We start from the raw sequence: 64,579 nt of genomic DNA, 5'->3' as shown, positions 1-64,579 counted from the left end.
GTCTACTCCCGTACCGAATGTCACATGTGGTACGACAGAACGCAGGATAACAGCTTCGTGAGCACAGACTCCGCCAACGGCCCGAGGAAGCGGCCATCACTTGTGCTCCAATTTTGTCATTTGACACAGTGTGCTGGCCTTCCATGGCGGCCTGTGCAGCTGGGGACCCACGGAAGAGCGGCTCCAGGAAGGGTTGCAAAAGGGGAGCTCAGCAAGGACTCCCGAGAAAAGTCCCAGGTCTTCCCTTTGGCCATAGTGCTTCTAATCTCAGCTTTATGTCCTCCTTCCCTGCGGTAACAGCCACACGGGTGTAATGGCTGAACTGTGTCCTCCCCAAATCTGTATGCAAAGCCCTTCCCCCCCAGAACCTCAGAACGTGACCGTATTTGGAGGTGGGGCCTTTACAGAGGTGATGACCATGAAATGAGGTCCTTGGGGTGGGGGTGGGGTTGGGTGGGTCCTGATCCAGAGTGACAGGCGTCCCTGTAAGGAGAGGAGATTGGGACACAGACATGCAGAGAGATGACCACGTGAGGACATAGGAAGAAGATAGCTGTCCACACACCGGACAGAGAGGCCTTGAGGGAAACCAACCTGTCCATACCTGGAGCTCAGGTTTCCAGCCTCCAGGAGCATGAGGAAAGAAATTTCTGTAGTTTGGATTCTGTTCTGTGGGTATGGCAGCCCGAACAAGCCAGGGCATGAGGATTCATTCCTTGTGTGATCTCTGGGAATCCAGCCAATGGCTGGAACATTCCACGCATTTCAAATAAGGAAACTGAGGCAGCGAGTGACTTGGGAGCTGGTCCAGTGTCCCTCTGTCCATGGGGCACATGCATGTAGGTAAGGGGATTCTAGCTTCTGGTCCAGCTGCCCAGAGGGAAAAGGCTAGGGACATAAAGGGGCATGTGTGTGTCCAGGGAAATCATGGGGCCTGTGGACACTGGCCAGTGTAGACATCCACAGGGAAGAGGGTTGGCTGGAGAATCAGCATCTACTTGGCGTGGCAGCTGGCATCTGAGTGAGGAAGTAGGAAGTGACCCTGAGGGCAACCGGCGGTCCAACCAAATGCCCTGCCGTAGGGTGCCCTGGGCTGCTGGCTGTTTATACCATCCACATGTCACCGGATTCAAGGAGGGATCTTCTTTTGTCCTCCTTTATCAGGACACTGATATTCGGAGAGACTGAGTGACCAGCCTGCAGCACCAGGTGCTCCCACAGTCCCCTTGGGGAGGGTTCCCATGGGCCAGGGGCCCCTCAGGGCAGATGCTCTGCTGGTCCAGAGGTGGTTCGGGACCCCTGTGTGCCAAAAAGAGCAAAAGAAGACTTGCTGCCTTGTGTTCATCTGCAGGAAGCTCTTCCTTCTAGAAGGTTCCTTCACTACCCCCTCTCCTCGGGCCTTTCCAGCCACATTTCTGAAGTCCATGGAGATACCAGGACATACCAGGGGACAGAGAACACAAGTTGGTGGTTCTTTCTGGAGTGTTTGGGGGTAGGCAGGGGATGTTCGAGATTCAGAGAGGCTCTTTTACGGAACAGAAAGCTCCAGACTTTGGGATATCCAGTCCTCACAGGACCTGTGAAGAATGTGGGTGTCCAGTCGGCAGTCCACAGGTGTGTTCGCTCACCTGTGTTCAGAGCAGCGCTGGGGGCACAAGGGTTTACAGGCAGGCAAACCCTCTTCCCAGAGAAGTCACTCAGGGATAGGAGGCCACAGAAGCCTCACCTCTGCACCCCTCCTACTTGCAGTCTGCAGCCACGGTGACAGTGATGATGGGGATGGCAGCTCTGTGAACGGAGTCCGGACCCGCCCCTTCCTTGCTGCCCCCTGCCATCCAGGCAGCAAAGACATCGCTTTGCCCAGAAAGCCATGGCACCCGCCCAGCCAGTGGGACACACGGCTCTTTGTGGGGACAGGAAGGCGGGCGTCTTGCCCACTTGCGGGCGTCAGACAGGCTTCTGATCTGTGTTTGCATCCTGTCTTCCCACAGCCAGGCTGGAGAAGTGCCCCCCTCCCCTGCTGCCAGGGAGGGATTATTTCCTTTCCCTGCTGCGATCCAGGAACACAGTGGCTTCTACTGATGTCAGCCTCTGACCAGGTACCACGCTTCCCGAGGCCACCTTGAAAACTACAGGATGGATGTGAGTGAGCTCCATGAGGCAAGACCAGCTGCTGCTGCCAGAGCCCATCGCTATCCACATCCCTCAGCCCCTCCCACACCCACCAGCTCCTCCTACATCCCTCAACTCCTCCCACATCCACCAGCCCCTCCCACATCCCTCAGTCTCTTCCCATCCACCAGCTCCTCCTACATCCCTCAGCTCCTCCCACATCCACCAGCCCCTCCCACATCCCTCAGTCTCTCCCCATCCACCAGCTCCTCCCACAACCCTCAGCCCCTCCCATATCCACCCAGCCCCTCCCACATAGACCTGCTGGTCCTCAACTCCATACCACCCCTCTCCCGTATCACCAGCCCCTCCCCAACTCCATCCCAACCCTCTCCCAAATCCTCAGCCCTTCCCACATCCGCCCAGCCCCACTGCCCTCATTCACCCAGCCCCATCCCTCCTTATCTACCCCTCCCAACCCACTAGCTCCTCCCAACTAAACATACACCAGACATTCCCACACACACCCAGCCAGGCCTCATCCCTCATCCTTCCAGCCCCTCCCCCACCTCTCCTAGTCCTTCCCCCACATTTACCCAGCACCCCCACACCCACCCAGCCCCTCCCCAACTCCATCCCCCCTCCCATCTTCTTCTATCACCTCCCAGACCACCTAGACCCACATCCACCAACCCCTCCACATCCACCCAGCTCACCCTCCCTCACCTCCCCCAGCCCCTGCCTCACATCCATCGCCCAGCAAGGATGACTATCTCTTCACTCCTGCCAGATGTGCGGGCGTGTCCTTCCTGCCTCCCTGCTCTCTCCCCTGCTGTCTGCTGTCCATTCTTCCTGAGGGCGCTCTGTCCCAGCTCCACACCTCCACTCCCAGCCGCCCTCTGTTCCCAGCCCATCCTTCCTCTGAGGCCCTCCGGGGCTCCATCCAACACAGGCTTAACCTTGGCCCACCCCAAAGTCTTCCCAGGATGCCCCTCTGCCCTACGGCCAGAACCTGAACTTAGGCTTCCCTCCCGCTGCTGCCCGAAGCCCCTCTGCCGAAGCTGGGCCTTGGCACAGCTGCTCCCTCACCTGGGGTGCCCTTCCCACCACCCTCCCAGAGCGTCCACTCAGCAGCTGGGACCCCCCTGGAAAGTCACTCGGCCTTGCCCCGCACGTGCTAAGCACCTGTCGCCCTGCTGGGTGTGTGCTGGTGGCTCAGTACAGACGGTCCAGCTGGCTCAGCACCCCCACTCCCCAAAAGGGAGACCAGGGAATTTCAGGACCTGTTCCCTTTGCACAGAATTTCCGCCAGGACAGCAGACCAGTGTACTTTCCGGGTGAGGTCACCACATTGCCGCTGACACCCGAGGCTAGACAAGTGAATGAGAGGCCTGGAGAACAGAGAGCTCCAGTGCCTGTGGTTTGAGCAGCCTCTGGCGGGTGTTGATCGGCTGTGGCGGGCCAGGCCCCATGGCTAAGCTGTGTCCCCCACCCCCAACCCCAGGACTGCAGAGGAGACGTATTTGGAGATAGGGTCTTTAAAGAGGTGACTAAGGTAAACTGAGGTCACCAGGGCCCTGATCTGATCTTGCAGCATCCTTATAGAGAGGGGAGATTGGAACACAGACAGGCATGAGGGCATGACCATGTGAGGACACAGAAGGAGCAGATGTCAACATGTGGGTCGTCGCTATGGTGGCCCCAGGAAACTAGGGTGCTGTGCCTCCTACATCTGGGCAGTGGGTGGAAGCATTTGGGGATGGGGTTTCTGGGAAGGTTTTAAGGAAGTGATCGATTCCGGAAAGCCCCTTGGCCCTTCCCTCTCCACCTGCCTGGGAAACCGTGGGATGCCAGCGACCATGATGGGAAAACCAGTAACAGCAGGAGATGCCTGAAGGGGCTCTGTGGATCCCAGGGATGGACCCCCAGCAGAAGCCAGTGCATGGTGGGTTTTCTGTCCCTGGCTGACCAGCACAGGCCCCCGCTTCCCTGGCCTTCCCTGTGAGGGGCGGGCTTCTTCTCCATGCCCATACCTGACTCCCTGTCCATCTATGGCACCGTGCTGCCCCAGGCCACCTACCCAGGCAGCCAGATCCAGAGGACCCTCCTATTATCACCAGTTGTCAGCAACCACTTCTGCCCCACCGACCTGACCTGGGGTCCAGACTATGACATTCATGCTGCCCGGTCTCTGCCCACCCTGTTCTTGGCTGGAGGACACGTGGCCTCCAACGCTTGCTCTTGGAACCTCCATATTAGCAGAAGGGCACTGGGCCCAGCTCCTTGCTCTGGGGTCCGACATGAGTTCCTACCTCAGTTTCCCCTATCTGCTCATTACAGGCCTCCCCAGGCTGCCCTGACTCAGAGCCCAGGCTGGAATCCCATCCTCAGGCCTCCAGTCGAGCATCCTTCCTCACATCCCACTCACATCCCACTGCCTCTTGGCCCTCTTGGCCCTCTTTGCCCTCTTGGCTGGATGTAGGTAACTGGAAGGGAAGAGACTGTGCGTGCTGGTGTCCAGAGCTCCTGGGCCTCGCTATGGGGCTCAGGCCCCTGATGCAAACTGGGGGCACCTCAGTTCCCTCATCTGGGAAATGGGACAGCACCACCTGCATGACGGGACTCCTTCAGGATTCCAGGAGATGATGGGCCCGGCTGGCCTTAGACTTTCAGTGGATGCTGTCACAGCGGCTACTCTTGCTGGGGCTCACAGCAGGAGGCTGACACTGTCCGGCAATCTGAGAGCACAGAGGACGGTGCCACGCCGAGCGTGCGCTCAGTGGGGACAGCTGTTGGCTGCACCATCCAGGTCCCATGCTCAGGCCAGTCCGGTGAGTGGGGTCTGAGAGTGTGTGGAGACACCGAGTGAGCTGGTCTGGGTGCTTCCCCCACCAGGAGTGCTCCACCCCCTGGGACTGCTCCACCTGCAAGACTGCTCCACCTGCGGGGAGTGCTCCACCTGCCAGGACTGCTCCATCTGCGGGGAGTGCTCCACCTGCCGGGAGTGCTCCACCTGCCAAGAGTGCTCCATCTTCCATTAGTGCTCCACCCACGGGGAGTGCTCCAGTCACAGAAAGATGGAGGAGGGCAGACTCTGTGCTGGCCTGAGTCTGAGGCCCGAAGGGCAGGGTTGCCATCCTGGTTGTGACCCCCAGATGGGTCAGCTCAGTTCAGACTGTGCGTGGGATTGCTGCAGCCAGCCCTGCCTGGGTTGTTTTGGGACCTGGCCCCACGTTTAGAAGCTGGGCTTGTAGTATCAGAAGTTTCTCCAAACTACCCATTCTCTCTTGGCCTCACAGCTGCTTTTCCTTAAAAAGAAAAACACAAATCATAACCAAAACAATGAAGTGGGATTTCAGAGGCGCCCTTGCCAGGTTGCTGTCGGATATGTGAACAACATGAACAGCTGTGCCGGCCAACATCCGCTGAGAAGAGCTCTGACCCTTCTGGCTGAAGTTGTCATGTGAGGGGCCAAGCAGCATCCACCCACAATCCCGTCAGGCCCCTCAGAGAACACAGGGGCAGCTGGGGCTTCCTGCTCAGAGCCTTTGCACAGGCTGTTCCCCCGACCTCCAACACTGTTCCCTCATTGTCCTCCCTGCAGCTCTCATTGTGGTTGTGCTCCCAGCCAACCCTCACCCCCTGCTTCTCAGCCATCTGTGTAACCCGTGTGCTTCTCTTCCACGGACATGCTGTCTTGTGGCTGTGGGCTGGGCCATGGCTCTGTGGTTCCCCTCTGGGTCTCCAGATCCAGATCCAGTTACTACCTGCTACATGAAGGCCTTAATGGTCTTAATGTGCCTGCTGATTCCAGGTGCACAACAATGCATCCCCAGGGCCCCTGCTCTCTGCAAATGCTTCTCTAAGGCTTCATCCCAATTAGCAGGGAGATGAGATGTCCTTACAGAGCCCATGCTGATACGAGTCACTGCAGCATATGGTTTTTGAATGTGCACCGCCAGGCCGACTCAACTCAGCCACACCTCCTCCAGGAAGCCCTCCTGAGCCCATCGGTCAGCACCCCTGCTCCATAATTCCCTCCATCAGAGCACCCCTTGGGCTGGCCCCTCTGCCCTGCATCTGCCCTCTCTCTGATGGCTCTAGGATATGGGTGCCTAGGGAGCAAAGAAGAGGGCATGCACTGCTCCTCAGTGCTGACATCCCAGCAGGGAGAAGGGGAATCAAACAATACACCACAGTGGGAAACAATTACTGAGTATGTACACAAAATGCCAGACAGCAGTAGCTCTGCAGGAATAGCAAAGATGAGCAGGATCGGGCCAAGGGCAGCAAGGGGAGACGCAGAGAGATGGCCAAAGGTTCCTGCAGACACAGAGGTGGTGAGAACACTCTAGATGTTGTAGAAGTGGCACCTTTAGGACTGGCTGGCGGGTTGCATAGCATGCTAGGAGAAAGGAGTGACGGCCGTGGTCCAGTGGAAGGGTGTGGGACAGTCCCCAGGGTGGAGACCCCAGGAGCAGATCTGACTGTGAAGGTGGTGGGGAGGCAATGGGCATGTTCTCACTGGGCCTGACCCGGAGCCCCACTCTGCCGGGTATAAGCCTTGTGACCCGGGACAAGTAACAGGTCCCTGGGTCTGGCGTCCCACCCATGGAAGGCAAACACAGTCCCACTGGGCAGCTGTGGGAGGGCAGCCTGGCCTACACAGAGGAAGCCATCCCCCCCAGGGTTCCAGCATGGCTGCTGTTCTTCTACAGGTATGTGTCTCCCCCGTCCTGGGCACCTGCTTCCTGGAGCCCCCTGGGGTCATTTGGGGTCAGAATCTCGGGGGCCCATAGGCTACATACTTGCTCCCGCACATCCTCCCTGCCTGGGGCTTCACAGGCCACAGCCCCGGCCCTTTGTCCCTGGAGCTGGGGACACGTCCGCGTGGACATGGGTGTGTGGGCCCTCACTAATGTAATAATGGACCCAAGAGGGGCTGACCCCTGAGGAGGGGATGCCTGTGAGAAGGAGGTGGTCTGTAAGGAGGGGATGATCTGTCAGTGGAGGGCAGGCTGGGAGGCTCGTTCTGTGTCTGCAGCGGCCGGCACTGTGAGCTGAGCCCAAGGATGCAGTCCTCAGTGCCCAGAAGCCAGGCCTTCCCATGGCTCTTTCTAGAAGACAACATAAGCCGGTTGGGAACATCTCCTCTCAAGGTTCTGGCATCATTTCAGACTCTGAGGACCTGGCATCTCACCTAGCAGGTGGGGCAGAGTGGGGTCCAGCAGGCCCTGCCTTCCCGCAGGGCACCCACGTGCTGGGCACCCCATCCTGAGGGTCCCCTAGTCTCCTTTCCCCCTGCCTGGCCCTCAGCCCTGCTCCTCCTCTCCCCAGTGGCCTCAGCCTGGGGTGGCTTCCGGGAAGCCCCTCCACCCATGCCCCTCCCCCACCCCTTGTTGCTTCTCCCTCCTTTTTTCTGCTGTCTATTCACCACACAAATCTAGAGAGCTCCCCCTGTAAGGGGCTCCACTGTAGACCCCCAGCAACGCGTAACATCCTTCATCCCCAGCTAGTCTCTCATTCTCAGAAGAGGAAACTCTAAGCACAGAGAGGGCGGGTGGTTTGCCCGAGATCACACAGCCAGCAGTGGTGATGCCGGGCTCTGCCCTGTGCACTGCCTTCTGCCCTTGCTTGCCCCCAGCCTGTCTTCCCCATGGGCCCCGGATGGGGCTGGCACTGACCCCCGATAGGCTCCAGCTCGGTCTGCCCACAACCGAGCAGGGGCTGGTCATAGTGTGCAAAATCAGATCTTCTCTCCTGTTGCCAGATGAGGAAATGTCCTTAGAGGCTGTGTTCACACGAGCTGGCCACCACCCTGAGCCCCCACATCTAGGCCCTGGGTTCGAGACCAAAGTGTTTATTCATACCTCGTCTCACCCCAGAGCTAGTCACTCAGCCTCACCGAGCCTCCCCTTTCTCACTGGATCCCCTAACCTTGTGTGATTGGGGTGGGAATTAAGTCCTGTGAGCCATAGTGCCCTGAACTGTAACATCCCCACGTAGCTACTGAAGGCAGACCCCGTGTTGGTGAGACTCACCTTACCCCCAGGTCTTGGGCGACACCAAAGCTGCCTGCTGTGGCACGTGTTCCAAGCAGTAAGGGCCAGCACAGGACCAAACACAGGGAGTCCCCCCTCTGAGCCAGCCCCCTACCATGCCTCTGACTGGGGCATGTGGGCACACTGGGCTCGGGGCAGATTTAGGGATTAGGAAACTAAACCCTTTGGGTTGGCATGGGGCTCACAGGGAGAGAGCAAAGCGTGCATGGCTGCTGTGAGAACTGTAGAATTTGCCAGGAATTTGGAAAGAACCGGCCCAAAGCGCAAAAGACAGATGGAGCCTGTGAGCGTGGGTCTGTATCTTCTCTCTCAGCGAGGAGTTGTTTGCTCCCACACTTGGGGCAGAGGAACCAGATGTATTTTTCTCAGAATGTAAATGATACTGGACCTCACTTGTTTTCCCTCTGATGGGAAAAACAATTCATGTTGGCTCTCCATCTGGTGGCGGAAGCAGGGGAACGAAATTCCAGCGTGGCAGGAGAGCTGACCACATGGGCTCACAGCACGAAGCACTAGCTGTCCCCGGACCCGTGTCCATGGCCTCTACCCTCAAGGGACTCCAGTTAGGATCTAAGAGGAGGCAAGCATAAGGTGCCGCAAGATGTCCCATATTCACCTGGGCTCTGCTGATGTGACTTCCCCGTGCATCTCAGGTCGTGAGGCTAAGTACCTTCCTCCCACACAATGGGCAACAATAGGAAGGTAGACAAAACTCCACAGAGTGGGGACGGCTCACCTGCTGGACACTGAAGTCTATGCCTTCCACCAGGAGCCTGTGGCCTGAGGTCTCTTGCCTCCCCCTCCTCCCTGCCTCTCTGGCTAGGATGGGTCTCCATCCCCTTTCTTGGGCATACTCCCCTTGGGCCACTGTCCAAGTTCTCCTTTTGCCATGCCTCACAGGAAGACTTTCTTTCGGTCTCATTTTAAATCAAAGTTGTATGTGCTTGTGATGTAAGGAATTAAATCATTTCCAAGGCTTGTTATAAAAACCAGCCATCCCCTGCCTCCCGTGCACCCACTCCAACTGTTCTTCCCAGAGGGAACTGTTTCCTTTTTTTTTTTCTTAACTAATTCTTTTGGTATTCATGTCTGTATTCCTTAATAGCCTTCTTGTGTGTTGCTGATTCTAGCTTTTTCAGCTTAGGCAATACTACTGACTTCCTTTATGGAAGAGAGGCGCTAGCTTTCTCTCATCCTGGCCCCCCGCCCTACACACCTCCTTCCTGTCATCTCCCCCATCACAGAGAGTATAGTTTGAGTTAAAGTCACGTGATCGTCCAACTGTAACTCAGAGCGGAGCCAGGTCATATACTATGATCATTTTACCTGCCTTTCTGTTTTCCCCCTACGGTTATCAATCGCTATGTTATTTTATGTTTTTATTTTTTAAACTAATGGGCTTATTTCTAATTCAACACCAAGCTTTTTGCTTCTTGTCTAAATTTCCACACCTTTGGACACACCAGGTGTTCTATATCTTGTTTGGTCTGAATTTACCCCCTTGTTTGGTGGAGCTTGCATTCTGTTGGCTTTCTAATGAGGGTGCAGGGGAAGCAAACATGTTGTGATCTCAATGTTATGCCCCAATAATGGGTCTGTGATTAAAGGAGCGAGACTGATACAAAGCGAAGGTCAAGCAAAGCTTTATTTCACTCCAAGCATCAAAAATCTAACCGAACGTTCGGGGCTGCGCCTCTTACAAGAGAGGGCGACCCTTTTCTGTTTCACAGGCTAGCTTTTAAGGGCAAAGGCCATGCGGTCGGGCCTGGCCACGCACAGGTGGCCAATGAGATTGTAACACACACAGGACACTCCACAGTGATGCTAGGTGACCAATTGAGTTACAATTTACCCTAGTAGACATTTGAACCAGTCTATTACACCTTGATTGGGATTGGCACCAAAAGGGCTCCCAAAAGGCGGGGCCCATACTCCTTGGTAACCAGGGAGACAGTATGCATGCCCCCCACTGATCGGATGTCTCCACCTGGCCAGACCCACCTTTGTATCTGGGCTTTGTTACCTGTAAATCCCCTGGGGGAAGGGGAGCAGGGACAGTTTCTAAACTAGGTCCTTACACTCAACTGCCTGAAAATGCCCCACCCTGTCCTCACACTTGATTGGTAGTTTGGCTGGCTACCTCAGTACCACAGACTGGGGGGCTTAGAGACAATAGGAACTTATTTCTCATGGTGTTGAGGACTGGAAATCCAGGATCAAGGTGCCAGCAGATTCCGTGTCTAGTGAGGACCTGCTTCCTGGTTCATAGATGGTGTCTTCTCCCTGTTTCTTACAAGGTAGAGGGGACGAGAGCTCTCTGAGTTCTCTCTTTTAAGGGCACTAATCCCATTAATGGGGCTCTACCCTCATGACCTAAGTACCTCCCAGAGGTGCCACCTCCTAATGCCGTCACACTGGGGGTTAGCGTTTCAACATATAACTCTGACAGTAGGGCACAAGCATGCAGTCTATAGCACTGGGCAGAATTCTAGTTTGGAAATCATTTCCTACAGGAAAAGGTGGACAGAACCAACTGTGCAGGAATTCTTCAATCCTCTCTTTGTCAGTATAGCCATTGTCAAGTCCAAAGCCCTTCTGATCCCTAATTCTTTATGAATGACCTGTCCTTCTTATATTATCTATTGAAGAATAAAAATAAAAATAAGTTCATTGTTGAACACTCTGATCTGGCCCTCACTCCTGTATCCTCCAAATTGGAAAAAAAAGAAAAAAAAAGGCCCATCTTGGTTTTTCTGAGGGTCACAGAAGCTGACTACAAACCCCAAAATGATTTAAGGAGTCAACCATGGCTTTGTTTCCTCCTCAAACCCATCAAGTGTGGAGCCACGGAGGGTCATGAAAAATGCCATCAGCTCATTGTTGTCAGGAATCTCGGCTGTTAGGTCTGCATGTTGTGGGCACTGGCTGTGGGACAGTGAGGGCTGTGCCTGGTGCCAGCGGGACTGCCATGGGGACATTCCAGTACCAGCATCCCTGCACAGGGCCCTTGCAATGTCCCATTCACCCACTGGGGCTGGGCTCTTCCTGGCACACACCTGACCTGGCTGTCCCTGATTCAGCCCATCCCTGGTTTCCATGGCCCTCCCTGCTGGCGAGAGCTGACTCTACGTATCCTCCCAACTCAGGGTGGAGTGGGGACACCCAGGCCCAGAGGCCTCTCACACTGCAAGTGACCCTCTGCGGGAAGCAGATTTCTCCCTCTCCCACCTATGTTGGATTGAAGTGGGATTGTCTCTGCTGCAAGCACAGGTCAGAAGGGTAACATCCCAGGGCTGACTTCACAGTTGTGTAAATCGAGGTTAGGGGCTTGGTCTTCTGGGGCTCAGTTTCCCATCTGTAAAATGGGGAGAAGAGGGCTAGTTTGGGAATTAAAGCAGTGACAAGATGTGCTTTGACAAACAGTGCACAGTAGGGGATCATATTTGCTGTAGAACTGTCTCCCAGAAAGCTGGGGTTCTTGGATGGCTCAAATGCTCATGATAGACACGCCCTCGGAGGCTCTGCCTAGAGAGGCCCCAGGCTTGTCTGACGCCAACTGCAGGCCCCTTGGCTGAGGAGGCCTGGGAGCAGCGCCATTCTGGGATTCTAGTGACTCCTGCCAGGAAGGGCTGGACTGCCAGCTCCCTCTGGTTCTCGTTAGGATGCCCCGCCTCCCTCTCCCTTGCTGGGCAACATCTCACCTCACAGACCCCTTGGGACCTTCGTGGCCCAAGTCCTGTCAGTTCACCAAGGTCAAGCCAGAGGCTCTGACGCTTCCAGAAAGGAGGTGGGACAAGACCAGACTTCAGCCTTCGAGCTAGTGAACCAGGCCCAGGCAGGCTGGGGATGCTGAACCAGGTGGCCACGAGCATTTGGATCTGAGGGGATTGGGTCGGGGGTCTCCCTCACAAACAGCTGTGCATGGTTGGGCTAGGCAGACCCCGAGACAGAGGCAGAGACTGGGATACAGGATTGGGAGCTGGCCCTTACCCTGAGGCTCTAGGGGCCATCAAAGGGTGTTCTTGCCCTGGATGGGGGGTTGAGGGAATGGGTGATGTCAGAATGACTTCTGGGGGACTGGGGCGGGGCAGGTGGGGCTGATGGGTGGAGATATCTAGGAGGTCACTGGGTACCCAGTCAAGTGCTGGGAGAGGGCTTCATGTGTTCCCAAGGCCCCCTGGAGTGCTCCGATCACTTATTCCTGGGTCCCCTTCCCAGACGGTCCATGGGTCTAACTAGACCAGGGCCTTGGGTACTGATATATTTGTGGGGGTTGCATCAGATTTCCAGCAACTTCTGCCCTCTTCCTGGACACCTTTCCAAGTGACCACTTGGCCCAGCATTTGGGGCACGCTGCAGGTGGGGTTGAGGGCAGGGCTGGGGGCTCTGGCTGGCCCACTCAGGCCCAGCGTCTCCAGCAGACCAGGGCCCTGCAAATGTTTGGCTTTAGGTTCTTTTAAAATCAGAAAGTAAAGAAAACCAGTCTAGAGCCCTTTCATCTTTGTACCAACTCAGCTATAAAACATCATGCAAAGAATTTGTTTCACAGGGAGGAAGTAGACCATGAAAGCACTGTACCATGAGCCCATGGGGGTCACCTGGTGGCCTGGGGTCACACGGACAAAAGAGGCATTGGGCTGTGTGTGACGCAGGCTGCACGTGGGGCTGATTCACAGTGGGGTGACTGTTTGCCCCATAGTGACAGCTTTGCTTCCTGGGGTATTCTCCGGATGCTGGCCTTCAGGTTATGACTTTCAGATGCAGTAGACCCTTACTGGGTTTGTCTGGACCCTCTTGTGACAAGGTGTCAAAACATAACTCAAACCGGCTGAATCCAAATGGGCAGTTGACGGATTCAGTGACCGATAATGCTAAGTGAGGTCAAGATGCAGGTATGGATTGATCTAGGCTCAGATGGTGTTTTCAGGGCTCAGGCCCCATCTGTGGTTCTGAGAAGGCTCTCTCCTCCCTCAGTGTGTAAGCCCGAGTTTGGTCTGAGGTGTGTTCAAGGTCACACTTGAGAATGACCTCCTGTCTGCCCCACCCCCAGCAATCCCTGTCCTGGGGCTGCAGGGTAGCCCAGGCTGAAGGACACGTTGCTGACCACTTCTCATTCCCATTCCACATGACCTAGTGGCACCTTTAAAACAGGAAGGGCTGATACTTCTATGACCTGGTCCCCATGCTGCCCATGGGGAGACTGAGGCCTGTGATCCATGACTCTGTGCCCACCCTCTGTGGCCTTCGAGACCTCCCTGTCTGTGGGTCAGGGGCAGCTCGGGCTGGTCTTTGCCTGTACTCCTCCCTGGGCAAGTGACCCCCCCCAGCCCTCACCCTCCTGGGGGGCCACAGCCCCAGTCACCCACCTTGCGTGAGGCCACTTGGCTCAAACCATAAACAGCATCCAGCAGCCCACAAGTAGCAGCGTGTCACATCCTTGCATTCCAGAGCCTTCTGCAGACTTGCCAGCCTAGGACCAAAAACTCCCTGCCATGGTCTTTCGGTCTACCTGGCCCTTAGGCCCTCCTGGGGCAGCTGGGGCAGCCCCCTCTGCCCGGAGCGGCCCATCCATGGGGCTGCATGTCATGGTCTAAGCAGCATTCTGGCTTTAGTTGTTTGAGTAAGCAAGTGATGCCCTCTGACCCCGGCACTCCATCTTTCCCTGGCTCCCCTAAACTGTCTAGCCGGCAGGACCCCAGGAGCCCTCTCAGGGCCTGAGGACCGTCCATCCGGTTCGCTCAGTCCCCAAGCAGGAGGCTGGTCTGCACAGGTGGGGGTTGTGGCCTTGGTGGGGAAGGGGCTGGGCAGGGCTGCTCGGTGCCCTCCACCCTGCTTGCTGCACAAAGTATCTCCCCATAGGCCTACACTCTGCACCTCTGTGTTCCCCACCTCTGTGCCTTCACTTCCCTGGGCACCAGACACTACCTCACCCGCCTGGCTCTGCCAACCATGGGACCGTGGCCACAGCCAGCCAGCCAGACCAGGAAAGGGACATGAGTTCCTAAGTCTGCCTCATGCTGGCTGTGGGATGGGTGAGTGCTTGTCCTTCCCATCTCAGACATGCTAGAATGGTGAGCTGTCACTCATGCTGGGCAGAGAGGGGGAGGGGCTTCTGCAGTCCTCTACCGAGTGACCTGGGTCATTCCTGAGACTCTTCCTACAGATTCTGTGAAGTAGAGACTCAGGGACCTGTTTGACAGAGGAGGCCTCAGAGGTGAACTGACCAACGCTGGGTCTCAGCTCTAGGGAGTGGGGGTGGGCAGGGTGATGCCAGCCCACGCACATGTCCCCAGGTGACACACAACTTTCTAAGGGCTGGATAGCCTGATGACCTGCTGGAATCCCACCAATGAGCCTCGGGCTGTGCAGAGCCTGGCAGAGCCTAGTGAGATGAGGAGGTCCAGAGCTCAGCTGTCGCCTGTGGTCAAGAAGTCCAAGGTCGAGGCCCAGGGAAGAGCTGGGTGAGGAGAGGGGGGACCAGAGTGAGGCCCGGTGGGGAGATGTGCTGACCCCTTCCTAAATGCTGTGTCCCGGGGCCACTCTCCCTGACCTGTCCTGGCCCTGATCAGCCACCTGTTTCCAGCATCAGGGGCAGGGCATGGGGAGCTGGGGAGAGATGGTGGGCAAGGTTCGGGAAGTGAGGGCCTGCTCAGAATGTCAGCCTAGACTGGACCCAGCCTCACCTGGAGGATTGGTTCTAAGAGCAGGTCTCTCCAGCCAGGCATTGCTGACACATTGTCACTTTGTTACTTTTGGCTAAATACAATGTAATTCTTTCTGATTGTGGAAGTAGCGTGTTCTTGTCCAACATGGTAGAGCAGGGGGTGCCTGGGTGCTGAGGTTGCCGCCTGGTCCCACCAGCTCGTGTGAGGCTTTAGACGCTCCATGCTTCAGTGTGTCTCCCTAGCTGTGTGCAGCTGTGGATAGGGCCGCAGGGGGAGGGGGCTGCCCTTCTACTCTTCTGCACTCTGACTTCCAAGATCCCAGGGTTCAGAGTTGGGGAATTCAATGTGGTTTTTTGTTTTGGTGGTTTTAGGTGGGGGCTGCTAAGGACTGAATGTTTGTGTCTCCTCAAATATATACGTTGAAGCCCTAACCCCCAACATAGAGGGGTTAGGAGGTGGGGGATCACTCTGGGGACGGGATCAGAGAGAAAGAAACGGGCTCCCTGCTGAGCAAGGAGCCCGATTCAGGACTTGATCCCAGGACCCCGGGATTCTGACCTGATCTGAAGGCAGCTGGTTAACCGACTGAGCCACCCAGGTATCCTGGGATAAAGTGTTCTTATAGGAAGAGATGGAGTGAGGTGGTGTCTCTGGGCCACCTGAGGACAGAGCAAGAAGGTGGCTGTCTGCACACCTGGGGGACTGAGGACCCAATTTGCTAGCCACTCGCTCTCCGCCTTCCAGCTCCCAGAACCGTGAGGGATGGATGTCCACTGGTGAAGCCCTCATTCCTGGTGTCCCGTTGCAAGACTCCGAGTGGGCCAGAAGCCTGCCCCCTCTGTCCCACCCCGACCCTCAGTTGGCAGACCATCTACTCCCTGCAGGTTTCTGAGCAGACTCTGATGGGTCCCAGGGCACAGAGTGACCCAGGTGTCTCGGGGGTCAGCAAGTGCAGGGGTGTGTCTTGGGTGTCACAGGTACAGCCTGATGCCCAGCGCCCAGGGACTGTCTCAGCATCTGTGAGCTCCAGGGGCTGCAGGGCCTAGCGAGGGCACAGACCCCTGGCCTAGGCTACCAGGCATCCTCTGGTCTGATTCCTCGGCCGGGCCTCCAGTCTGCCATGGGTGTGCGTGGACCTCCCTTGCTAGGGAGCATGCCCAGCTGTGAGTGCCTGGACTTGGGGCGGCTTCTAGGATTTCCCCCTCACCCAGCTGCCATGTGGGGTTGTTGGGACCACTGTTCCACACCCCTGCCTGCCAAGTCCTAGTGCATTCCCTCTTCTCAGGTTGGTCTCAGTGCAGGGACTCCCGAGGGAGCATAGGCATCCCCAGTCCATCTCTGGGTCCCAGGCCTGGGAGAGACACTTCCTGGGATGCATTCCCAACCTCCTCTCTTGGAACTGTCACTGTTCTGTCCCAGAAGGCTGGGACACTCTATCCTCCTTCTCCTCTAAGAGCCTGGCTTCGGGGCTGTCATAGCACCCATAGTAGATCACCTTCCCCTATTACCCAAGAGGCGCCTGGTCCCCGCACAAGGATCAGGCGCTGGCGACCTGTCCCATCCCCTGGAGAGCGTCACCCCATTGTGACAGGCTCTGAACTGGGGCTGGCACTGATTGTGTATCATGATCCCTAGACTTGACCTTAACTCAGGCAGGGTGCAATGAGGACAGGGCTCACTGCTGGGGAGCATGGAGAGGAGTAGGGGGTGATGATGAAATGAGTCTAGAAAGGCTGGATGCAGCTGGGTTCTGTTGCTGGCCTAGGGGACAGGCAGAGCCAGTCAATACAGCTACAGGGCAGGACAGACGGGAGCAAAGTCTCCAACCTGGGCACTGTGGACCTTCGGGGCAGGAGGATGTGCGGGATGCGGGAGGGGGGTGCCCTGCCCGGGGGGAGGCTGAGCAGCCTCCCTGGCCTTGGCCATCCTAGTGCCAGCAGCACCCTGTCAGTGTGGCCATTCAGAAGCCCGCACACACTGCTCGTGTCCCCGGCTGAGAGCCCCTGGGTGAAGCCGGGGATGGATGGTCACCCCCGGCATTCCTGGGGTACCGGTATTGTTCCCCTTGTGGTGTGTTCACGCTGCAAAGTTGTACCATGTGGTCCACGGTCGTCAGAGCCCTGCTCCGCAGCTAAAGTTCCTGAAGAAAAGTTTCCTGGGAAAGTAGGACGGAGGACATGCCATAGGGTTTCAGGGTCTTTGTCAAGAGCAAGCTCTGAGGGTGTCAGCGTGGGGTAGAGTCTGAAAGAGCCCCGAGGCTGCTTTGCATGCGTAGATGTACACCAAGGTCAGCCCTGGCACTCAGGCTGGACTGGGACCTCTGGCGGGGTTCCTGTCCTGACCCTACACTGCTAGGAGATCCCTGAGCTCAGAAACCCCAGGGCCCAGCACACAGTAGGTCTCAGCGATGCCCCCAAGTGGCCGCAGCTGGCACTGGGACATGGATAGGCGATGGAAGGTGCATGAGCAGTCTCCCAGGCTCTTGGCCAAACTGTTCCCGGGCTTTTGTGAGCCAAAGATAAGCCTGTTGGAGTGAAGAGTGAGCCTGGAGGAACAGCCCTGGGGCGGCTGGCAGCTGGGGGGCAGGGGTGCCCTGGGAACCTGTGCGTGGAGAGGGGCCTTGCTTCTGTGCGGCAGGGTGGGAAAGCAGACCCACAGGCCCCACGGGGCGCAGCCTCAGGGCGGCGAGCCTCGGGCAGAGGGAGGCTGGCCACTGAAGGGATAATCAGTGGAGGAAACTCGTCCCTGTTAGTGGACAGGGAGTCTCAGTATTGCTCCCCGGCTGGCTCTGCGGGTTCAGAGCAAGCCTATCCCCACACCAGTAGGCCCCTTGGTGGATGTCGAAGGAGACCACAGACCAGAAAGCTGCATAAACCATCTCCACAGACTGACTTTGGGAGTGTTTTCAGTTTTTTCTTTGTGCTTTTTGGATTTTTCTGTTATGAACCGTGCTACTTTTACCATGAGGAAAGGGCAGTCAGCTTATTATTTTATTGAAGGAAGAAATGCAGAGAGAAGGACCAGCAGACGGGAGCCGGGGCAGATGCGTTTAGCAGCAGAGCCTTCTGGAGGGGGCTGGCCGGGGCCCAGCAGAGCCACTGGGCCCCCCTGTCACACATCTCCGGCTGGCGTCTGGCGGCCCCGGGCCGTGGGCTCTGACGGGAGATGGGCCCGCCGTGAAATCTGACTCGGGCTGGCCTGGGGTGTGGGCCCCTCTGCCTCTTACAGCTGTAGTGGGGGGATGCCTGGGGAGCAACCCATATTCTACAGTCTGGATGGGCTGAGAGGGGATGATTTCTCCAGCTGTGGTCCTTTCTTTGAAAAGTCTTTTAAAATAGATGACGGGACAGGTCCTCACGGTCAAGTCCGTCCTCAGAGCCTGCCCTGTAAAGGGCCTGAGGAAGCCCAAGGGCAGTTACAGGCTTGCCCCTCACACTCTGCTCAGCGTCAAGGGGTTAATTCTGGGTCTTCTTCCTTCAGGAAGCCCACCACCCTCCCCCTCCCGCAATTTCCTTGCCCACGGTGCTTGCTCTCTCCCCTGCCATCCTAATGTGCTTCACCTGCCCTGTGCTGGGTCCCCAAGCAGGACAACCCCAGCCAGGCCCTGCAGAGGAGCCGGGAAGGGAGGACACACACCCAGAACTGCATGAAGAAGGCACGAAGAAGCTGGTGTCATCTATGCAGCTGTCCCTGTCTGGCTGGGGGCTGCTCCTGGGCATGGCTTCTTCAGCACGGGGCTGGAACCCGCCCAGGCTGTCCCTTTGGCCCAAGATCAGCAGAGGCAGACAGAGGCAGCCCTCGGCGGGAGTGATGGGATGGTCTGCAGATGAGCTGGTCAAAGTGCGGGGATGGGCACCACTGCACCTACTCCTGCATCCCCACGGCCACCAGGACCTCTGAGGCTGCACCCTCAAGACCCGCCCAGAGCCAGTATCTGATGAGCTAGAACACGTGCCCAGGACCCAGGGGGTGCCTCTTCCCTGAGCCCCTCTTGCCTTGAGCCTCAAGCAAGTACTTAGGGAGGTTTGATGAAGGAAACAGAGAGCAAAGAGGGCCCGTGCCAGCTCTGACTCAGTCCTGGAGAGGGAACAAAGCATTCATTCCACGAATATTTTTCGTCAGCCCTGTATCTGCTTGGCCCAGAACCTGAGCCTGTCAGAGAGGCTGGTAGTGGCTCAGAGACTCGGACTCAAAAGCAGGACCCTCGGTCCCTATGAAACAGGTGAATGCTGGGGTCAGACTGGTTTTGCGAGCAGTGTGCACGAAGCTCACAGCTTAGCTTTGGAATCTGTGTGGACGCCTTTGCGCTGTGTGGCCTGGGCACACTCCTTGCTCTCTCTGAGCATGTCTGCTTGTCTGCATAAAGTGAGAAACGACTCGTTTCTAAAGTCGTGAGATGACACCCTGTACGACAGGTGCTCTGATGCCTTCCTCGTGGGGTGTGGCCAACACAGCGTAGTTGCTGTAACGGGCAGCTGGGTGGGGCTCTCCCCACCCACGATGAGCATCTTAGAGCAAAAGGGCCGCACTCCCACCTCTTCTAAAGAGCCCTCTCTGAAGGAGTGCCTGGGGGTGCTGGACACACCAACAGTAGTCGTCCCTTGCTTTTGGCAAATGGGAGGAGAGTGGAGGGTGGTTGCCCAGGAGAGGGCTGGCTGGGCCTGTGGTCTCCCGCACCTGTGGGGAGGGGTGTGCGCAGCCACCAGGCCAAGTGAGAAGCTGGACAGACCCGCTCGGCGGAGCGCACAGCTCAGCCTGGCCTTGGCACAGGGAACCAGGTTGGGAGCACTGGCCTTTGGAGAATGTGGGGTGAAGACCCCAGGTTCCAGAGCAGATGCCATGTGGGCTCCAGGAGCCTTCCTGCCAGGCAGGGGTCCCCAGGAAGAGCATCTGCATTGCCCTGCCCTGCCTGCAGTAGACCTATAGTCATCTCCTCTGCCCCTTGATAGCAGGATGGCATCTCGTTGTTGCTGTCACTCAACTTCCCCCAGTGCCCAGCAAATCCAGGCTGGGACCACTTGCCTCAGAAGAGCTTTGTAGACACAGTCTCCAGCTTGCCTGTTACACTTCCTTCCAAAACATCGGGGACAGAGATCCTCATTTCATGGGTATGTAGAAACAGGCTCAGAGGAGGTCCCTTGCCCAAGGCCACACAGCACATTCCTACCCTGGTTCCACTAAGCGAGCAGAACTGACAACCTAAGAGCTGACCATTCACAGTGGGTGCACGCCCAGCACACATCTCCCTCTGGGAACCATCACCTTTGGCCTGTGCACTGGAGTGAGCTCTTGAACATCTCCAAGCTCAGTTTTTTGTTTTTTTTTGTTTTTTTTTTTTTTTTCTGGAAACATCTGATGAGGTGCTAGCACAGGGCTGGATGGGTATTCTATGTAACAACACAGAACAAATGTATGGAAAACATTGACTGTCCTGGGATGCTTTGTGGGGAAGAAACCTCACCACACTTGATTCAAGAAACACCTTCATGGCCAGGGTGTCTGCTGGGCCCAGTGCCACTGGTAGAGACTCTAGAAAACAAGGCAAAGGACTTGCTGCTCCCTGGGGATCCTGGGAGGGGAAAGGAGTAGCATGCATAGAGCAGGTGGAGTGGGGTCAGAGGGGAAGGCGGCCTCCAGTGAGGGCTGAGGTTCCAGGAGGAACCCGCCCTCCTGTGGGACTATAACGCTGTGATGTACTTTCCCTCCCCTGCTTCCAACCAAATCTTTAGCAATTTAACATTTTCCTTTTATACCATTAGCTTCTTGAGAAACACTGATGAAGGTAATGATGATGATGGTGAGCATGGTGGTGGTGATAGTGATGGTGATAATGATGATGATGCTGATGGTGATGGTGGTGTGATGATGGTGATGATGATGGTGATGATGACGATGGTGGTGATGATAGTGATGATGATATTGATGTTGATGGTGGTGATGATGATGGTGATGGCTGCTAATATATTGGGGACACTTATTAAGCGCCAGATAGAAGTTTAATTTTATTTGACCTAAATTATCCCATTAATCCTAATGAGTCTTCTCTGAAGTGTACCTTTCTTAATCCCAGTGTGAGTCCCACACCCAGGGTGCTCCAAGTGAAAGATCTGCTTTTTTAGGTACAGGAGTCTAAGGGCAGCAAGATAGGGGGCATCTGGATATTCTGAGCCTCACAATCGCCCCTGTGAGGAGGGATTGCTGTTCTGCTTCCCAGGTCCAAAAACTGATTCCCAGAGAGGCTAAGTGATTTGCCTAAGGTCACAGAGTTGGGGATGGCAGAGACAAGGTAAGTTCAAACTCAAAGCTTTCACTAAGCACCTAGGTTAGTGCTAGGAAAGCAAAGATGAATCACATGGACCCTGTCCTCAAGGAGCTAAGTTTCCTGGGAAAGACAGGCCAGTAAACGGACAATAGGGAAGGAGCAAGGAGGCTGCCCCCAGCCAGGTAGTCTAGAGGGCTTTCCAGAAGAGGCAGCATTCGGAGACAGGGAAGCATGCTCAGACGGCAGAGCCATGGAGGCAGGAGGAAAGGTTGTACATGCTCTCCCCACATTCTCAGCCAAGGATCCATCCTGAGCCCTAAACCTGTCACTGGCCATGCAGAATACTATCTTCAGTGGCTACCTTTCCAAAGCATATTTTTAGATCCAATTCTGCTCTAAATGCAAACACATTGTCAAGACAGTGGCCAATTTGGGTCCCATCCATGAACAGGCCCTCTCTGAGATACCAAAATAGAAAATGGCTCTATTTGTGGATGACATGGACTGTTGGCAGAGGTGTTAACTCCCAGTGGACGGAGGCCAGATTACAGCCCAGCCCTTGGATGACCTGACACATCAATGCTTCCTACCCAAATACAGTATAAAAATGCATGCAGAAGCATGTTAACCTCATAAGAAGGCAGCTTTCTACTCAGGCAGACGGCGGTGCCAGCAAACTTCAGGGAGAGAGTACAAATCCTACTTGCTTGAAGTGAGTGTGCTTGAGGGAGTTAGTTGTTACTTTTCTAAGTTAGAAAGCCACTGGATGGGAGGAGGGAGGACCTTCTGGGCCATCTTAGCAATACAGAGACCGTATTAGCCCCAGCTTGCTTACTGCATGGCCACTATCGGCAGGAGCTACACTAGATATTTCACCCGTGTCTGATCTCAATGAACATCATCAACCCACAATGAATGCACTGGTTTCCCATTTCAAAGATGAGAAAATTGAGGTTCAGGGAGGGGAAGTTATTTGCTTTTCCATCTAGTAAATGCGAGGCTTTGGATTTGAATTTAGGTCTGTTGAACCACAAAGATCTCAGATTTAATTTCTCCATGACATTGTTTCTCTGTTTTGCAGAACTTCCTCCTCCTAGTCATCTCCAAAAGTTAGCTCAAATGTCGCCTCCTCCAGGAGGCATGCCTTGTTTGCCACACCAGGCTGGGTGCTGGCTCTGGGGGGTTGTACTGAGACACCATTCCTGCCAGACTGGGAGTCCCTTGAGGGCATGGACTCTGTGATCATCAGTGTTATCTCTTGAGCCCAGCCCAGACCACTCACTCAAGAGAGATTGGAGAATGCAGTCATTGAATACAGCTTGTCTTTTCTGCAGGGTGGGAAGCTGAGGCCCAGAGGGCAGGACACTTAGTCAGAGGGACCCGGATTTAATGTACGGGCTGCCACATTTTACACATTTGATGTGGAGCGTTGATCTCCCGCATGTGTTTGGAGTGATGGTGGTGCTTCTACTGGGGGTTGGTGTGCTCATCCATCTGAGAATAAGGCATATCATGCCTGACACACAGCCAGCACGTGGTCAAGCTCCATGGATGACTGTGTTCACAGATGTGAAAAAGCAGACCCCAATTTCACACCAGCCAGGGGAAGCCGACTGTCTTATTTTATCTACGTAGAGTACCTATGTGCAGGGGTGAGGCAGAGGAGAGATTCTTTTTTTACTTTCAAAAATTGGGGTAAAATATATATAACACAAGATCCAACATTTTAACCATTGAAAGTATTTTATTGTGGTAAAACACACATAACACAAGACGGCCCATCTGAACCGTATTTTTAAGTGTTTGGGTCCATGGCGTTGAGTGCACTCACTGTGTTGTACGACCAACCCACCCTCATTCCCAGAGCGCCTTCCATCTTCCCTAGCTGGAACTCTGGCCCCAAGAAATTCCCCATTCTTCTCCCAACCAGACCCTGAAATTCCCCTCCCTCACCTACTTTCTACTTCTGGGGATTTGACACTGCTGGGGGCTTCCTCTAAGTGGAATGACCCAGGATTTTTCCTCCAGAGACTGATTCATCTCACTGAGCATCGTGTCCTCCAGGGTCATCCGTGGGGTAGCTGGTGTTAGAACGTCTTTCCTTTTTAAGACTGAAAAGCATCCCCTGTGTGGGTAGACCATATTGGCTTGCCATTCATCCATCGATGGATATTTGGGTGGTTTCCAGGTTCTGGGTCTGGGGTTCTGTCCTCCGACATGGAAAACAATCCATGAAAAGGTCATGATACGTGACTCAGCAAACTTCCTGAGCACCTGGCCTGTGAGCTCATGCACCCTCAGAGCGGCACGCACTGAGCATGGAGAGTCCCGGCATCAGCAACTGTGTGCACACAGACTCACGCACCTGCACACACATGTGTATGCCGTGGGGACAGGTGTCTATGGGAGGGGACGCACAGACCTGGACAGAGGGTGGATGAGCTGCTGGGGACACCAAGCATGAGAAGAGTTCAAGCCCCACTGGAAAGGAAACAATGGCAAGAAAACAGTACTTGCTAGAGCTCTTCACGGGAAGACAGCTGTGTGTGGAAGCGGCTGCCATCGAGGTGTTTGGGGAGCCCGAGGGCGAGGGTCTGCATACCCTTCCATAGACGGCCAGCCCGCAAGCCTTCCACACTCCGCCCACTGTCTACAATCACTGTCAGTGCTTGTCCTCCCCCCAAGCACCAAAGACAGAGATAGGATCTCAAGCCTCTAGAGGGAAAAGAGCCCTTACCCATGGAGCAGTGGCCACTGTACTGACCTCCGTGTCCATCACAGCCACAGCAGAACCCGCTGGCCAAGTGATGACTCATGTGCTGCTAGGAAATCAGGGCAGCGGCTGCCTCTGGTGGATGGGAGGCTAGATGGGAGGCTACGTGTATTCAAAGGAGAGTACAGGAAACACATGTATCAGGATGCTATAGTATATCAGGATGCTACAGTATATCAGGATGCTACAGTATATCAGCGCTAGGCAAAAGGTCACAGTTTAATTATATTTTCTATTCTTTGCTGTGCACTTGAGATATCTCATAATTAAACCCTTTTTTATATTAAAAATATCAACAAGGGGACGCCTGGGTGGCTCAGTTGGTTGGACGACTGCCTTCGGCTCAGGTCATGATCCCGGAGTCCCGGGATCGAGTCCCGCATAGGGCTCCCAGTTCCGCGGGGAGTCTGCTTCTCTCTCTGACCTTCTCCTTGCTCATGTTCTCTCTCACTGTCTCTCTCTCAAATAAATAAATAAAATCTTAAAAAAAAAATATCAACAGGGACACCTGGGTGGCTCAGTCGGTTATGAATCTGCCTTCGGCTCTGATCATGGTCCTGGAGTCCTGGGATCGAGTTCCGCATCTGGATTCTTGCTCAGTGGGGAGCCTACTTCTCCCTCTGCCTTCTGCTCCCCCTGCTTATGTGCTCTCTCTCTGACAAGTCAATAAATAAAAATCTTTAAAAAAATAAAAATATCGACAAAGCAAAAAGAATTTAAAATGTGTTTTAAGGGGTGCCAAATTTCTAACCTCCTGCAGCATCTCAGGTGTCTGCCTGCCCCAGGGACATGTCCATATGCCGCAGATGCTCTGGGTAGCTGTTTGCGTGCCCTCCCCATGACCACCTAGGGGCACGTGGACAGCATCTGACTGCCACTTTGCATAAGTGAGCTTGACATGCCTGCAGAGCAGCCCTTAGCCAGTGACAGTGGGGGCTGGGCCACAGTTAGCTCCCTGTCCCCTCGGGTGGACCGGGCTGCGTGGCTCACACTATCTCCCAGAGGTGCCACAGCAATGACCTGCTCACCACCCCTTAGCTTCCTTTCTTTCCCTGGCTAAACTGTCTGCTTTGTCATGGTGCTTCTGGGGGTCACCTCTCAAACAGAGCCCTCACGCCCACGTCCTTGTCTCTGGCCTTGCCTCTGGGGACCCAGCCTCAGCCCTGTGTGTGTGAGTGCTGGTATGTGGGTGTCCCCCCAACCCTCACCTCCTGCCAGCTCCTCTTGTCATCATTCCATGATAACGCATTTATTTCTGCACACCTGTTCCTCAGTGACAATCGTGTTAGTGCTGGTATCTGACAAGTCTGTCATTACTATTGACAGTGAGTAGATAAAGGGGGTCCTGGCTGGGACAGAACTTAAAGGTAAACCAAAGGCAGGGCAGCAGTAGAAAGGGTTTGCAGGGAAGCTATGGGAGAACTCGAGGAGGCTGAGAACGTGAGGGTGAGCTGGGTCCTGGAGCTGCAGGGTCCTCCAGGTGCATGGAGGGGAACTGGGAAGATGCCTCGGCAGGAGGAGAGCCCAGGCCCCGTGGGGGATGCCCATCTATGGGATGAATTTGCCCAGAGTTCCCCAAGCACTGGAGTCACACATTGCCTCAAGGATCCAGGTGGGGCTGAAGCATGGGTGAAGCAGTCTGTATCAGACAGCTGCAGAGGTGTAACACAGAGGAAGGCCTGGTCTCTGTGTGGCCAGCTGCAGAACAGGTGAGTTGGGAGAAGGCAGACACAAAGGGCAGGGCTTGTAAAGATTGTGTGTTTCTCAGTAACACTGTGATTTGGGTCATGGATATTCCATTTACCTAAAAGATAGCCTTTACTGTTTTATTTCAGTGTATGCAAAAATACACAAAGGGTTCTGTTTGCCCCCTTTGCCTGGAGAGGCCTATAGGTTACTAGGCTCCTGTTTTATCAAGAGGTTTGCATGGAGCCCAGCCCTCGGAGGTGGGGAAGAAGCCATGTGAGGGCCATTCTCCACGTGGGCAAGTCGTGGTGGGGAAACCACCACATCTATTCTGCCTGTGAGATTCAGGCATCCCCGTGCCACTTGAAGGAATGCTGTCCCCATGCATATGTGAGGGCCAGGAGATCCTGGGAGCCCTGTCGCCTGAAGGAGGAGAGGGGGCAGGGCTGGGGCTGTTTGGAAAGTTTGTTTGCAGAACCAGAAGTGGGGCTGGTGGCACAGGGGGTCCACTGTGGGCTGCACTTTAGGGTCTGTCTATGTGCTACATCACTCCCTGGTTAGCCCACCTCTAGACTGTGCCACTGAAATCCAAGGTCAAAGCAGACTTGTCTCCCTACTGCTGTATTTCCTGGGAAGCAGTAGTAAAGTTTCTGAAGGATCAGGAAGTTTTTCCTAATTCTACCAGGACACACTCAGGTGGGAGGGAATGTTCAGGGGGCTTCGTGGCAACTCTGTGATGTGCATATTAACAACCTTCATGTGGTGAGGCTCAGGGAGTCTACCCATGCAGGCCAGAACCAGGATTTGCAGCCAGGTCTGAGCGGGAGTCTGCTCCTTCCCTGCACAGTGCTGACTCCCATAGTCTCATGTCTGGTGGTAGGGAGGAGACCTCAGTAAAGAAAGCTATAAATAAAACGAAAGCCCTTTTTATCCAAGGTGTTGGACTCAGGTGTGCATTTACTCTCCTTCTGTCTCCCAGTCCCAGGGAAATGACAGGAGGGAGGTACAGAGTGAAGAAGTTTAAAAAGCTGTTTGGGCCTGAGCAGTGGCCACAAACTGATGGAAGATCCTAACAAGATTCTGGGAGACCAGTCTCTGCTGGGAGCAGAAGGGTCACAGCTGAGGGAATGGGCCAAGGGAGCCCCGAGGTGCCAGGAGAGCCACCTGGGTTCACAGAGAAGAGGGGGAGGAAGGAAGAGGATGGAGGCCTGCTTACTGGTGAGCTGAGCTGGTTGCAGAGGAAACCGTCCAGCTCCTCTGCAGATGTGAAGTCTCCAAGGCAGGGTGGCATTGCAGAGGAAGTTCTCTTCATTTTGTCAGTGGGGTGAGGATCCTGGCTGCCCCATCCTGCAACCCTCAGTGAAGACTTCCAGGAGACACAGAGCCCAGGACCCACTGATCATGGCCCGCTTCTCTCTCAGCAGAGAAAACTGCCAGCTATGATGCACTTCCATTAATTAGCCAAGTCCCTAAGTCACATGTTCCAGCAGACAAACAAAGACCAGCTGATACTAGAGGAGAAACAGCAACAGCCAGGAGAAGGATTGAGGTAGAGAAGCAGAGTTGACTCCAAAGAAAATGGAGTTCACTCTGTTTTCAGAGAAGTGACCTAAAAACATAGTAATTACTCTCCTGGAAGGATTTGGCATCCATAAAACAAGAACTGGTTACTATAGGGAAAAAAAGGAGTCAATTTGAGAACAAGAAAGATTTTTGGAAGAGTTACAGAGGATAAATTAAAAGAAAAGTCAAAGAGATCTTCCTGAGTTTAGATAGCCAACGACAAAGAAATGGAGAGAAGGAGGTAGTAGAGGGGTGACAGCTAGTGACATATTTTGAATGTGTACCCTGTTCCAGGCACTATGTAAAGTGTTTTAACTATTTAATCCCAGGTGGGAATTATGATTATCTCCATTTTATAGATGAGAAAACTGAGGAATGAGAAGTCACCTGGTCAGAAAGAAAGTCGTAAAGTGGAAATGCAGGTTGCAGATGCAGGTTGTCTGGTCCCAACTCCAAACCCAGTGTGCAGCATCACCTAAAAGGATTTCCAGAAAAACAACCTGAGTGGGCAGCTGAAATGGCATCAGGGGGAAGTCCAACTTTCTAGCACATATATTGAAAAATGGGGGAGGTCAATGAAACCCAAAAAACAGAGTAGAAATTATAAGGGTAAGAGCAGAAATGAAATAGGAAACAAAACAAATACTCAATGGAAAGGATCAACAAAACCAAATCTTGTCCTGTGTGTGTGTGTGTGTGTGTTTTAAGTAATAAAATTTATAACCTCCTGGCAAGACTAAGCAAGAAAAAAAGAGAGAAGACACAAATAGTGATGTCAAGAATAAAAATGGGGACATAACTATAGAAACTGAAGATAGTCAAGAAATAAAAAGAGGAGGGGCACCTATCTGGCTCAGTTGGTGGAGCATGTGACCCTTGATCTTAGGGTCACAAGTTCGAGCCTCATGCTGGATTTAGAAACTACTAAAAAAATTTTAAAAATATAAAAAAATAAAAAAGAGGAAATTATGAATAATTTTTGCCAATACTTTGAAAATTTAGACGAAATGAACACACTTTCAGAGAAATACAACTTATCTTAGCTGACACAAGAAGAAATAGAAAATCAAAACAGTCCTGTAGCTATTAAAGAAAATGAAACCATTATTTAAGCTTTCTCACAAATGTAACTCCAGGAATAGATTTTATCACCATTTAGGAGAGAAATGCCAATCTTACACAAAACTTTTCCAAAGAAGAGAAAGGGAATAGGAACTGCCCAAGTCATAGAAGGCTGTTTTATGAGCAAAGTCCTTTGTGGACTTTAGGAAAAAGGGATTGCAGACCTAGTACATTTATGAACACAAAACCTCAAGCAAAATATTAGCAAGAATATAAAAAAGGATAAGATATCACAACAAAATTCTGTTTTGTCCAGTCATTCAAGGCTGGTAAAGTATTTCTAAATCAATGCATTTCCCCACATTAACAGAACAAGGGAGGAAATCATTTAATCATGTTAGTAGGAGCAGAAAAGTCTTGGTTAACATCAGCATTCATGCATAATAAATCCCTTAGCAAACTAGGAATAGAAGGGAACTTTATTAAGCTGACAAAGCATAACTACAACACACCTACAGAAACATTATTTTTAATGGTGAAATGTTGAAAGATTTCTCATTGAGATCAGGAACAAGATTAAAATGTCCATTCTCATTATTTCTGCATGACATTGAACTAGAGGTTTAGCCAGCGCAGTGAGGCAAGAAGAAGTAAAAGGATTGAAAAGGATTAAATTTTGAAAAGGGTTGAAAAGGATTAGGATTGAAAAGGAGTAAATAAAATTTTTTTATTTCATTATTTGTATGTGATATGACTGAGTATGTAGAAAATCCAAAATAATCTACTGTGAGAATTAACAGGTGATTTTGGCTAGATCATTGTCTATAAGGCCAGCATAAAACATGATAAAAAAATAAGAAATCTTAAAAACAAGCTGATACACCAGCAAAGTGGAAAATTAAAACAAAAATTAAAGGATACCATTCTTAATATCAAATGGAAGCTATTTACACAGAAAACTATACATCATCTGGAGAAATCAGTGAAAATGTAAATAAATGTGGGGGACCCATGTTCATGTATTAGAAGCCTGAAGCTCATGTCACCTTTCTCAGAACTGATGTATAGATTCAATGTGTTTCTAGCCAAGTTCACAAGGGGTGGGACTTGGTAAATTTATTCTAAAACGTATGCAGAAAAGCTAAGAATCAAGGATAGTGATGCACTCTTGAAGTACAGCATGGAGGCTTTATGGCATTGGATAAGAAATTCCATCATAAAGCTGAAATAACTAGGATGGGGTGGCATTGGGGCAAGGACACAGAAAAAGATCAGTCCAGACACACATCTACATGCATATGGGAGCTTGGTTATGGCAAAGGAGGAAGGACGTGCCTTTCAAGTAAATGGCTTATGGGATAGTTAGATATCCATAGATCCACATGGAACAAGTGAAACTTACCTCTCCTATGCTCGACACCCTAGTGTCATCTTGTGTAAAACATGAAATAGTCAAGCGTCAGGAAGCTAACAGGAAGGTAGGGAGCTGGGCCAGGAAGACATTTTCTAGATCAGACATGAAGACATGAGCCATAAAGGAAAAGATTGGTCAGTCGGGCTATCGAAACCAACCTCTCTGTTCATCAAGGGACACCATTTGGAGAGAGCAATGCAAGCAGCAGAGAGGAGGAAGGCATTTTCAGGGCATAAAACAGAAAAAAGCTCATTTCCATGGTGTGTAAGAGAGCTAGCCAGCAATGAGGAAGAGGTAGGTATAGGGAACAACCTTGACTTGAAGGGTATGCCCAAGGATGGGTGCCTAGAGTTTGATGAGCACTTAGAAACTCACCCGAACTCTGAGGGGCCGTGGAATTGCACACTGAAATCACCCTGCTCTGTACCCACAGACTCTCAACCTCCAGGCTGATCGCATACCTTGTGGCTGCTTAGTAAAACCACTCTGAAAACCTTGTTTTTCCACCAAAGCTGGGTACCCACATACCCAATGACCGACAGCTTCGCTCCCAGGCACACGCCCAACAAACCCTCACACAAGACACTGGACATGTACACAGAGTTGGGCATGTCTTCACAGCGTGGCCATGGTCCCCTGCTGGGGCAGCCCGGATGGCTGTCAACCAGAGGCCGGGGGGACGTGGGCCGGATGTCACCCAATGATGAAAAGCAACACTCCACCGTGACACACAGCAGTGTGGACAAATCTCAGGCTGAGAAGCCGGACCTCCGTGAGGACATGCTACGTGACTCCATTCACAGCTGTAAGAAACAGGCAAACCCCCCGCTCATGAGGAGTGTTGGGCATACCAGCCATGGAACACGAAGGGGCCTGAGGGGTGATTACCAACGAGCGGGGCTGCTGGGAGCCTCGGAGGGGGGGATGTGGCAGTGGGAGGGTGCTGTCAGCACCACACCTCTCGACTTGGGGGTCGTGATGCGCACGTTGGCTTTCTGATGACCCTTAACAACATGGGTCCGACTGCAAGGGTCTGCCTAGACACGGAGTTTCTTTGAAAGACACGGAGCAGCGCTGTAAATGTATTTTCTCCTCCCTGCGACTGTCTCAGTAATATTTTTTTCCCTCTAGCTTATTTTATTATCCGGTATAAGACATGTGTAACGTACAAAATATGTGTTCATCTCTGTGTTCTGTTATTGTCAGGCTTCCGATCAACAGTAAACTATCAGTAGTTACGTTTTGGGGAATCGGCGCCTCTCACACCCACTATGTCCAAGGGTCAACTGTACATTCACAGGTTTGGTTTGGGCGCTTTTCTGTGTGTGGGTCACACTTCACAGTAAAAATGATTTTGAAGAAAACAAAAACGTTGTGCGCATGTCAGCCCTTCCCTCATCATCCTGCCCCCACGCTCCTTTGTGAAAACATTTCCTGGAGGAGACATTTCAACCCAAATGAGAAAGAAATGTATAAAAGAGGAGGAAATTGAATCCAGGAAATGTAGGTATCATCCTGATGTGCGGAGTGAAAAGAAATGTCCCCAGGTAGGTGTCACACCAAAAATGGGTACAGCTGAGAGCCGAACAGTTTTGTGGATATGTGTCATGTACGCGCAAATGTGCCACGTGCTGACGTCAGTGTTGGAAGGTTTGGCTCCTGCCGGAGGCTCCAGGGCAGAACCCTTTCCTCCAGCTTCTAGAGGCTCCCTATGTTCCCCAGCCCCTTCCTCACATCCCGCCAGCTTCTGCTTCTGTCCCTACATCTTCTGCTCTGACCATCCTGTCTCCCTCCAGTCGGGACCCTGTGACCCCGGGTCCTGCTTGGATCATCCAGGATAAGCTCCCGTGTCAGGAGCCTTCACTTGACCATGGTTGTGAGGTCTCCCTGGCTGTGGATTGTTATACAGACAGATGGTCAGTGAGAACAGAGCCTGGGAAGCGTCCAGGTAACGGCTGGAGAAAGCAGGTGGAGTGGAAGGAGAGAGTGCAGAGCTGGATTCCAGAAGACCTGAAGACTGTGGACCAAGAGCAGGGCAGCTGGAGGACAGGCGTGTCCACATAGACATGGGGTCAGAGCAGGTGTCCCCAGGCACTGTTCAAGCCAGGGTAACAGTGGCAGGTGTCCTGCTGTTTCCCTGGTTCTGACCCATTCCAGAGCTTCCATCTCTGTCATCCGTGTTCTGGATCCAGTAATCCCCTTGGGGGTGGGGAGAGGCCCTGGAAGGAGGAGGAGGCCGTGACCCTCAAGACCAGCCCCTCCTGGAGATCCTGGCCCAGCCCCACGCACTCAGGCAGCGGATGTTGTCCTGTGCAGCTGTGGCCACAGCTGTCTGCTCCAGCCCAGCCCTGGTCCTCCAGAGGCCAGCCAGGAGCTCACATGTGATCCCATGTCCTACTCTCTGGGGCTCAGTTCCCACCCCTGTCCAATGGGGCATTTGGAGCCAGGGACGTGTGATACTCCTTCTGGTCCTGTCCTTCCTGGGTTCCAGGTGTTTACAGGGGCCCCCGAAGCTGGAACGGTTGCTTCTCCCTGAGGGCCCTGCCCTTGTCAGCACCCCGTTTACAGCTCCCAGGACAGAGAGTGGAGGGGTGGCCTGTAAATCCAGCCACTGGGGCTTGCGTCAGGAGCCTGCAGGTTGCACAACATCTCTTGGCAGCTGGCAGGGTCTGGAAAAGTTGTTTTTAGCTGGGTGCAGCTGGAGGACCATCAGGGAAGTCGGCTTCTCCCAGCTGGGGGGTGGGGGCAGGGCTGGGTGGCTGGCGGAGGACAGAGGGCTTGAACACCACAGAGCCCAATTCCACTGCTGCAGGCCCCGCATCAGGGGAGGGCGCCTTCCTCCCCAGGGAGCGGCAGGCATAGGCCTCCCTGAGTGCAGCAGCCCAGAGCTGGAGTCCCCAACACGGGTTGGCCAGAAAGGGCAAAGCCAAGACCACAGCCCAGGCCTGGCTGACTCCTGAGCTCAGAGACCCCCACATCCCACTTCCCACTTCCCAGATGGATAATCTGAGACTAGGGGGGATGGCCCTGGTCATCCATGGGGCTGATGGCAGGGAGTGAGAGGGTGGGAAGTGACATTTTGGGACACCTTGAGTGTCCCTGACACTCAGACCCTGAGTCGGGAGCCTTGATGTGACTTTTAATTCAGTGTTAATTGCAGCAAAGCAAGTGCCTTCTGGCCGAACCCCGTTCTTCTCTGGGCAGTGGCCACCCCCTTTCTGGGTCCTGCTCCTGCCCCCTTTCTTTCCTTCCCCTCCAGACTCAAGGGTTTCAGGGTGGCAGCAGTTGGGGAGGGGTGAAGCTGACAGTTTAATTGCCACTGAGGCCATTTTCAGGGAGCCCAGTCCATCCCAGGTGCAGACCTTGGGGCCAAGGTCCTGAAATGCCCTGAAATGCCCGAGATCCCCAACAGCCAGGGATGTTGGTGCCCTGCCTGCAACCCACCCCTCTGCCACCTCTGAGGTCTCCTATAGCTGCAAGGGACAGTTGTGGGCTCGCTATCCGTGGTAGCTCATGTGCCCGGGGCTCTCTGCCCCCCAGCCTGAGGGTTTTCCTCAGCACAGCACAAGGTGGCTAAGCCTTGCACAGGCCAGCCGGGTGCAAGGACCTCACTCCCCCCACAGTAGACCCGCAGCCTCATGGTAGCCTGGGTGTGGAGAGAAGTGCTCAGTGCACATGGTAATTGGAGCCCAAGGATTGCGAAACTGGGGTGTTGAACCACAGCACAGTGTCCTCATTAAAAGCTGCTTGCGACAGTTCCTGGTCCTTTTCTGGGTGTGGATGCCACGTGCCCTTTGGTCTGATTCTCCCCATTTCACTGGCCCACCGCGGGGCACACACGCGCAGCCTCACAGATGCCTGGTATGCCCATCTCCAGGAATGTCCCGTGAGCCCCTCTAGGTACCACACGGAATTCCCACTGCTGCCACGCTAGCTTAGGCCACCTTCCAAAACTTCCCTGTGGGGGGCCCATTTAAATCTGGACCTGTCAAGCCTCAGGCTCTCAAAGTGTGGAAGGGCATGAAGACTGGCAATTGTCCACCCCTCCCTAAGGGGAAGGTGGCCAGTGGTCACACGGCTCACTGGGGACAGACCCTGTCACCCTGTGAGGCTTAGATCAGGGAGTTCTCTATCTTCCTGGACTCGAGGGTCCAGAACCCAGGCCTGGGCCTCTCACTCTCAGATCAGCTAGGTGCCCCTCACCCTCACCCTGGCACTCCCACTTGCTTCCCCGGGGGTGGGGGCAAGCGCTTGCCCTGGGCAAGTCAGAACTCTCAATGCCCCCTGCCCCCGGCTGGGTCCTGGGCAATCCACTTTGTCTCTTCCTGCCTTGTTTCCCCATCGCTGGGTGAGGTGACCTGTAGCAGACACAGAGAAGCTTTGGGGGATATGGAGCACGGCTTAGCTGGGGCTCGCTGCAAGCCGGGCACCTTTTCAAGCACCCCCCACCTCCCGCCTTGGGGGCGGTGCTATCTGCGTCCTGTCTACACCCGCAAGAGGATAAGGCCAGGGCAGGAAAGCATCTTGCCTGAGACCACAGACCAGGAGAAAGTTGGGGAGCTGGCCCGATGCCCCTGTGCTCAGCGTGGTTTCCCCTGGCCCTCAGCGGGCTGATGTGTCAGTTCTCCATTCAAGAGAAGCTGTGGCTGGTGGGGGTGGGCTTCCCGGAGCACCCCTGCTGGCTAAGGACCATGTGCTTGTAAACTTTAATTTCCATACAGTAGAGAAACATACAGTACAAGCAACACAGGGAATCCATTGTACAGCAAAGCTCACATGTACACCTCACCACACACTTGCCCCCCTGCCGCTCTAGGGGTGATTCCGTGAGTCCATGCCCCTGCACAGAGCGGCACAGGGGAGGCGAAGCCGGCTCAGTCCTTGCAACCCCACCCCTATCAGGAGGCATCCTCTGCCCAGCACCCTCTGGTCACCTCTGGCGGGGGACGAGCAGCCTTCCAGATGGTGTCAGACACTCTGCTCCTGGCCAGTCTCTGTTCCACCCCAGAAGGTGACATCATCACCAGCCACAGGGCTTGGCTTGGGAAGCCAGGGGACATGCCCTCGGGGCCTGCTCTGAGCCAGGTGCCCACATTTGATTCCCCAAGGTGGTCAGACATGGCCGCCCTCCAGGGCTTCCAGCTGGTGGATGCCACAGCCCTGGTCATTCAGTGTGATGGGCACCATGGGGTCTGGGGCAGGAGCTGGGAGGCCTTCCAAGGGGAGGATGGGTTGGGGCACTGACCTGAGCAGGAGACTCGGAGGGGAGGGTGGGGTAGGAGCAGGTTGGGCATTTAGACAGAGGTTGGACAGGTGTAAAGGCTGGGACTTGCGGGGAGCTCCAAAGGAATGTTCAAAATATCCTGGGCACTTGGAAGGTGGCCCTCAGGAGCATCTGTATGAGGGGGATATCCTGCTGCCCCGTGGTACTGTGATCTGGAAGCCAACTTTCCCGAAGGCTGAGGTGGGTCCCTGGCCAAACCCTGCCTGTGACTCTGCCCCTGGATAGCCACGAGGAGGCCAGCGGCTCTGTTGAGGACCATCCATGGTCCTTCGTCCTGACCCTGTGGGAGGCAGCAGCTCTGGATGGGACCTCTGGGTTAGCACCTGTCCTGGAATGCAGGCTCTGGCACTCAGCGACGTGGGCTCCCACACTCACAGGACCACCTCTGGCGCGATGCTGAACAGGAGGTCATCATTGCCCCTCCGCACCTCCAGCAGCAGAGGGGACTCAGTCAGGACGGCCTCCTGCAGCTCGCTCGAGTCTGACAGAGGGCGCCCGTTGACCTTGACAATGATGTCGCCATCTTGGATTCCCCCTCTGCCAATGGAGAGACACCCAGTCACCGCACATCCCTGCGAGGCCCAGACCCCGCTCAGGGGACAATCTGATCGAACAGGAGTGGTTTAAGAAAAATCACTTCAATGGGTAAGAATAACATCCTGACTGCAAGGTGTTTATACCAGCCGGAAACCCATGTCCTACCATAGGCTAGTGCTTTGTAAGCCTGCTTCTTCTCTACATTATGAGGGTTGGGTTCAAGTTCTGGCTGCAGTCTTTTTGGCTGGGCTGCCGCAGGGCAGGCCTTGGCCCCTTTGAGCCTTAGTTTCCACCTCTACAGTCCCACGTGGGAACACGCTGCAGATTCCAAGGTCCAGGCTGCAGTGAGGGCTGACTCATTAGGCAGCCTTGGTTGGCAGCGGCCACCCTTGCCACTGAGCCCACCGCTCTGGCTCTTAAGGAAGCCTGCCCATGGTCCCTCCCCATAACTGCTGAAACCCTGAATAAGGGGACTGAGTTTGGTGGCTATTCATTGGTTCACAGACCTATGTTTCAACAACTCTACTACAGGCCAGCTGCGGACTGAGCACCTGTGCTCCAGGGTCCACCTCTCCCCATACAACCTCTGAAGCAGCACCACAGAAAACAGGAAGAGGGGTCCTGCTTGGTGGAGGGGGCCCTGTGAGGCTGGAGGCCGGCCTGCCTGGCTCCTCTCTACCCCACTCCCTGCCCTCGCCCTTCACGGACCCCCGAGCACGACCTCCAGCTCCGGGGATCTCTATGAAGACTGCTAACTGCAGCCCACCCACCATTCAGACACAGAGCTGGGGCCTGGATCAGCTGTACAAGCATGAAGTATCTGCACTCCATGGGCTGCCTCAGCTCATGGTGCTGCAGACAGTCAGCTGTTCTCTGGCAGTTTCAAAGAACATGGTACTTTGTCTCATTTGATCTTGACAAAGCCTCCTCAGTGGAGGAAGAGTAGGCCAACTGCCCATTTTGCAGATGGGGAAACAGGCATAGGAAGACCCAGGTGGGCCCACTGCGCTGGTGGAAGTTGGGCTGGATTGGGGTTTGAGCTCTAGGAGGGGGGTGCTCTCCAGTACTCTGTCTTTCAAGACCCAAAGGAAAGGACATGCTGGGCTAAGGAAGGGCACTGCCAATTCTCTAAGGGGGTACATCATCTCTCCAGCCTGACTCTGGCTTAGGTGATAGACCAGAATCCCACCTGCCATTTCTGTGCCATGTCATGTGCTGGGACGGGGCTCAAGGTCATGCAAGGTCACCGAAGTGGGCCCACCCTAGGCCTCATGCCCACGAAACCCCACCCTCCTCCTGTCCAGTGTCCATGCTTCCCATAGGGAGGCCTACCTCTGGGAAGGTGAGTTTGGAACAACCTCTTGCACGTAAATCCCACTGCTGACTGATGGGAAGTCTGGATTGCTGGCCTTTAGTTCTTCCACCAAACTGAAAAAGAAGTTTCACAATGAATGCACTTTTTCTGAGCCTCTAAACTAACTCTGTGGCACAAAACTCTGCTGTTCTCCCCGCAACCACCCAGGCCAGAAGAGGCATCTCCTTTGGACTCTGACACTACTCTGTTTTACCACTGACCACTCTGGGTTGTCACTTGTTCTTCTCAGTGTTGCCCACTTGACATGGGCTCCTCAAGAGAAAGTCTACTGAAGGTGGTTGATTAGAAATGTGGATAGGGGAGGGTGTTGGATAGATGGGAGGGTGGGTGGAAGGAGGGATGAGAAAGAAGGAAAGGTAGAAGAATGGGTGAACTAATGGATGGATGGATGGATGGAGAGATGGGTGGATGGATGGATGGACGGATGGTGTGGTGCATGCATAGACAGATGGTGTGATGGGTGAATGGATGAAAAGACAGAAAGAAAGAACACATTTAATAGAAAGTTTGGTATATTGGTCTGGATTACAAATGGCTGTCAAATTTAATTTCTAGATTAAGAGTTGATTAAATGGGAAGAATTATCATTTTAGGGACTGTATAGTTTTGAGGGTATAATCAATTGAGCATGCTTTAGTTCTCCCCACAGTGCACAATGCTCCTCCTCCTTCTCCAAATCCTTGGACTTGACTTGGCAAATTTTTCTCGCCTTGCTTCCCTTCCTTCTCCCTCTCACACTCCACCCTTTATTTTACTATCAGTGTTTCCAGCCACCCACTCTGCTACAGAGGTGATACCAATGAGTAGGACACAGTTCTCACTCCCAAGGAGTTCAGATTCAAAGTTGAGGGGAGCAGGGCACAACAGGTAATTCTGTCCCCTGGGACCAGTGCAATGCTTCGAAGGGAAGCACAGTTATACAGGGGGGAAAGGTGGTACTCCTCCCACTTGAGTTTCAAGGGGAGTAGAACAGTGTTCCCCCAAAATTCGTGTCCACTGAGAACCTCAGAATGTGACTTTGTGTAGAAATACGGTCTTTAAAGTTCTATTGGTTATGGATATCTAAGTAGTGTCATCCTGACTTAGGGTGAGACCTAAATCCAAGAACTGGTGTTTTTATAAGAGAAAGAGGCCACGTGTGGATGATTGGGGTGGTGTGACTACAAGCCAAGAAACACCTGGAACCCCCAGAAGCAGTGAGAGGCAAGGAAGGACTCTCCCCACAGAGCCTCCAGTGGGAGCACTGACCTGCTGATGCCCTGATTTTGGATGACTAGCTTCCAGAATGTCAAAAGAATGGATTCCTATTGTCTAAAGCCACCAAGTCCATGGTAATTTGTTATGGTAGCCACAAAGGCTTGCTTCCTGGAGGAAGGGGCACCTGAATGGATTCCTGAGGGAACTGAAGGAACCTATTAGACAAAGTGGGGAAAGGTATTGCAGGCAGAGGGCTGGCCTGAGCAGAGGCTTGGGAATCTGAGTGTTCTGGCCCACAGAAACACCTGTAGGCAGCTGGACATAGCTGGGCGGGGTCTGGGAGGAGAGGGGAGGGATGAGGGTGGATGGGCAGCAAGGCTGCATCCTCAGACACTCACTTCGATGTGATGGTCCGCATCCGTATGCCGATGAATCGCTTCTTCCAATCTGGGAACAAAACATGACAGGACCCTGTTAGAGGTACTATTAAAGCCTCTGCCCTCCCTGAGGGGCCAGGTGGGATGGGACCCCCCCCCCCCAGGAGCAAAAAGCAGCAGGATCCATCCCATGTGGTCACAGGCATAGAACCGTCTTTGTCCTCCAGGCTGCTGTTGATGGGCTCAGAGATGTCCTGCCTAGTCTGGTGACTTCCTGCTCACCCTTGCCCACAGGCCCCATGCAACCACAGCAGCTCCCACAGCTGCTCTGCCACTGAACCCCACACCCAAACCCCAGCAGCCATTGGAGGTCTCCTCTCCAGCCTCCATCTCGCAGGCTCCCCAAACTTGCCTGTTCAGATATGAACTTGTTACCTTCTCCTGCCTTCCCCATAAATGATAACATTAGCCAGTAATGCCCAGTGAGCACTGGCCATGTGCCAAGCCCTCCAGTTGGGAGACTTAAACACACAACTTCCCAAGCTGGCAGCTCTATCCCCTTGGCTCTGCCAGTCTGTGACTTAGGAGGTGTCTCAGCCCCAGAAATAACATTTTCATATTTGGAACCACAAAACAAGTCTCAACACAATTAAAATGGCTTATCATGAAAATCAGTAATAGAAGTGTATCTAGAAAATTTCCAATAACTTAGAAATGAAATAACACACTTCTGAATACCTCATCTTCAAAGAAGAAATCAAAAAGGAAATTAGAAAGTATTTAAAACTATATAAAAATGAGAAAACAACATATCAACATTTGTGAGGTGCAGGTAAAGCAGCACATGGGGGAAATTAATAGTACCAGAGCGCCAATATCAGAGAAGAAGAAAGGTCTCACATCAGTGATTTCAGCTTTCACCATAAGAACTAGAAAGAGAAGACTGAATGAACCCAGTGTAAGCAGAAGAAAGGGAATAATAAAGACTAGAAATCAATGAGATAGAAAACAAATTCAAAACAGAAAATAAATGAAAGGCAGAAGCTTATTCTTGGAGATCAATAAAATCAATAAGGATTCAACCAGACTGATTAGCCAAAAGAAGAAAAAATAAAAAGACAAGACAATTATCCATTTCAGGATCAGGCATGGGAGAAGAGACATCACCACAGAGGCTACAGTATTGCAAGGGTAAAAAGATGTAATTATGAAAAACTGGATGCCAACACATTTGACAACTCAGATAAAATGCACACATTTCTTGAATTTTCCAAACTGCCAAACCTCACTCAAGAAGAAGCAGATAACCGCAGAAGCCCCATCTCTATTTTGTAGTTAAAAATCTTCCCACAAAGAAAATGTCAGGGCCAGGTTGTCCCACGGGAGAACTCTACCTAATGTTTAGGAAAGAAATAGTATCAGCTTTGCAGAAACTCTTCTGGAAAACTGAAAATGAGTGAATACTTCTGTGATGCTGTGATTTATAATAAGAAATATATGTTTTGGTTTTCATTTATGGTTCCCAGCACATGGCCCCTAAAACTTCTGTAATTCCCTGTGACAAGCACTCTGGGGACATATGTTTGCTGCCAGCTCCTGAAATAGCCTCACGGTGATAAATGTGCAAAGGGTGTCTTCTGTTACTCATAACACAAGCCCCTTTCAACCACTCCCAAGTGTATGTTACTGAGGTGATTTTGAGAAGACCTTAAGGTTGGGGCTGGTTGCCAGGAAGCCTACAATGTGATTAGGGGGTTGAACTTTCAGCCCCAACCTCCATGCCACCTCTGGGGAGAGGTGAGGGACTGGAGGTGAACATAATCACAAATGGCAGTGATTGAACCAATCATGCCTACACAGTGAAGCCTCCATACAACCCCAAGAGGGAGAGTCAGAGAGCTTTCAGGTTGGTGGACATGGAGGAGCTCTTTGTCCTTTCCCAGACCTACCCTGTACACCTCTCCTATTGTTCTTGAATTCTACATCTTTACACACAAACTGACAATGTAGCAAGTAAACTGTTTTCCTGAGCTGTGTGAGCTACTCCAGCAAATGATCAAAACCAAGGAGGAGGCTGTGGGAACCCCACATCTCCAGCTGGTGGGCCAGAAGCACAGACGAAAGGCTGGACTTGTAATTGGCACCTGAAGTGGGGGTGGTTTTGTGCAACCTTAGCCACGGGTTCTGACACCCTCTCCACGTAGACAGTGCCAGACTTGGGTGAAATGGTAGGACAGACTGCTGGTGCAGGGGATCCTTTTGCATTTGGTCACCAGAATGTCAGAAGTGAAGCTGTGTTATAGCAGAGAACTGAGGACAGACAAGAGGCACAGGAGGGGTGTTCTTCCTAAAAACCACCCAACCATCATCCGGTACCCAAAACTGCTAAAGAATACTAGACCAACACCCCTCATGAAGATGGCTGCAAAAAACACTTAAACATTTTCAGCAAATCAAATCCAGCAATATATACTAATGACAATACATCAATATGGGGGAGCTTTATCGCAGAAATGCAAGGATGGTTTAACATTCAAAAATCAGCCAACGCAATTCACATTAACAGACTACAAAGGAAAGCCATAATCTCAAATGGCGCAGAAAAGTGTCTGACAAAATCTTCTAACCCCATCTGTTCCTAGGAAAAACTATGAATTCAAGGGGACTTTTTCCATCTGATGAAGGACACCTTCAAGAGACATTGAGTGAGCATCCTACTTGTGGGTAAGAGTCTCGAGACTTCTCCCCCAAGGGCAAGAAGGACGCCAGGCATCCACTCTCACCACCTTCCTATTCAATATCTTAGGAAGACTCCAGCCAGTCTAGAAAAGGCATCTAGACTGGAAAGAAAGATGCAAAACTCTTTCTGTGCGCAGACTGCAGAACCATCTGCGTGCAAAATCTGACGGAACCCACAGGAATTCCTACCAGCATAATCTGTCAACATCATGGGATCTCTTATGATTAACTGATATATGAAAATCAACTTTACTTGTATATCCTGGTAACGAACAATCGGAAATTGAACTTTAACATTGAACAACTAAAACAATTGAAATCGAAATCAGGAATTGATAAGCTGATTCTAAAATCCATTTGGAAATGCAAAACCAAAACAATGTTGGAGGCAGGACAAAGCGGGAGGACTGTTGTCGCCTGACCTGAAAACACAGCAGAGAGGTGATATTCAGGACAGACAGACAATTGGGACAGAAAGGGCTCATTCTACTTTCTACAAAGGAGCAAAAGCAATTCAGTGGAGAAAAACACATGATGTTGGAATTGACTCTCCAAGGCAGAAAAAAAAAAAAAGAAGGAGAACTTTGATTCATACTTCGCACTCTTAAAAAATTAGTTAAAAATGCATCATTGTCCTAATGTGAAGACCTCAGAAAGTAAACTGCTGGAAGAAAATGTAGAATTTAGTCCTGACCTTTGGCTACCCAAGATTTCTTAGATAGAATTCCACACACATTAAAAAAAATTGGCAATGGAGACTTCATAGAAATTGACAAAACACCCCTCTTTGAAGGCTCCATCAGGAGAATGAAAAGTTAAGCAGCAGGAGGAGACATTTCAGCTCATCTCTCTGACAAAGGCTCCCATCCAGAATGCATCCAGACCCTTCTCAAAACCTGGGAAAACCACAAACAACTCAACTTTTTAAAGTGGGCAAAATCTCAACTAACATTTTCGCACAGAAAATCGATGGTCGATGGTTGGGATCGATGGCCCCGAGTGAGAGGAGGCTAGGAGGTTTGGGGGTGGGGAGGGAGGGGAAGCTGCCAGCTGGCGGCTCTGCTGGATTGGTGGCTCTGGTGTTTACCCCCAGCAGGTACAGCCCCAGGACACTTCCCAGCAGAGATGGGCCCATGGTCTGCCCTATATTTTGAAAGGACCCCTTGGCTGGGAAGGGTCTTTGAAGCAAAGGCAGCTGCATAACCTGGTGTAGCACTCCGCGATGGGGCCAGGCTGGAGATTGGAATCTGGGAGTCACTCCCTAAATGGCATTTTCATCCACAGTTAGGGTGAGGTCCTCAGAGGTAGGAAAAAGACCCGGGCAGAAGCCTTGGTGCTGGCCCCTGGTCAGCATTGCCCAGAGCCCCAAGGTCACGCTTCAGAACAGGAAGGAGCCTGAGCTTCCAGTGCTTGTGCGTGAGCAGCACCCTGGCCAGGCCAAGGTGCAGTCCTGCCCCCTGTGAGGCAGAAGCCATCCCATTAGGGCCTTTGTTTGGAAGCCCACTGCACACCCCAGAACCAGCAGGTTTGGCCAGATGTGGCTTCTCCAGAAACCCTGGGCAGTAGGGCTGGGGCATGGTGGCCTGATGGAGTTTCTGGGTCAGCAGACAACCTTGCATCTCCTCCTTCACAGGGAGATCACCCAAATGTGGAGGGTCCCGCATGCTGGGCTGGGAGCCTGGAGGTGGTGGGCTGGAGGGCCTGACTTTGTTTCCTGTTCCACATGCTAGGGACTGGTGTGTGGTTCACAAAGCCAGGGAACGCTTGCCACTGGTCCCGACTGCTGGGCTGGGGCGAGCCAAGCTCAGGAGAGCCTCCGGCACCTTGGAGAAGAGACAGTGGGCTTCCAAGCATGGGTGCTGTCCCCTCACACCCGTGCCTCTGGCTGCTGCCTCCTGGTCCAGGGGAAACAATCTCACCCGCAGGTGTCCCCAGTCTGCCCGATCCTGGAGGCCAGGGAATGTGCTTTCCAGTGCCTCCCCACAGCTCTCCCTGGGCACACATGCCACAGAGACCCCCAGGGCAGGAGACAAGTCATGTTTCCACTCCCCAGGTTGGATGGGACCCCACTGTTCACAGAGGGCCTGACATCCATAACCACCCAGCCCCACTGACCCAAACGCCCCCGGGGGTGAACCCCCAAACCCTCCTGGAGCCTGAAGCTGAGGTTCCCTTGGACCATCATGGTGTTCCCTCTCCCCTCCAGAGACCCCCGGAGCCCTCTGTGCTCCATAGCCCTACACAGGAACAAGAAACCCCCCTTAATGTCTCCTTGGTTTAACTTAAGCATGCCTTGTTTTAAAGAACTTTAGATTAACCTGGTTTAAGTATTTTGATGATTTTATTAAGACAAAACAGCAGAAGCGAACACCAACTTCAGAAGGGCTTTAAATTATAGATTCAGTCGTCCAGCTAAGATTTGTTGGGCTCTCTGACCAGTCCACATGTCCTGGGGGAGGAGACAGCTCTGGGGACAGGGGCTGAGTCTCCCAGGGTGTCTGGGGTGAGGTCAGCACTGACAGGGAGAGTCTCTGCCCAACAAAGGAATGGGCCCTGCTGGCCCCTGGTGGGTTCTAAGAGGGGAGAGGAAGTGAGGCAAGAAGCCAGGGGATGCTATCATCTGATTTCTAACAAATAGTCACCCAACATCTCAGTCTGTACAAAAGGCAGAGCCACCAATTTCCTGGAAGGGAGCCAAAGTCAAGGACACCCTTATGGGGGAGGATAATTACACTAGAAAAGCTCAGTTATTAGAGAAAGCACCAAGGCTATGACAGGTAGGAAGATGCAACCCTGGGTTAAGTTCTGAGCTTCCTAGCAGCCAAGGAGAAAAGATGTGGGGTTAGATGCCCCTCCCCCACCCGTCCAAGAGAAGAAACGTTCAGCTTCTGCAGGGAAGACTGGCTCTCCAGGCCATCTTCACATGAGGGACACCGATGAGCCCAATGGAGTTCTCAACAGGGGTTCTTCACGTGACCAGTCCTCACGGGACTGGTCTTGGCTGCACTGGGCTCCATGCGCTTGGCTGGTGGGATCCTGGAGGATCAGGCAAGCATGGGGAAGCCCTCTGCTCTCAGTGAACTGCTGGTGAAGGGGCTGGGAGAAGACATGGAAGCAATCTGAAGGTGGCACTAGTGGAGTGGCCCAGGTCTGGACGCTGGCCAGGTGGGCACGGGATACAAAATGGTGGGAGGGAGACATTCACTTGGGCTAGAATGAAAGGCAGGAAAGTGGAGGGCAACAGGAAAGCTCCTGAGATCAGGAGACATAGGACCCTCCTCTGGAAGGCAGCTGTGACCACCAACCTTAAGAAGGTGATGGGCAGGCCCTCACTGGGGAGAGTCAGCCATGCCTGGCCTAAGCCTCCCCTCAGGTGGGTGCTCATGGCCATCCAGGCCTGGCTAGGGAGAGCCGGACATCCCTACGTGGACAGGGAGATGGAGCTGAGTGGAAGATGCTTTTCAAGGACTGGGGGCTTGGGTTCCACTCCCCTGGAGGAGAGACTGTCCTCCTGGACAGGCTGTATGACCAGCAGGCGGAAAGGGGGAGTTCTTGGGGATGAGCAGAGTGTCGGGTAGTAGGAAGGAAGGAGGGAGGGGTGACGAGTGAGTGGCTGGTAGAAGGGTGGGAAAAAGGGCAGATGGGTAGATAGGTGGGTGGGTGCATGCGTGGATAGAAGGAAGGGTGGGTTGATAGGTGGATGGATGGAAGGAAGGAAGGGAGGAGGGAGAGAGGGAGGAAGGACACACCAATTCTGTCTGCAGCAGCCCAGAGAAGTGGAGCCTGGTGGCCCAAGCCACTGGAGGTGGGAGGTGGGAGGTGGGTGGGAGGTGGGTGGGAGACCCCTCCCTTCCCCGCTAGAAAGGGAGCATCGGGAGGGACAGGGGTGCCCGGGGCCAAGAGGTAAGGGGAGGAAGACAGAGGCCACAGCTGAGAGGTACGGGCTTCTGGGGACTTCAGGACGGGCATGGGGTGGGCAGGGAAGGAAGGGGTTCCCAGCCTCAGCAGCTCCCAGAGCACCACTCTACCTTTGACGTGCTTATCCTGGAACTCTGCGAGGAAGCGTGTGATGCGGTCGGAGGGGATGGCGAAGGAGATGCCGGCGGCCACCTTGAGCGTGTTGATGCCAATGACCTCGCCGTCCTGGGCGGGGAGGTCAGAGGAGCCGTCACCCCGGAGCCCGAGTACCGAGTACTGTGTCCACCCCCGGCTCCCAGGGCCGAGCCGGTCATCACTGCCCCTGGAGGAGGGGCTCCCAGGGCAGTGCTGAATCTGACCTGGAAAGGCCCTCTGGGGTTTACCTCACTTCTCCCTCCAAACCCGGCCCGTCCTCTCCCTGGCTCAGGGAGCTCATGGTCTGCCCCTCAAGTAGTGCCCACTGAGGAGGACACCTCCAACCCAGGGAGGGGGTGATGAGGCCCCTGGGACCGGAGCTTCTCTCATCCATCCTTCTAGAAGTGGGGCTAGGAGTGTGTGGCCAGGACAGCTCCCCAGTCCCCCACCCTCTCTGTCCCCCAGGAACTGGCCTCCCACTCCACACTTACCTTGCACCCCCTCAATGCCACAGCCTGGGTCACCAGACATAGCCTGGTGTGCACCTGTTTTCCGTCCTCCAGCATGAAGCCCAGGCACAGAGAACACCCATGCTGGGGCTGTGGTTCCCACTCAGCGCCTGCAGGCCGCTCGGGGACAGGGTGAAGCACCCTCTGAACCCTCCCACTCTGGCTGTGCCTTCTCCCCAGACTTGCTTTCTCCTGCATGTCCCTTCTCCATGGCCCAAATGAGGTGTTCCCGCCTCCAGGAAGCCTTCCCTGCCTGGGTTCCTCCAGAATCCCCTCATTGCTCTGCATGTCATGTGGGCACGCTCACATCTGACACGCTGCAGCATGGACAGGAGCTCCCGGGGTGGGGATGGCACACGAGATTTTGGGGCCCCAGGAGCTGAATGGATTTCTGACCTGAACTCCTGGTATATTCTAGAAATCTCACCTGGGATGAGAATGAGCCTGACCTGGCACCCAGGGTGGGCATGGGATCATTGCGGGGGGGGGGGGACCCAAGGGGACTGGGGAAGGACAAGGATACCCCTCAGCACACACGTAAATGCAAGAATGGGGGACCCAGAACAGTGAGCAAGCCTGACCTGTGTGTCCCCTGCCCCAGGTCCTTACTGAGCCCGTGGCCCTGCCTGGCCACAGTTCTGGGTCATCCTCCTTCCTTGGGCAGCCCAGCTGCTCTGGGGGCCTCAGGGGGCCAGGGCAGCATGTGCATGGGGACACATCCTCCTCCAGGGCCTCCAGCCCAGCCATTGGGTGTACAGATCCAAGGCCCCTCTTTAGGGTTCCATCCCTGCCTTGAGGCTGTGCTGTCATGTGAGCAGAGCCCCAGAAAAATAGAGGCTTCTGCCCTTGGGGACACTTACCAGGTTCACCAGTGGTCCCCCGGAGTTCCCGTACTGCAAGGGGAGGAAACTTGATGTGAGCTGAGCCCTGAGCCCCCCCGAGGGTGCCTGAAGTTCTGTCTTCTGATCCTCATTCCAACCGGCACAGAGATGGGTCATCGAATTTCACCCCCAATGGCAGGGAAAGGCCTCACTTCACCCCCATTTCACAGGTAAGGGAGCTGAGGCCCTAGAGGCCACATGGATGGCTGTGGGGTGACCTGTGCGCCCCACACAGACTAACAGGCTCACTCCAGGCTCAGCCATGAGGGGCCTCTGCAAAGGCTCCCATTTCCAGAAGGGCCCAGAGCTCAGCAAACCCACAAGGCTGGGCACTCTGTGAGCTACAGTGACGATACTAACAGCAACAAAAGGAATGCTGGGGTTTTGGGGGTGACTTGGGCAGAGAATCTGCATCTCTGAATGTCTCAGCTCAGGGCAGCAGCTTCTAATGCCTCTGGCAGACCTGGCACCCCCGTGCAGAAGTCACAGGGAGCCCGAGATCTGCTGAACTTAAAGAAGGAGCGTGGTAGCAAGCGGAAGTGCCGAGTGATGGGTCAGTCTCTGGGGACAGGGACTCACGTTGATGATGGCGTCCGTCTGGATGTAGTCCATGTCTGAGTCCCGGAGGCCCAGCTCCTTGCCGTCCCGCTGGGCCGTGCTGACGATGCCTGTGGTCACGGTGTTCTGCAGGGCAAAGGGGCTGCCGATGGCCACCACGAACTCGCCGGGCCGCAGGTCTGCCGAGCGGCCCAGCAGCAGTGCCGGCAGCTTTTTCTGGAGGGGAGACACGGGGAGGGAGGCTCAGCTGTCAGCCTTCACTGGGGCCAGAGCCAGATCGACGCCAGGCCCCCAGCGGGTTGGTCCCAGGATGACGGGAGCAGCTGGACAGAGCTGTCAGGGGCCAAGGCCAAGGCAAGTCGCCAACTCAGAGAGAGGCCGGGCTGGCCTCCAGCTGACCCACAGTAGGAGAGACCCAGGCCAGGGTCCTTGCAATGGAGGCTCAGCTGCTCTGTGACTGACCATGGGTTCCCCAGGCAGCTGTAGGGGTCACACACAGGGAGGGTGCCCGGAGGGTCCAGCTGGGCATGGCCTCTGAGGTGATGGAGCCTAGTGGTTCGGTGGTCACAGGTCCCTCTGAAATCTGATGAGCTCTGTGAATACCATCCAAAACGTATCACACACAGATTGAAGCGTAAGACTGAGAGTCCGGCAGGAAGTCTGGAGCCCAGGTGAGGACATGGAACCCTACTGCTGGAATCCTTGATTCAACTCAACCTGATCTCTCAGTATAGACACAGGGAAACGGAGGCCCACGCAGGGCTCAGGGGCCGAGAGGCAGATCCTGCTTCAAGGAGAAGTGTTAGCTGCTGATGGTGCCTGCGGGCACCAGGGTGCATGGGCCTTACTGATTCCACCGGAATCTGTGACCCCCGAGGAAGGCCCGGGTGCACCCCGCCCTAGGATTCGGCCACAGCCCTGGGAACGGGAGAGACCTAGCAGCAGCCAGACCCAGGGTCCTCGGTGGGGGCAGGAGGAGGGGGTGTGCTGCATTCTGTGGCCCTTGGGGTGTTTTGTAAATAAAGTTTTATTGGCACACAACCCTGTGTTTGTATCACCTGCGGTTGCCACAGAGCTGGGAGGTGTCCACATACCACTCAGGCCCCACAAAGCCCAAGAGCATTTCCTACCTGGAGCCTCACTGCAAATACTGCCATGGCCTGTCCTTGAGCATACTGTCCCCCCCACCCCCCCAGCCTGATTACCCTTATCCCTAGAACAGGCATGGCATCCCCCAGCTCAGTAACTACTGTCAAAGTGTCAAATGTGGGGAAGGGTCCATGCTGGGGTAAATCTCTTCTCCCTCCATCAGGTAAGAAGGAAACTCCTCATAAACGATTCATTATCACCCAAACTCTCCGGTTTCATTCAGAAAGAGCAGAAGCCAGATTCAAGGTCATGCCAAAGTCACCAGCACAGACGGCCTCACGGGTTGCCGACCTCGTGGCGGGGGCGGCCTGTAGCGGCCCTGTCCAATGGTCCTAAGTACGACACTGGACAAGCTCTGTCTTAGGTCAGCATGATCTTGGGCAGTGGCCTGAGTGGTATGTGGACACTGACATCCCTTCTGCCAAGGCCTGTGGGGCCTTCTGGAACAGCCGGTGGCATGGATGGGGGATGATGGTGGCCCCGCTGGGGGCTGCCTAGCCAGCTGGGGGGACTGGATATAGGGGGACCGGGGGCCTATGTCCCAGTGCTCTCCACAGCCTCTGGTGGCCATGCAGGGACAGTGGCATCTCCCGCAGTAGGCCCAGGAGGGACACTGGGAGTGTCCCTGGGCTTTGGAGGGCATCCTTGTGAAAATGGTAGGAGCACGGCAGCCCAGCTCTGCCTGCACCTGGCAGCTCCGGGAAGCAGGGTGGGGGGCCTACACCCTGTTTCTGATCTGACTTGGGCTCCTTCTTCCCAGTGCCCCCCAGTAAGGCTGGGCTGACACAGCTCTGGGCCCTGGGGTCTGGGGAGGTGCCCCCCACACACTCACTTTTGGGTGGATCTTGATGGTGGCGATGTCTGACTTCTTGTCGATATCCTTGATGGTGGCCTCGTAGCTGTCACCGTTCTGGAGCTGCACCTTGAGCTGCTGCCGGCCAGAGACAGTGTTGGTGCTTGACACCACATGGGCGTTGGTAATGATCAAGCCAGCCTCTGACATGATGAAGCCCGAGCCACTGGACAGGGGCACGTTTCGGCCAAACAGAGGGTGTCTGTGGGGAGGTAAGCACACGCGGGCGGTCAGGGTGGGCGGGGGCCTGGACACAGGAATCTGGACACAGGGCCTGGACGTGGGGACCTGGATGCAGGAACCTAGGGGACCTAGACACAGGGCCAGCTGCAGCCATGCACCAGCTGCTGGGGAGCAGAGCCCAGCGTCGGGTGAAAGATCATGGCTTTGGAGTCTCCGGGCCTGGGGCCAACCCCAGCTCTGCCACCTCCAGCTGTGGCCTTGGCCAGCTCACTGACTCCTGGACTCATTTCACAGCCAGCCAGAGGGGACGACCATCTGTGACTTGCAATTTTCTGGGCGGAGATGGAGGCCCATGTGCATTAGGCCTGTTGGGACAGGCAGGCGTGCTCAGCCCTGACTGCTCAGCCCCGGAGCCAGACAGGCCAGGACTCTAATCTTGGACCCATCCCACTTACTATCTGCGTGGCTGGGGGCAGGCCTCAGTCTCCCAGCTAGGAAACAGGGACCGTACCCTGCTGAGTGTGATGCCTGGAGGCAGGAAGTCACTCAGCAAACAGGATGGCTATTGGCACTAATGGGCACATAGCTTTTGCGGGGGCTGTCCTGCGGCAGGTCCCCATGGGGGTGACTTCCCGAGCGGGAGGACGATCAGCCTACATAGGAAGAAGATGGCACAGGGCAGCGTGTGCCATCCCAGTGTGCTCCCCCAGTGCCTGTGGCAGGCTCCACTCCGTGAATTCTGCACCGGCGCCGTCCTCCAGGGGACTCAGGGCAGGGAACACTGGACCGTGGCAGGCACAGTGCACGCTCAGACAGGCGTCTGCTTCCGTTCATGCGATCTAAAGGTCTGAGGTCAGAATTCATGGATGCAGGACAATGCCCGAGCCTCCCCAGAGCCGAGAGAACCCCGGGCCAAGGCCAGGATGCCAGGAAGGAGGGACACCAGGCACAGCTCGGGACCCTCTCCACCATTCCAGAGGGGCCTGGATGGAGCGGGTCCTCAGTGCCTGAGGCCGCTTAGCAGAGGTGAGGGAGAAAGGGTAGCCCAAAGGGCCCGGGACTGTGCAGGGGAGAAAGAACAAGAGTTGGGGGGATGTCTCAGAGAAGTGAGGGAGTGCAGAAAGGCTGCCTCGTGGGCAGGACCAGTGACAGGCTCACATTACCAACTGCTCCGGGCCAGACACAAGTGATTTAGTGCTCACGATCCCTCTATGTGGGAGCAGGCTGTGTGTTTACGTGTGCAGATGCCGTGGCCTGGGACACGAAGGACTGGGCTGGGTCAGGCAGCCGGGCCACTGGGCCTCGGGGGGACCATAGCCTCTGTGCATGCTTGAGCTCAGTTTCCACCCTTGCCCAGCTCTGGGTGTGGCCCTGGGCGGGGCTGCACCTGACCTCCTCCTGCGCCCACGGAGCTGTCACTGTCTGCAGGAGGGGCCCGAGGCAGCCAGCGGCCTCCTCCCCTCAGGTCAGGGGTCACAGTGGAGGCTCCCAGGCTCCGTGAGCATCTCATCTGTGTCTAGGATCTGGCCCACTTGGTCTTGTCCACCCGCCCCCTGGGACATGGGCCTCCAAGTCTGATGTGGCAAAGGTATCACCATCTGACCAGGCTGGGCTGTAGTCAGCAATTAGCTGGCTCGGAGCCGGGTGCCCAGAGCCTTCTAGAAAGACACTGGCCCCATCTGAGCCACTGGCAAGGCCAGAGACGTGCCACTTAGTGTGTCCAGTTGTAATTTCCTCAATGACATGTCTCGGGGTCCGGAGCCTGCAGAAAGGGCAGAAAGGGGTCAGCTCTGGGGCCTGAGAGACCTGGGGTCAAATTCTAACTGGGCCCTCAGCAGCTCTGGGAGCCTGGAGAGGATCCCCGGCCCTGGGTCCCCACCCAGGAAATGGGAACCTCAAAGCCTAGCATGAGAACCTAGCCATGCGTGAGAGTGGAAAGGGCCTTGGAGTGCAGGGTGTCAGTCAGTAAGGAGGGCTGGACCACCCCGGTCCTGACTTGGGGTGAGTCCTGCCTGTGCCTGGCTCTTTCCTCTAAGAGGTGGACACTCACTGAGGCTGTTGGGACACAGTTTGGCACAGCAGCCACCAGGGCTCGGAGCGCACAGTAGGTTCAAGGGCATTGCTGTTCTGACAGGGGACTTGGCTGATGGCCCCATGGAGCACCAGCAGGGGTGAAGACAGTTCCTGCCCTCCAGAGATGGGGGGCGGTGACGCCCCGTGACAAGGGCTCCCACTGCACAAATGCCATGCCCAGTGAGCAGGGAGCCCGGTGCTGGGGCCAGCGATCAGGGCTTGAGTGATTCTGCCCCGTTGCCCTGCACGGCCCCCCCCAGGGACGCCCTTGGGCCTCAGTGTCAGCCTTTCAACACGAGCCCACCTCCACCACCCAGGGAAAGAGCTGTGCAAACACACAAGGCCCCAGCACCCTGTCCTGAGGCCGCTGGGTGACCGTCTACTCTGGGGCACGTGGGCCTGGCTCCCTCTGCTCCCCATCAGCATGGAGGGGTTCAGACCCTGCACGCCTCATCAGGGTGGTTTGGCGGCTCCCTCCTCGCACATAGGGGCCAACACGTGAGGTCAGCCAGAAGGAAGCAGCACTCTTAACTTGAGACGTCTTGCTGCCCGTGTCTTCTCTTTGGGGAGTAGATGTCGCGCTGGGAGGGAACTCCAGGATTCCACGGCCGATCGGGCTCCAGGGCAGTGGTGCTTCCCAGCTCAGACACGCACCCCCTCCCCTCCCCCATGGGACACCCTTGTTTAGCAAACCTGCAACCCGGGGGGGCTCCCCTTGGTGAGCAGACCAGAGGCAGAGAGGGGCGTCCCTCCCCAGGGGGGGAGGGATATCCACAAGGCCCACCCGCACCACGTGCACCTGGCTTCGCCCACCCTAGGGCTAGAATGGGGGGCCGCTGGGAGGGGCTCATGCACCTCAGGAAGAGCTCTATGTGGACCACGGCCGGCGCGATCTTCTCCACCACGTCCGCGATGAAGTTGAACTTGTACCGCGGGCTGGTCAGCTGGTAGAGACCTGCACTAGCAGAAAGAACCAGGCACCTCACTGAGACACGGACACCGCCAACAGCACCCTGAACCCCCACCCTGGGGGGGCACTCCACCAGGGAATGACCCCACTGGACTCAGAACCCCTCAGGGACACCCCACACTCAGCAGCACAGTGACACCCGGACATTCAGGAGAGGCCTTCCTGCTGAGCTCCCTCTTGTTACCTCCCTGATGCCACCGGGAGGGCTGGGACACTCGCCCTCAGCTGCCAGCTGCGACCTGACATTCTGACATTGGAGCTAGATCTTGGCCAGCCCCTGGGGCCCTGCCCCTCCTTTCTCAGATAGACAGCAGTGCCGTGGCATGAGGCAACCATCCTCTCCCTCGTCCCCTGCGGCTCTGGCTGGTCCCTCCAGCCCTTGGGCTAGAGCAGTGATCGGGCAAGGGTCCAGCAGAGGCCCCTGGCTCGTCCCCCAGTCTGGCCACAGCGTGACCCCCTCCTGGGCCCTGCGGGACTCCGGATGTCTGAGTCGCCAGGGCCCCTCATCCAACTTGGCCATGCCCCAGTGCGACTTGCCGGGCGGTTCATGAACTCCCCTGGAACCCTCACGGGCTCAGATTTCTGCTGCTGTCAGCAGCAGGGGCAGCGCCTGCCAGGACCGCAGGCCTGAGAGATGTGGGTGGCACGGGGCCTACACCCCTTTGGTCTCCCTTGCTCGGGAATGTGCCGAGGACTCTTGGGTCCCCAGCGGAGACTGGTGCCCCCTGGAATCCACGCTGCCCAGCGCTGCTTGTGATTGGTCCCCGAGTGAGTGGACGGCTGGAGGTGGACTGGGCTTGGTCGGGCACCCTGCCTCCAACTGTGTGGCTTTAGGCAAGCCACTCACCCTCTCTGAGCCTTGACTGCTGGTCTACAAACAAGATGGAGGATGCCCCCCTCCCCAACCGCCTCCACTGACCCATGGGAACTGGGTATGAGTGTGACTTGCAGGGGTGAGGCTTCTGCCTGGGGGGGCCCACCATGCCCCCAGCACCCGTGTGGGGGAGCCAGCAGGGCTCAGCCTGCGAAGTCTATTTCTGCAGCTGAGGCTGTTCTCAGTCTCTGGGAGGCATGAGGATCTAGTGAGACTCTAGTTGGTTTTGTCCAGAGGCTTGGTAGCATGCCCACCCCGTGTGTCCCATAAACATGTGTGGGTACATGCAGGCCCCCCACATCCCGACCATTCTCCCCATATTGAGGGGGGCAGCCAGGGCGGGGGTCCATGCCTCCCCCTCACAGGTGGGGTGACCGTGTGGCTCGCTGAGATGCATCCTCCTGCTCGAGGATGCAGGTCGAGTTGGAGAAGCATGTTGTGAACTCTGGCCAGGGGCTCTTCCCTTTAGGGGCCCCTCACCCATCCCCAGTGCCCACCCCCATGCCCGACTCCCCATTATGCCCAGACTGGGACTCTGGGTGGGTCAGGAGAGGGTTCCCCTTGGGCTCCAAGGTCAGGGGTGGAAAGGAGACCCCATCCACCTATTCTGTGACATCTGCCTCTCAGCTAGGGACTCACACACAGGGGCCCAGGCCACCGCGGTCAGCCTAAACCAAAGGCGGCCTGTGCGGGAGTGGCAGAATCCTGTCTGGGAGATGGGACCTGTTGTCAGCCAGCCCCTCGCCCATCCAACTGCAGGCGGCCAGGGGCTACTCTGCCTGGGAGCCTTCCCCCACAGTTGGCAAAACCCTTGGAGGGGCGGGATCTGCACTTCAGGGCTCACAGTAACAAGGGCCCCAGGGGCTGTCCCACGCATTGATTTCCACGCAGGACTGCCAATCGTCCCCGAAACTCTGCAGGCAAAGCCACCCATCAGCTGTGGGGGCTAAGGCCAGCTCTGTCCCCCTACCCCGAGGCCCCTGGAAGCCCAAGTCCTGGTCTTGCTTCCAGGCAGAGGGAAGGAAACCAGCCGCAGAAACTGCTGGCTTGTCCAGGTTCTGGTCTCTGATGGGACCGGGACACTCCTCACCAGGTCATTCCTATGGCCTCAGGCACAGAGGATCCCTGCCCCGGGCCTTTCTCCCTTCCATGGGTGGGCGCTTGGCAGGGTCTGCATCTCTCCCGTGTGTGCTGGGCTCACCCTGGTGGAGGCGCGTGCCCACCATGCTGTGTTGGGGCGGGCAGTCCCCAAGGGCCACGTCAGATGTCACCCATCCCCTGCCCCTTCTGTGTAACCCGTTGAGCCATTTACTCTAAGTCTCTGCTCCATCACCTGCCTCCCTGTGCCTCACCCACACAGACCATTCCCCATTGCTCCCTAGCAAGATGCTCCAGCTTGTCTGGGGGAACAACTCAAATCCCACCTCCTCCAGGCAGGCCCCCAGCACAATGAGTTTCTCCCTCCCAGAGGGTTTCCCAGCACAATGCCCTGCCCATGGCATGCCCTCTCATGTGGGGCATTCAAGTGACCAGCCAGGCACAGCCCAAGGGTGACCGAATGGGGCAGAGGGAAGCCCAGTGACGCCTTGAGCCAAGTTCCAGGGACTTCAGAGCCTGAGCCTGACCTGAGCCAGGGCCTGGGGCACCCCGGTGGGGCTCCAGGGTCAGCCAGCTGGGGACCTGGGCCCAGCCAGGTTCTGTCCCTTTAAGCAGACCTACCGTGGTGGGCGGTGGGGAGGGGGGTGGTGGGGCGGGGCAGGGCCTGTTTCCTGGTCCTCCTCCCCACACACAGATGAATCACCCCATGAATCAGTGGGCAGGGAGGACCCGGTTCCCACCGCTTCTTTCCACATGAAAACCTTGGGCCCCACGGCTGGAAAGCAGACTCTGTTTATTTGGGGTTTTGACAATCCCTCCCCCACCCCATCCTCCAGCCAAAGTTTTGAAGTCAACAGTCAGTCCCGACCAGATTCAGCTGTTAGCATTTTGTTTTGTTTTGTTTTCAAAAATAAACTGTAATTCACAGGCTTTGGAAGTTCTAGTCGGGAGGAATTTGACACAGGGTGAAGCAATCAAGGCCAGGTGTCCTGTGGCGCCTCTGGGGGAGAGGAAGGGGCACAGCCAGGATGGGAGAGAGCCTGGGACCAGGGGCGGCAGGGAGGGAAGCTGGGCTTCTGGGCTCCGCCCCAACATTCTTGCACCCGCAGAGCTCAGGGATAGGCTGTGCACTGCGCAAAACCATTCTTAACAAAGATCACAGTGTGACTGGCTTCCCTTGGAGTTGTGCAGTGCACAGCCTGCCCAACTGTATGCACTAGGCCTCCAGCTCATAATCCACAGCATGGACTGAGACCCAATTCTGTTACTCTAATTCTGAGGTCACTGCCCTTATTCTATCAGAAAAAGCCCCCACCTGTCTAACCAAGTGGTTAGCTATGAACTGGGATGGGAGGGCTGTCTGCAGATGACCGCAAAGCCCCACCTGTGCCCATCTGTCCATAATGCTAAACAGCCTGCACACCAGATGACAACATCTTATCAGTGTGTTGAGGGACCCAGGCATCTGGCTTCCATCTGCATCTGCAGCCTCCCCTGCTGCCCCTCTCCCCCAGACCTCCAACTCCGGTTCCCTCTGTCAGGAATGTCCCTTCCCTCATCCTTCAAGCCGGGGCCAGCACACCTTGTCTGGGGAGACTGCCCCGACTTGGCAGGCTCAGTGACCACTCTCACTCCTCTGGGTCTCACAGCCCCTCATGACCCCTCCCAAGGCGTGTCCCTCTGACGGTCCCCATGACCTGGACACCCCCATTCCAAAGCACTGAGCAGGGAGCAGCAAGAGAACACATGAATAAGCAAGGAGTGCATGAAGGCTCTGTGGGAACAAATGCACCATCTCGGGGCCCCTCCATGGCCCCCAGCGCCCCCCGCAAAGGCCCTACTCGCCCACCAGGGGCAGGCTTTGAAGCCCCAGGAGCCGCCTCCCGGGTTTAACTAGTTCCCAGAACAGTTCCCTGTGTTTTTCTTGCTCTTGAAAACTTGCCTGGCCCAGGTGACAGTCTCCCCACCCAGCCAGGAACAGGGGTCTCAGATCCCACTGTGGCTCCCAGGGGGCAAGGTGCTGCTGTCTGTGGCCCTCGGCCCCAGGCTCTGGCCCTTGGATGCAGGGCTCCACCAGCATGAGTCCCACCCAGCAGCCACATACAGGGAGCTCTGGGCATTTATGAGACCAGTGAAGTCTCAAAGCACTTATGCGAGGCAGGATCTTTGCCCATTTCACAGACCAGGAGACCCACACCCTAAGGCCCAGAGCCAGGTCCTTTGACGCTGACCCCAGGTGCCTCCTCTGCTCCGGGCTGGTCCTCTTTAGTCAGTGATGGGTTGTCCTGCCCAGGGGCGCCCAGCTTGTCCAGACTTCGACTTGGGGTCGGTCTGGATCTTCTAATGTGCCAGCCGCATGGAGGAGGGGCTCTGCCACCAGCTTATCTGACCTTTATCGAAAGGGTACCCAGGACTCTGGGTAACCTGGAAGCCAAGGTGGGGTCAGCCTGTGGCTCTCCTCTAACAAGAAACCCTCCCTGCCCTAACTGGTCCAGTGGCTGACTCTACTGGGCCCAGGCTCCCCGGCTGGGTCGTGCACTGAACAAGGTCCGTGGAATTCCCTTGGACACAGGGCAGGGGCAGCCCTTCCATGAACACTGCCTTCCAGCACATTCCTTCCTCTGCTATTTCTCCTCTCCCACAAATTCCATTTATGTCAGAAACACCCACTCATCAGTATTGAGGTCTATTCGTACTCAAGTCTGTTAGCTTTAATGCCTCACCTCACTGATTGTCCAGTGACCCAGCCAGAAAGGTCCCATTTCACAGATGAATCTGAGGTGCAGAGAGCTTAGGAGACTTGCAGATGGGGTAGCTGGGACTCACTGCTGAGCACTTGGACATGAGAACAGAACTGAGTCTCAGTTCTGGCTCTGCCTACCATGCACTACAGGGGCTGAAGCATACAGTTGGGCACGCTGGGCACTACATAACTCCAAGGGTTCTCTGGCTCCTTCTCACACTAGACATGGTGTTCGGTTTAAGGCACATTCATGTATGTCCCAGCCACATCTTCACTGCGCTGAGGACAAGGTGTCTGTGACTTTATTCTCTTTCTTTCCATTTATCTAACACGGTTATCAAAATCAAACAGGAAAGCCACTTCCTCAAGGTGCTGGAGGTCGGCCCTGTGTACAGAGCCGCAGATGGAGACTCAGGGGGCCTGGGCTCCGGCAAAGCTGTCCCTTCCCACCTGGGGTAGGACTGGCCCCGGCTGAGCTTTTTCTTATAGAGGGCCATGACAACAAGACCTAAATAATGCACATGTAAGGCTTTGACGGCCCGAAGACAAGCCTGGTGTCTCCCCCTTGACCTTGGTAAACCTGACGGCTTTTCTTCCTCAAAGCAAGGCCCGGGAGGAGGTAATACTCAGACCCTAGGGCAGGACATGCCACCCACTTAACTAGGTGCCTGCCACGGACACGTGGACGTGGTCGCTCACCAGCCAGTCTGTTGCCACGGACCCCAGGGTGCCCCCCCGTATCTGATCAGCCCCCCGACCAGCCCCTGTCAGACATCCTCAGGTCTCATCAGCTCTCCCCCCCAGGGCACTGGCCTCCCTCCCACTGGCTGGGCCCATCTGTATTCTGCACACCTATTACCCATAAACCTTCAGTGGCTCTTCGCCCCCTGAGAATGGGTCACCCTCACAGCGTTTCCTGCCATCCTTCTCTGCACAGGTGCTCTTTGTACCCACCTCTAAATGGCTGTCTATATGCCACCTCCTCCAGGAAGCCCTTTCCCCTTCTGGAGGTGGTGTCTCCCTCAGTGAGGTTCTGCACATAGTCATCTGTCCCTCACAAGACAGGAGTGGGGATTTCATAGGGACCTGCTAACAGGGATGAAGCCAGGCAGGAAGGGGAGGCCAGGTGGCATCAGAAGTCTGTACCTGGTTGGTCTTGAAAGCAGTGGGAGCCATGGCTGGGCTTTGAGCAGGGAGATCTAAGTCTTACGACACTCCCCTTGGACTGCTGTGTGGAGGTGCAGGGCCCGGGAAGAAGTCTGAGCAGGCAGACCCCAGGGGTCATTGTGGGACCCTGGCCACCCCTCCAGGCTGATATCAGGAGCACAGAAGGTTGGGGTGCTCCCTGGGCCCCACCCCGGTCAGAGAATCCAGCTGCTCAGCACTGTGGTCTCTGCTCCCCTCTCTGATGGGGCTCCTGTCTCTGCCCTCCAGCATGTGGGCAGGCGGAGAAGGATGGGAAGCATCACACTGCCTGGTCCCCGTGGCTGAAATTCAAGACAAGTGTAGGAAGCTACGAAGGGGATTATAACACAAAAACTGTGCAAAGCTCTTAAATAAATAAAACAGGGAGAGACGCTGTCGGAACCTGCATTGGGCTTGCACAATCCAGGCAGATTATCGAACACCAGTTGTGAACTGCCCTCGGGCTCTAAGTTTTGAATTAATTGTGTGTGCGGAGACCTATGTGTCTGCAGTTGGGGGCAGGGAGGTTTTGTGGGTCACGGGGCTCTGCTTAGGGGAACAAGGAAGCCTCCTCTCCCTACAAACCCGTGGAGCACATTCGTCTCCATGTTTACCCAGCCAGTCGCCAGGCCGCCTGTGGAAATGGGGCTCCACAGAGCTCCTGGAAGGGTAGTGAGCCCTCTTCCCTAGGGGGTAGGCAAGGAGGGCTGGAGGGTTGGAGGGTCATAGGGGATTCACCTGTCGCACAATGATCCATTCACTCCACAATCCCTACTGTGTGCCAGGTGCTGGAGCAGGCCTGGTAAAGAATCAAGGCCAGACCCCCACCCTGTGAGGGTCAGAGCTGGTGAGACAGTGATACGACAGAGATGCTTGGTCCCACTGGTGAAGAGAGGGTCTGCAGGGACCCTGGGGTGGGCTCATGGGGCTGAGGATGTGGTTGCCTGGGCATAGTGGTCAGGGAAGGTAGCTAGGGGGTAGTAGGACATCTAGGCCCAGAGAGATGAGGATGTGGTTCCATGAAGGTGAGGGAACAGGCATCTGAGGCTGCATGCACAGCATGTGCAAGGGCCCTGTGGCAGGGAGTGGCTGGGTGGGCAGGAGCACGGAGGGTGAGGTAGCCCTATGGGGTGGGAGGGGCCAGACAGCACAGGGCCTCGTGGGTCATTCAGCACTGGGGAGCTGCTGAGGGTGGTCCTGCTGGGGAATGGCAGAATGGATTGATCTAGGTTATTGGGGCCACTGTGTGGGAGGATGAGGGAGGTGGGGCAAGAACGGCTCGGCATCAGGTTCCAGGGGCAGCTGAGGGCTCGCCTGTGGGTGGAAGTAAGGAGCCAGGGAAAGGTGACATGACAAATACGTCTGGCCTAAACTTGCCGGCTGAGGACCACGGCCAGCAGAGACACAGGATTCCTGCCCAGAGACAAGCCAGGCACTGGGGACTGGACCCCCATCATCAGCGCCTGGACACCCAAAGGTAGGCCAAGGTGAAGGATGGTGAGCCGGTGGGAGTTCTATGCGGGAAACCCCTGGGATGGGCAGCCCCTGCTGGACACTACCTGTGATATGACCCACTGACCTCCGGCCAGACCCTCGGGAGGGCAGGGGCAGAGTGGACGATGCTGCCAGTGATACTTGATGGAGGTTGAACCCCATGGAGCCAGCGACCCCGGCCTAACCAGGACTCTGGAGCTTGGGGATCCTGCTGCCCCCATCTGCAGAAGAAAGCCTGGGCCCCGTGATAGTGCAGCTTTCAGAGCCAGCCAGAGCAGGGTCCTGGCCTAACTCGGTTGCTTCCTGGCCCGGTGACCTCACACCGATCACCTGACTGCTCTTTTCCTCCCTGAGTGCATCTGTGCTGTGCAAAGGGCCAGACTGGCAAAGGTAGGTAAACAGCGCAAGCCAGAGACCCCGGTGCAGCAACCATTCCCTACAGACTGGGTTTAGTGCAGGGAACTGGCAGAAACCTGGTATCTGTGGTCCTCGAGCATGGGTGATGCTGACAGCACAGGCCCCAGGAGTGAGGGTGGGCCCACAGAGACCAGAACGTGCCCCACCAGCCTCTCGCAGGCCCCAGATCCCTCCCAGGGCCCTTGCCCCTGGGGCTCTGGCCAGGTCAGGGCTGCGGCCTCCTATGCCTGTGAGGCTGGTCTTTCTGTCTCTGCTTTGCTCCGGTCCCTCCTATCCGCCCCATCCTCTGCCGGGAGAGCTCCAGCTCACCTTCCGCAGCTCAGCACAGAAGCCAACCTGGCTGGGTAGACCAGACACGGTGGGGGTCACAGATAAGTCATCTGCCAAGGGTGCTAATGTACCCACAGGGCTCATGGTCCCTGCCACGGTTCTCCCCGGCACCTGTCACTGCAGGAGAGGAAACCGGGGTGCACAGCGTGTCTAAGGCCCCACGTGAGAGCCCCAGCCCGTGACCTAGTGCTGTCAACCCCCTCCTGCTTGCCGAATGACCTATGCACTTGTCTGGGGTCAGGCTCCTCCCGGCTTCTTACCGCCCCCACGTTGAGGTTGTCCCAGGCACGGATGGGGCCCTGTGTCGCCAGCTGGACACACAGACAAGGTGCTTTACAAATGGGGCCTCTATCTTTAAGAAATGTGGGTTCTGAAATGCTTGGGACCTTCCCTTCCCCAGCCCTGGAGCCTTATTCTAGTAGTGTCCCTCACATGAAGGAGTCAGGGTTGGGGGCCCCATGGACACAAGCAAGCTGTCTCTCGGAGCCATTTGCCTGAAGTGGGGCAGCCGGTGCCAAGCCCCTGGGCAGATGGGCCACAGCGGGCGCTCATTCAATGCCAACGCCCATCTCAGACACTCCGCAGGGCACCCCGCCTCCACCCCTCGCTCTCCAGGGCACAGTCTAAACACAGATCTGACCCTATCACCCTCAACTTCCTCAAAGCCCTTCACTGGCTCCCCCAAATAATCACACTTAATCCTACACAGTCTTCCCATACCGGGCTCCCCAGAACCCCAGGGTCCCCGGAGGAGGGCATACACGTTTTGCCAGCAAAACCCTGGGTTTTATGATTCTCTGTGTGTGTCTGTGTGTTTTCCTCACTGCAGGTTCTCTCAGAACTTCTGACAGACTCAAAGCTAGTGTGAATCAGTACCGCATGGATGGTGTTTATGCTCCCAAACTTTTCGGGCTGTGAGACACTCATTTTCAGAATACCAGACCCAACCCGGGGAATTCTGGCCTACTGGATGGAGTCTAAGCCAATGACAGGACACTCGTGGCCGCTCGTCCCCCCATCCCCACCAGCTTGCCCAGCCGCGGCTGTCGCCCCCCAACCCCCACCCCCACTCCACGCCAGCTGTTCCTGGCTCCATGCTCTCCACATGGGGCCTCACGCTCTCCCCCCCTCCTAGAGAACCGTTCCCTACCACTACCTGGAGGACCTGTCCCCCGTCATCCGTGGGATTCAGTTCAGATGTTCTTCACCCCCAAAGTCTTCTCAGCACCCCAGGCAGCTAGGCTCCCCACGGTGCTCCCGGGGCCCGGCAGAGCCAGGCCTCATAGTCAGCGTCTCCCCCCAGCGGCTGTAAACTGAGGGCACACACAGGGCTCTACTCATCTTCATGAACTTGGGGCTCAGCACCCAGCACATGGTGACCGTGAATGGGTCCCTATTGAACTGACTTCCTAAGAGGTGCCCTCAACAAATAAAGGGGCAGCAGTGTTTTCTAGCATTTTCTTCCAGGCTCAGGGTCCAGCGGTGCGGCAAGAAGCAGTCCTGGGTGAGCTGTGGGTGGGGGGAGGCTGTCCCAGGGTCTGAAGGGAAAAAGGAAGTCCCCCCTCAGCAGCCTGTCCCAGGAGGCACGAAGCCACCCAGAGACCCCACACAGCCTTGCTCACCATTCCCAGGCAGCCCCCTGGAGACTTGAACTCTAAGTGCACTAAAAAGAAAGGAAACACTGGATGCTGCTCAAGAGAACATCCGCTCTGGGTTAGATTCAAGCCCAGGAAAGATTTTTTCCCAGCCAGCACCCGGACAGAGCAGGAATATGGGACCAGCCAAAACCAGACACAAGACAGGTATGTTTTGACCAGGCCAGAGAGACACAGGGAAGGAAGGAGCTAGACCAGACCCCTTGGGTGATCAGGAGGGCACCGGGTTTCACCCTTTACGACTTCTGTGACTTTGGGCCTCAGTTTCCACACTCGCAAGGCCAGGGATCTGGTTAGATAATTTCTGCCCATCCTGCACAGCCAGCGCGGACCTCGAGGTTCCTCCCCAGCTCTGCGCCTCAGTTTCCTCGGGGGGCACGTTTAGTCCCCCCCGCCCCCCCGCCCGTTTCCCCCCGCAGAGCGCTTACCCGATGGGCAGGCGCCCTTCTGCAGCTGGCGCACGGGGGTCCCCGAGAGCTCCAGCGCGCGCCGGCTGGCCGCCTGCAGCGCGCATACGTTGGCGTAGGTGTGCCCGTCGGTGCCACACACAGCGTGTGCCCAGCGGCAGCGGCACACGCCCCGCGTGCACTCCAGGCTCTCCCCGCAGGGCGAGTCGAGAGGGCGGCCACACGGCTCGCCCTCGCTGGCCGCACACACCAGGCAGCAGTTGCACAGATCGGGGACGTAGCCGCCGGGGCAGCGGGGACTCGGGCACCGCGACACGTCGCAGCGCGCAGGACACGGCGCCGCTGGGGGCTCCCGGGCCAGCGCCAGCGCAGCCAGCGCGGTCAGGAGCAGTGCGCGCGCCGGCATAGCGGCGGCACCGGGGGCGGGCGGCAGCACTGGGGACCGGTCGGGGCCGGGCGACAGCCGCTTGCGGAGGGGACAGGGCCGGGCGCGCGGCCACATGCGCGGGCGGCTCAGGCGGGCGGGCCGCGGGGCCACAGGGACATACCCGGCGCGCGGACCTCTGAGGCGCCCGCTCCTTCTCGGCAGCTCTCGGGCCCCAGCGCATTTAAAGGCGCGCGCGGCCCGCCCTCGCTGAGAGGGGCGGCTTGGCCCCTCCGCCAGCCACGCCCCGGGCCTTCCCGGCCTGGACCCACCCGCCCAGAGGCAGTGGCGGGACTGGCCTGCCTGGTCTGGGAAAGGCGGGATATAGGTCAGCTGGCGGGCCCTAGGGGCAAGGCGGCGGGGCTGAGGGGACCCCAAGGCACAGGCCTCGGCCCCTCCCAGAGTCCTTATGCCGCCCTTTCCGTGTCCAGGGTTCCAAGGACTGGAGCTACTCCACTCCCCAGGGACCTGGGCAAGTCAGTTCTCCCTGCTCCTCCTCCCCAGTGCGCTCTCCTCCCCCAGCACCAGCACTGGAGGGCAGATGTCACCCCGCCTGGCTTCCCACCTCCACTGGGGACAAAGTTTCCAGAAGGAACGACCTTGTGCCTGACTTTTGTCCTCACTCTTTACAGCTTGGAGGATGTGGCCGTCTGTCTGCCATGTCTCACAGTTCTGTCTGCCTGGGGATTCTAGTTCCAGCTCTCTCTGCTCTCTGACCCTGGGAGTGGGTTGCAGCTCTGTGCCTCGGTTTCCCCCTGCACAGAAGGGCAATGAAGAGGGCTTAGCTCCTTCCCAGGATTGCTGGGAGGACCCCAGGGAAGGGGTGGGCGATGCAGGCAGCAATGAGGCTGGGTACTGGCAGAGGGCACCCCAGGAACTGGCCACCACCTGGTTAGAGGCTCCGAAAGCAGAGGCAAATCAGAGTGGCGACTCATTGCACAAGAGAAAACGTATATGTGCAGACCCTGGACTTGGGGGTCCTCACCCTGTAATGCCTGGGAAGACTGGCTCGCAGCATGCTTTTTATTTTTTAAATGCTTAAAACAAACTGCACAGCGTTAGAAGGGATACAATACTACCAGAACACGGGAATTAAGTACACAGAACGACAAATCAGTCCGTGATATATACACGGGCTTCTCGGTGAGTGTGTTCAGTGACAACATCTGGCCAGTGACGGGTCACCAGCCAAGATTTCCAGGCAGTGCTGAGCAGAAGGGATTCTTGGGGGGAGGGGGTGCTGCAGCAGCCAGCATGGCCTGGACATAAGCATTCTCTCGGTGACAGTCCCGGGTGGCTCTGTGGCTCGAGCCTCCTTTGCCAGTGAAGGAAATGAGATTCAGGGGGAGGCGTTGGTGAAAATAAGGACATGTGTTCTCATCCAGGTTATGGACACCCAGGTTAGGAACCTCCTCCCAAAGGAGGGACAGGCAGCAGGGGGACAGGGATGGGGTTGGGGGTGGGTCCCATCCCTAAGGACTGGGCACCGCGGACAGGTCAGGAGGGATGAGGCCCTGCCAGACAGGTGTGTTGGAGGGAGTGGCTCCGACTGTGAAGATCGTGGGGGCAAGAGCTGGGGGACCCAGGGCATGAGCACCCAAGGGGTCTGGAAGAG

At 55.5% G+C, this 64,579-nt stretch overlaps 1 protein-coding gene across 6 annotated transcripts; it reads right to left on the bottom strand.

Annotated features, from left to right (window-relative positions):
• Positions 1 to 34,291: 34,291 nt before the first annotated feature.
• On the bottom strand, positions 34,292 to 63,233 carry HTRA3 (HtrA serine peptidase 3). 6 transcript variants are annotated; one of them, XM_059166138.1, is made up of 10 exons: positions 62,562 to 63,229; positions 52,223 to 52,322; positions 49,091 to 49,313; positions 47,131 to 47,325; positions 46,531 to 46,563; positions 45,653 to 45,790; positions 45,137 to 45,251; positions 38,391 to 38,439; positions 36,753 to 36,848; positions 34,292 to 35,420 (listed from the first exon to the last, which is right to left on the bottom strand). In XM_059166138.1, the coding sequence occupies exons 1-10, from the start codon at positions 63,040 to 63,042 to the stop codon at positions 35,255 to 35,257; spliced, it is 1,596 nt and encodes a 531-aa protein (XP_059022121.1). In that variant the 5' UTR covers positions 63,043 to 63,229; the 3' UTR covers positions 34,292 to 35,254. The 6 variants fall into 6 exon arrangements, with proteins under 6 accessions (XP_059022121.1, XP_059022128.1, XP_059022135.1 ...); XM_059166145.1 differs by lacking the exon at positions 45,653 to 45,790 and having other exon boundaries at positions 62,562 to 63,222; XM_059166152.1 differs by lacking the exons at positions 34,292 to 35,420; positions 36,753 to 36,848; positions 38,391 to 38,439 and adding an exon at positions 43,431 to 44,144 and having other exon boundaries at positions 62,562 to 63,233.
• Positions 63,234 to 64,579: the final 1,346 nt, after the last annotated feature.

This window comes from Mustela lutreola, chromosome 1 (genome assembly GCF_030435805.1).
Source record: "Mustela lutreola isolate mMusLut2 chromosome 1, mMusLut2.pri, whole genome shotgun sequence".
NCBI classification, from domain to species: Eukaryota; Metazoa; Chordata; class Mammalia; order Carnivora; family Mustelidae; genus Mustela; species Mustela lutreola.
This window is presented reverse-complemented; position numbering and strand designations above follow the sequence as displayed.

Coding starts and splice junctions, on each gene's coding strand:
- HTRA3 (XM_059166138.1), bottom strand. CDS start 63,042: ATGTGGCCGCGCGCCCGGCCCTGTCCCCTCCGCAAGCGGCTGTCGCCC. Junction 45,252..45,652: donor TGGCATTGAGGGGGTGCAAG/GTAAGTGTGGAG, acceptor CTCCCCGCCCAG/GACGGCGAGGTCATTGGCAT. Junction 38,440..45,136: donor CCAGGATAAGCACGTCAAAG/GTAGAGTGGTGC, acceptor TTTTGTTCCCAG/ATTGGAAGAAGCGATTCATC.